At 39.0% G+C, this 72,089-nt stretch overlaps 1 protein-coding gene across 1 annotated transcript; it reads right to left on the bottom strand.

The window, feature by feature from the left end:
• Nucleotides 1-29,622: 29,622 nt before the first annotated feature.
• On the bottom strand, nt 29,623-70,821 carry zfpm1 (zinc finger protein, FOG family member 1). Its single transcript, XM_043707520.1, has 7 exons — nt 70,795-70,821; nt 68,497-68,599; nt 55,969-56,214; nt 52,144-52,368; nt 42,243-42,338; nt 35,262-35,405; nt 29,623-34,906 (listed from the first exon to the last, which is right to left on the bottom strand). The coding sequence occupies exons 1-7, from the start codon at nt 70,819-70,821 to the stop codon at nt 32,406-32,408; spliced, it is 3,342 nt and encodes a 1,113-aa protein (XP_043563455.1). The 3' UTR covers nt 29,623-32,405.
• Between the last annotated feature and the right edge of the window lie 1,268 nt (nt 70,822-72,089).

Genomic DNA, 72,089 nt, shown 5'->3' with positions numbered 1-72,089 from the left:
CTAGCCATTTGGATACAGAACTGGCTCGAAGGTAGAAGACAGAGGGTGGTAGTGGAGGCTTGTTTTCCAGACTGGAAGCCTGTGACCAGTGGAGTGCCACAAGGATCGGTGCTGGGCCCTCTACTTTTCATCATTTATATAAATGAATTGGATGTGAACATAGGAGGTATAGTTAATAGGTTTGCTGCTGACACTAAATTGGAGGTGTACTTGACAGTGAAGAAGGTTACCTCAGATTACAATGGGATCTTGACCAGATGGGCCAATGGGCTGAGGAGTGGCAGATGGAGTTTAATTCAGATAAATGCAGGGTGTTGCGTTGTGGGAAAGCAAATCTTAGCAGGACTTATACACTTAATGGTCAGGTCCTCTGGAGTGTTACTGAACAAAGAGACCTTGGAGTGCAGGTCCATAGCTCCTTGAAAGTGGACTCGCAGATAGATAGGATAGTGAAGGTGGTGTTTGGTATGCTTTCCTTTATTGGTCAGAGTATTGAGTACAGGAGTTGGGAGGTCATGTTGTGGCTGTACAGGACATTGGTCAGGCCACTTTTGGAATATTGTGTGCAATTCTAGTCTCTTTCCTATCAGAAGGATGTTGTGAAACTCAAAAGATTCAGAAAAGATTTACAAGGATGTTGCCATGGCTGGAGGATTTGAGCTATAGGGAGAGGCTGAACAGGCTGGGGCTGTTTTCCCTGGAGCATCGGAGGCTGAGGGGTGACCTTATAGAGGTTTACAAAATTATGAGGGGCATTGATAGGATAAATAGGCAAAGTCTTTTCCCTGGGGTGGGGGAGTCCAGGACTAGAGGGCATAGGTTAGGGTGAGAGGGGAAAGATATAAAAGAGACATAAGGGACAATGTTTTTACACAGAGGGTGGTACGTGAATGGAATGAGCTGCTGGAGGAAGTGGTGGGACTAGTACAATTGCAACATTTAAAAGGCATCTGGATGAATATATGAATAGGAAGGGTTTGGAGGGATATGGGCCAGGTGCTGGCAAATGGGACTAGATTAGGTTGGGATATCTGGTCGGCATGGATGAGTTGGATCAAAGGGTCTGTTTCCATGCTGTACATCTTTATGACTCTAAGTGGGTTTAGCTGCTATATTTTATTTTTTTCTTGCTTATATAAGATGGTCAGCTGATGAAGAAGAATTGGCAACGATATTACACTGAGGATAAAAGACTACAAACTTTGTCTAATTGGAGAAGTTGCAATTCTGCAATTCCATCCTTGACCTGTTCACAATCCAAAGGTTTACTGCCAGCAGTAAGTGTGACATGCTTCAATGTGTTGTATTCACCTCTATGACACATTACTGCTAGAAACTGAGGACACGTCAATATCACTCAGGGATGTCATGTCAAACTGAATTTGGATGAAACATCTGAACACCATGATCCATGTTCACGCTTGACTGTCTTGAAAATCCCTCATACATTCAATATATTGTTGAGCAAATTCACCGTGGATGAGAAACAAAACACTGCAAATGATAGAAATCTGAAACCAGAAAATGCTGCAAATATTCAACTCATCATCAGTATATGTGAGAAGATAAACAACACTAACAATACTAAGTTGATGATCTTTCATCTCTCGCATCAATGATTCATCGGAATGTAAGTACAGTAATAGGAGTAGATCATTCGACTCATTGAGCCTGCATTCAACTAGACCAAGGCTCATCATCCACCTCAACTCCATTTTGTACACTATCTTCACACCCTTCAATATTGAGACAATCATTTTTCCTCGATATCATCACCGATGTTGCCTAATCTGTTGAATCCTTTTAATACCTTCAATATCATAGCAACTGATTTGGCCAAACAGAAATGAATTAAAAGGAGGATTCTTTTAGACAATGCACTTGATACCAATCTTGAGAAGACAGCTGTGTTTTATATTATGTCATGAAGTTGATTCATACAAACCATTAATCTTTAATTTCTTCAGCCGATTTAATACCTGGGATTCTGCTTGAAAGAAATCAATTTGAACTGAGTTAGGACACCGCTTTTAAAAATATTACTGAAGTCATCTGATCTACAAAAGTAGCCAAGTTTTTTTAAAAAAACAAACCTTTCGCAGTAAATGAACAGGTGAAGTGTCTGGACAGTTTCCATACAGAATGCCACAGCTTTCATTTTTGAACTTCTCTATTTGTTTGTTTGGCAGCTATATAGCATCAACAATAGAAGATAACAAACCTTTCGCAGTAAATGAACAGGTGAAGTGTCTGGACAGTTTCCATACAGAATGCCACAGCTTTCATTTTTGAACTATGCGGACAAAAACAGCCAAGGTGCTTACAGAAAAAGATGCTAAAGTCTTCTCTATTTGTTTGTTTGGCAGCTATATAGCATCAACAATAGAAGATGGTAGAAAACTCCTTTGTTATCATGGATTGTCACCATTCTATGCCAATAGCCAGTTATCACATGACCAAAAGCTTTAATAAACGCTCGAGTGTTGGTAACAAAGGGAGTGACATCAGGAAGGCCTGCCAGAAGGAATAGCAGCAGTAGCTGCCTCTCAGCAGGTTTGTTTTTTCTCCTTTCAAGCTAGGATACTATTTTTACTACAAGAAATACGTCACAGAGCTAGAGAACTTTAAAATAAAAAAACCTTCAAATGGCGTTTCTCTCGTTCAGGAAAAGGACAGATTGCAGTTCAGAAGAACAACTAGCTTATGTTGGTTGCAACACAAGCAGAAATCTAAAACTTCAAAACAAACATTGGAATGCATAATTCATTTTACTTATGTACTTTAAATTTATTTTGCAGATCCACCTTACCCTTCTGATAACACATTCTGATTATGCATCCCTGTCTAGGTGTGCATATGTTGTGGTATTTGTGGTGGGTTTTATCTTTACAATATGTTTTATACTTTATTTGAGTGAGCTTTACAATAAAGCTGACTCATTTTTGTTAACTCAGGAAATCTGCCTGTCTTATTTCTTTGCTTTTTACATAGTTACGTACATACTGAGTTCGGGAATAAAACATTCTTAGAAATTCAAACCAGTTATAAGCAATCATGGGAGTTTAGAGCAAAAAAACTGATCCACTCCTATGGATTCAGTTGTAACATCAGTAAAGGGAAAATTAGATTTGATTCAATGAGAATAACTTGTAACCTCTGTGAATTATAAAACATAAGGTTAAAAATATTGATTTTCTGAATTTAAACTGCGAGGTTCAATGGATAACAGTTAAACAGGCATGTTATGTTCTCAATAAAGATCTGCAGGCATTATCTAAGGAGGATTTTGGTACTTAACTCTTATTACATTCAATCCATCTTTTTAAGGAGTAAATGGGCCCATTGAAGAAGCAGCAGAAAGAATATTTTCGTGACAAGGCTTCAGGTTCTGATTAAAGACTATGCCTCAATTAAGAGACTGAAAGGTACCATCCCAATAATCCCACATATAGGCAAACATGAGGGAATTCTGAAATGGGTCAACTTGGAAAACATGTGGGAAAATATGCCTGATGTGCAGAAAAGCTGTAAGCAAAGACAGGTGCAACATACATATGCTATATAAAACAACAGATTTACATTTGTATGGCATCTTTAATGTAGAAAACCACCCCACACACTTCACAGAGGCATTTTGAAACAAAATATGACACCAAGTCACATAAGATTATATTAGTCTGAATCATCAAAAACAACAGATTTTAAGGAGAGTCTCAAAAGAGATAGAAATAAGTAGAAAAGGAAAGTGACCTTAAGAGGGAATTTTACAGTATAAAGCCTAGGAATTTACTAAGGGACTACATCAGGACATTTAACAGATTAGAAATGTGGGGCTTCAGTAATGTTAGTAATGGTGGAGGTTACAGAGTTAGGGAGAGTCAAAGACAAGGAGGGATTGGAGAATGACGATGAGAATTCTCAAAAGGACAAGTTGCTGGATCAGCGACCAACATATGAGGGCAACAAAACAATTGATAGCAAAGCAAAAGGTTTCTCCTCATTGCCTTTGATTGACAATTCTTGTACAGAAGCTCACAGTCAACAGATCCTATGAGGTTGCAAAGGAATCAAAATGCAGATTAGTGTTAAATGCAACTACATCTTTATCCAGATTCGAAGCAAAGCCTCAGCTGTGCAAAGGATTTGCCTGTGTAAGGTCACTTAACAGGTTAAGTGTTTCCATGGGAACTTAAAGATTTGAAACAATGAAGACTAAATGCTGCATTAATTCAGAAAATCAAAGTACAGTTGAGTTGAACTCTAGAATATGAGTCAAAACCTAGAAGCAGGAAAAGACTGATTGTTCTTCAAAGTGTTAATAGGAATGATATCAGACTGATGCCGGACAGGTGACATATCTGCAAGTCAGTGTATTATAGCCAATAAAAGCTGGCAGTTTCCCTTGGCCAGGAAGAAGTGCCCTGTTTGGATACTCTGTGGTCTATAGAATAAAGGGTTAATTATACCTTGCTCCAGGAATAGGTATTGATATGCATGAAAGAAGCACTTGTCGTAATGATGCCAGATCATGTAATGAAGGAGACGGAGTCTTCAGGGTTCCAGAAGATGACCCTCTTACAACTGCTTGTGTATATTTACATTTACCATAACCTGATAATGTTCACTTACAGGAGTATGTTGAACATGTTGCATGGTGGCAAAGGTGACCGAATTGGAGAAGAGCAGCAGAGAACGCCCAAAGTGAAGTATATCAGTGTGAAGTACAGTTGGCTAAAGATCATTACAATTAATGGAACAGGCTGTCGTACAGCATAGACAGAACTGCAGAATGTTGACTTCCACTTAAGTGAGCAGTGAATTCTATCCTAACTCACCCACAAACTTGCTGGACAATACAGCACCCCAAATAGATTCAATAGGAGCGGGGTTGACGCAGAGAATGCAGAAGCAAAAGCATGTTGTGGCAGCCACAAGGAAACTGAATAAAAGATGCCAACTGTCTTTTGACAAGCTTCCTGAAATGGCCTGAAGGAAGTTCACAGTCAAGATGAAGATCTCACACACACTGTAGAAAACCAAGGGTGTAGTCATAGTGCTTCTCTTTCAGATCAAAGGCCAGCATTAAGAAAAAAAGGGCAACTATTTTTAAGGCCTCTCCCACAATAACAATTTCTTTAGAAAAGTTACAGACTATAATATTCAATGTTGGAGTGTGGATAGTTCTGTTTATACCAACCACACACATTTCAAACAGGGCCTGCATTCATTCTTCTGGTGAATAGTATTAAATAACTGAGAGAGATTATGCTACAACCTTCATCCCTCCAAATGCCTAGGAGGAACTAGGCACACGGTCAAAAGAATTTGTGTCAACTTAACACAGATTGAATAAAGCAGCTCAGTGAGAGACACATCCAAGCTAAACCTGCAATCAACATGAAAGCTTCACTAAACTGGATGCAAACGATGGCTTTTGGCAACTACCCTTGGACAAAGACTTTAAACAGTTGACCATGTTCATAACACTCTATGGACATTATTGCTTTAACTGCTTACCAGTTACCATCACACCCACACACAAAATCTTCTAGCAATCATTGTATGGCAAACTTGTGGGTGGCACGTGGCTCAGTTGTGTGTCATATTGATGATATTCTCCTTCATGGGTTCACTAAAGCCTGGCATAACAACAGGGTAAGGAGAGTCATGCAAAAGGTACATTGCCTCTTAGGTTCCTTTCATATCTTTCAGCTCTCACCCTAAACTGATGTCCTCTAGTTCTGGACTTCTCCACCCCAGGGAAAAGATCTTGTCTATTTACCCTATCCATGCCCCTCATGGTTTTATAAACCTCTGTAAGGTCACCCCCCCCACACAGCTGTGAAGTTAGTTAGTTTCACCTATACCCTTTCTGAGGTAAATGTAGTTAATTAGTTTGCCTGGACACGGTGCTGCATCTTTCAAAAATTATGTCTAGGCTTTTTATTGATTTCAGTTAGTTCTCAGCTTTAAATAAATTTACCCTGTACCTTCTACCCATAAAAGGATTTAGTTGGGTTCACTCTCTCACTGAAGTCTTTTAGGTAACCACTGAAAGTCAACTTGCACTTTTGCTTAAATTTCTCAAATGCCTCTACAATATCATAAATTCCACCAACCTATTATAGGTTATAATTGCACATTCAGAGAATTACAAAGTTGAAATGGTGCAGAAAGAGGGCATTTGGCCCATTGTTATTGCTGAGAGCCATAAAGTCATATAATCATATGGCATTGAAACAGAAACTTTGACCTAACTTGTCCACGCTGACCAGGTTTCCTTAACTGAACTAATCCCAATGGCCAGCATTTGGCTCATATCCCCTTAAAGCTATTGACTCAGTCTTCATTTTGATTTGCACTTGGATCAGTTTGCTTTAAAACAGCCATAAATTCAATTTAAAATGCATTTAGTTTCCTCTCAGATATGCATTACCACCATGATCGTTTGATAAGAGTTCAGTCCTGTTTGAACAATCACACTTCAAGATTCAAATAATAAGAATTCTATCTTGTTTATTCAGCAGGTTGATTGCACAGGACTAGCATGTTGCTCAGATTGCAGATGGGTTTCTACTGGTTCTATCACAATGGAGTTTTCAAAGGCCAGTTAGATCTTTCTGCAGTTCAGACAGGACTGCACTAGGACACTGAATCCCAACATAGGAGCTGAGAGTGTTGCCTGATGGACAATTTTCAAAAGCCTGGAACCCTCAAATATATCTGCTGAAATTGAAGAATTCAGAGGATTCACCGCAGTTGAGTAAACAGTTACTCCAGAAAACTTAGACTTTAAAAAACATCTAGCTAAACTTCGAAGTAACTATTTGTTTGACCACCCCCCGACTCACAATTACATCTCCTCCAAACCACTTTTACAGCCCCAGACCCTAACCCGATGATCCCTCTTTCTTGGGAACCACTCTCCACCCTTCCACTGGATCCACTATACCCCACACTCTCCAAGCCAAAACCTTTGATGATACCTCCTTTTTTCCCACATCTAACAACTCCCTCCTCTCTCCACCTGAGACTTGATAACCCCTTTAAACTCTCAGGAGCTGAGAATCGAGCCCTCCCCATAGTGTTGACAACCACTCTCAGACCCTGGGACCTGAACTGCCCTCTCCCCATCCCTTTGGGACCTGATCCAATAGCTTCTCATGTGGTGTCGGAACACATCTCCCTCCATCCTGCTCTGTCTGATGCCTGACACTCCATTTCCTGTCAGTGCCAGGCCCGACAACACCCAGCCCCATCCTGCCCAGACCTCAACACCCCTACCTTCTGATTTTTCAATGTACTTATTCTTTCACAAGAGCTATTGAAACGCTTGTCTGCAATGGAGTTTTCAAAGGCCAGTTAGATCTTTCAGCAGTCCAGACAGTACTGCACTAGGACACTGAATCCCAACATAGGAGCTGAGAGTGTTGCCTCTTGGACAATTTTCCAGAGCCTGGAACTCTCAAAGTATCCATTGAAATTGAAGAATTCAGAGGATTCACTGCAGTTAATTTACATCACAGAGTATGGCAAACTCACAGTGCCTGACACCCATGTTCGATTCCCGCTTCAGGTGACTGTGTGGAGTTTGCACATTGTCTCTGTGTCTGTGTGCTCCGGGTGCTCCATTTCCTCCCACAATCCAAAGACGTGCAGGTTAGGTGAATTGGCCATGCTAAATTGCCCAAAGTGTTAGGTACATTCATCAGGGGTAAGTAAAGGGTAGGGGAATGGGTCTGGGTGGGCTATGCTTCGGAGGGTCAGTTGGCCCAAAGGGCCAACAAATTAGATTACTTTGGGAATCTAATCTAACTATGTACTGCATTAGGCCTAACAGATTTCAAGTTTGGTTCCACATTTCTGAAGGAATCCTGTTTGGAATCTTGTGTTAAAAATGTGGAGTTCTTTATCGATGTAAAAAAGGAGCAGAGCAGCAATCTCTGCTTTATCACTATGCCTTGGAAAATTCAGTCACGTTAGCTTATCGAGGTGTACTTGTGAAGATGTTCCTCACTGAAGCATTCCACTCATACAGAACTTTAGTTTGTGGTTGCAAGTGACAATTATACATAGAGATTCACTTACATTATAAATAAATAATATATTTTATATAAAAATATGTATGTGTGTGTGTATATATTATATATATATATATATATATATATATATATATCCGGAACGAAGACTCCAATGATGATCATGAAACCATTGTTGGTTGGCAGAGAAACCCATCTGGATTATTAGAGAAGGAAATCTGTTGCGCAAATCTGGTCTGGCTTACATGTGACTCCAAATCCACGGCAACATGATTGACTCTTAAATGTCCTCTGGGCAATTTGGGGGCTGAACAATAAATGCTAGTCTCGTCAGTGACACCCATATCAAAAATATTTTTAAAAAGGATAAGAAGAGAAATCTTGCTCTCAAAAAGAATCAGAAGATTGGTGCTGAGATAGTATTTTGTAAAAGGAAAAGAGATAAAAGATCATTTTAGATTGGATTGGATTCCCTAGTGTGGAAACAGGCCATTTGGCCCATCAACTCCAGCCTAACTCTCTGAAGAATAACCCACCCAGACCCATTTCCCTGTAACTAATGCACCTAACACTCTGGGCAATTTCGCATGGCCAATCCACCTGGCCTGCACATCTTTGGATTGTAGGAGGAAACCCACGCAGACACGGGAGAATATGCAAACTCCACACAGACAGTCGCCTGAGGCTGGAATCGAACCAGGGCCCTGGCACTGTGAGGCGGTAGTGCTAACCACTGAGCGACGGTGCCGCTCCATCTTTGAAGTACGGTGGGAATATGACAATAACTGATCTAAAATTTCAAAGACAGTTTCAGAAGAAAAGGAATAATTGACAATCGCACTGTTGGTAAATTAGCAATAACTAGTAAAACGAACAAGTGGAAAGGAAACAATCTCTAAAATGTATAGATCCGAAAAGCACATAAATCCTTTCAAATTATATTGATAAGCGAGTGTCTCCTTAAATTTTCCTACAGGTCATATCAGCTACTGATTGCTGAATGGATTTTCATCAGCTGGCATTGTTGTCTTAGGGGTCCCAATTAACTCTTGATAATATCTTAATTTAAATACATCCATTGCCAGCTGGTTTCTGTATATAGTCGACACCTTCATGAAAGATTTTGTAGAATGGGTTCAAACCAGCACAGTGAATGAATCGATTTGGTTTTAACTGTTCACTTCCCTATTTCCAATAGGCTGGGACGGTTGAAATGTCTAACTGTTAGTGGTGTCAGCCTGGTGGGAACATAATTTACATTTAGTAATTTCTTTTTAATTCTTTCTTGTATCAAGGTCACTTGCTTCAACAAATCCTATTAGTAGTTGCCCATGACATTCAAATGAAACATACTATAAGCTGATTTACACATGAGCTTATGAGGTCGTCAATTTGAACAATCACAGTTAAATACCGAACACTGCAAGGTGCTCCACCCAGTGGTCAGACTCAATATTGAGACATCAGCATTCTGCACTACAGGCAGACAATCCATGTACTCCAGCAGCACTTGCTCTGTGATAGCAAGCAGAATAATGTGGTAGATATCCCTATTAACATTATTACCCAGAGTTTCTCTTTAAATTACATACATTCTTAATGAAGCACATGTATATTGGCTTCTTGGTCTTTGCACAATAAGGAGTTGATGTTAGTGATTTGTTCTCTGTTTCCTCGATCACATCAAATTCCAGCTTGCTCACAGCAGTTTTTTTCCACTATCTTTTTCTGGATCATTTCCAAGACGGTTCTGAGCAAAATTTGTGCTCATGGAAAGAAGGGAAGATGAAAAATTAATAACAGTATTGAGGAGTCAGGAAAGTTACAGAGTGGGAGCATGGAATGTGCACAGAGTCCTTCCATTTGGCACAGGATGGTTACTTACAACAGAAATGGAGAGAATTAGTGTGGTTGTGCTGGATGAATTATGGTGAGAAAGTGAAATTCACTTCATAACACTGGGTGGATATACCATACATAGTTTATTCCAGAGCAGACACGCACAGACCATTTGGAGAGGTAGAATGGATACATAACTATATCTGTTCAATTTAATTGCACTCTATTCTTCTGTCAATTGCTCTTCCAAGTGAGCATGAATAGGGCACCACTCTGAAACCACTGGGACTACCTTTAAATGTGCAGCTTATTTTTTTGGATGATGCACTAAGGATATTTCTTTCATGTGAGCTGGTGGTGACCCATCACCTAAAATTCTATTTCACCCTTATTGGTTTTGGGTTTGAATAACTGGACCTAGTTTGTCCAGTATTTTCATAACTCGGATCATTATGACTTAATCGTCTCATCCAGGATTATAATAAATAAGTAACTGATACTGTTATTTCTTTTTTTTCAAAGGGTGAAACGAACCCCCCCTAAGTGTCTATTAAGATTTAGTAAAAATAGCAACTCTATAATCTTTAGGCTTTATTCTCCTTCATTTGCTTTTATTTAAAGCAATGAAAACCTTTTTTCACATTTATAGATTAGATAAGGAAATGAGGAAAGACCCAAAGTTACATATAGGAGTACTGTCTCATGTATAACCCAGGGAAAATAAAATCGACAACAAAGTAAATCCTGGAAATGTACTGTACTGTAGCTCCATATCAGGTACACAAGATGAGTTGGATCAACTTACATCATTTTGAAGTTTTATTGGTGTTTCCAGCAATAAATTATTGTTGGAAAAACAAGATTTTGCTTCAGTCAGATTTAACTTGTGTAAAACTATCAATATCCTTGGAGTTACCATTGACCACAAATGCAACTGGAAAAGCCATATCAGTAGTGGGGCTACAAGAACAGGTTGGAGGTTAGGAATTCTGCACCAAATAATTCAACTTCAGCCTCCCCAATGACTATCTACCATCGAGAAGGCAGAAGTCAGGAACATGATCAATATGTGCCTGGATGAGTGCAGTTCCAACAATACTGAAGAAACTTGACATGGGCGGCACAATGGTTAGCACTGCTGCCTCACAGAACCAGAGACCCAGGTTCAATTCCCGCCTCAGACAGCTGTCTGTGTGGAGTTTGCACATTCTCCTCGTGTCTGCGTGGGTTTCCTCCAGGTGCACCGGTTTCCTCCCACAGTCCCGCAGGTTAGGTGAATTGGCCATGCTAAATTGCCCATAGTGTTAGGTGAAAGGGTAAATGTAGGGGAATGGGTCTGGGTGGGTTGCTCTTCGGAAGGTTGGTGTGGACTTGTTAGGCCGAAGGGCCTGTTTCCACACTAAGTAATCTAATCTAATCATCATTCAGGACATAGCAGCCCACTTGATTAGCAACACATCTGACAGCATTCACTCCCTCCATCACTGATGCTCAGTATCAGCTGTATGTACCATCTACAAAATGCAGTGCATAAATTCAGCAAGGCTCCTTGGACAGCATCTTCTAAATCCATGGCCACTTCCACCTCGAGGGACAAGACCAACAGCTACATAGGAGCACACCACCTGCAAGCTCCTCTCCAAGCAACTCACCATCCTGACTTGGCATTATGCCTTCAGTGTCACAGGTTGAAATCCTGGAACTCCCTCTCTCATTGCATTGTGGGGATACCCACAACAAATGGACTGCAGAGATTCAAGAAGGTAGCTCAGCAGCACCTTTGCGGGAAACTGGAAATGGGCAATAGGTGCTAATGTAGCCAGCAAGTCTTGTATCTCATGAATGAATAAAAAAAAAATCAGCAACAGTTGGGAGTGCAGGTCTGATTGAACTGTGTAACTATTTGGAGAATAATGTAATTTATTAAATGATATTTGAAGTACAATCAGATGGTATGAGATAGTTGAAGAAATAAAACAAATCTGTCTGCAATCATGAACTGACCTATTAGTGGGAATTTGGTTTATTGATGCCATCAGAAGAAATGATCAGTTGCTCTGAATGAAGTAATTTCAAATAAAGATCAGAATTTAAGGTTAGAATGCAGCTCATTACATTGACTGACTCAGATATTGCTGTAAAATACAGACAGTATTTTTTTGTTTGCAACTAGGTAAATAAATGGCTACGGTTCTGTAAATTCATTAATTACTGCCTAATCCCATTAATTTAAGAAAATAATCTGATTTCATCCCCATCTTCATCTGTAATCTGACTTCTTCGGAAAATTGTTTATCATATTTTAAAAAAAGCTATTGTTTGGTGCATTGAAATTCAAATACTGCAACAAGGGTAAAGGTTGGAGGGAGTAGGAAGGCTGACAGCAGCCAATATTTCATCATGGTTCACACTCTTTCCCACAGGCTAAATTCCACACCAAATTATCCTGATATATTTGGGCAGCATTGTTTTGTAGAATGGTATATTTTTACATATATAATGGGACTCAATTCATTGCTGGAATTTTGGCTTTCAGTGGATTGTAACTTTTCTTTGGTTACCCATATGTCCATGAGGTGTTCAGTCAATTTGATGCGTAATCAGAAAAAGGAAGCTTATCAGTGAAATACACACTCAAAACTGTTCCAAAACGCCATCCGAGAATGTGTATTTATGTCTGTAACCAACTGAAAGCATTTATTAGTTACAAAATCAGAAACTGCTGGAAAAGCCCTGGCAGCATCTGGGGAAAGAAAGCAAAGTTAACGTTTTGGGACCAGTGCTCGAGAGTTCTGAGGAAGGGTCTCAGGACCTGAAACATTAACTTTACTTTCTTTCCACCGATGCTGCCAGATCTGCTGAGTTTTTCCAACAGTTTTAGTCAAAATTATATGGATCGTTTTCTTCTGCCAATGCAAATCTCTCTCATACACACACACATACACCCTAATTTATAGAAAAACACTAGCATACAGACCCAAAAATATCAGAAAATGGGGCAGTACACAGGACAGACTTCCAAATGAAGTCACTGATGAACAGAAATGATGAAACACAGGCGTTCTCCTGGAAAGGCTTCCGTGCATTCTGATTATGAATAAGGCAATGTAGCCATTCATGGAAAATTTCCCATTGTGTTGTTAATTATTGTATGCTATTCTTTGAACTGATATATATTAGATTGGATTAGATTACCTAACAAGTCCACACAGACACTCCGAAGAGTAACCCACCCAGACCCATTTCCGTCTGACTAACACACCTAACACTATGGGGCAATTTAGCGTGGCCAATTCACCTGCCCTGCTCATCTTCGGACTGTGGGAGGAAACCGGAGCACCTGGAGAAAACCCACGCAAACATGGGGAGAATGTACAAACTCCACACAGACAGTCACCCAAGGCTGGAATTGAACCTGGGACTCTGGTGCTGTGAGGCAGCTGTGCTAACCACAGAGCTACCAATTTATCACAAATATTATAAGGCATGATGTCTTCAATCAATTGAGCAATCAACTGATGTTCAGATTTCAAAAATAATTTGTTTTTCTTAATATAGACAGAAAGTGAGTTATTTCAGGAGGGATATTCCTACTTGCCTTGCCTTTTACATTAATTCCTCTCAAAGGCATTTTTCCAGCAGAGAATATCAAATAATTACTGATGTGAGTATATTCATAAACATTAGTGGACAAGGTAGATTACTTGCTGAAGTAATGATTGTTGTGGAATCTCTGTCATACATTATTACACCATGGGGTGGCAATGTTGCTCTACACACATCCCATCCTCACTGCGTCTTTATGTCGAAGACATTTAACAAAGTTGTAAAGTTTGTACATTAACAAGTTAAAATGTAGATGTGTTGGCTGCAAACTCTTATATCAAGATGTTGAAGCTTTTTAAATAGCATTAACCCTCGACCCTTTTGCTTGCTTAGAATTCCACACACAATCCACAACGACCTAATCCAAACATTCCAGCCTCAACCTCTCAGAATATAATAGAGCAAAGAAATTAATCCCAATTATAATACATTGTCCTACAAATGATATTAATATCGCCTTGATATGAGTCAAACAGACTAAACTCTAAATACTTTCTTAGTTGAACACCTATACTGTAAAACCCAAAATCAATATTTGACAAACATAAATTAGAAGGCAAATTATGGTTAATTATAAACTATAATTTTTACATTATATGGCAGATCCAAATGAAAGATGTTATGAGCCTACAGATCATCAAAGCCTGTCACAAAATTCCACCAGAAGTCTTTCCCTCAGTAAAGTATTTCAGCTTGTCTCCATCTAACAGCTCTGCTGATGCTCAGCCCACAGCAGTGTACAATCAAGTCAGGTTTCATGGGCATGGTCTTTACCAAAAATGGAACACATCTGCAGAACTGCTTGACTTAGCCTGGATAACGTAGATGTACTAATATTATCTCTTAATTATTTAATTAACACTGATGTGTAATCTCGCTGAATACTTTTGCAGTCCAACTCCCTTGATACAACCAGTCCTGCTAGTACACTCCCAGTTGTTATCCTGAATGCTCACAAGTGCCAAGTTGAGATTTAGCCACAGTGCAATTGAAGGCTACTCCAGCAAATTCTCTCAAATAGGCTTGTGCATTGTTAGAACTATTGTGTGGAACAGGGCTCTTGGCAATTGACCAATTTTAAATTAGGTTGATCAGTAGACTTACTAGCTGATTTAAGTGCACCTAACTCATTTGTGGTTGGTATGCAATCATGTCACTGTTTTTGGCAGAAGCTGAACTTTTCTGTATTCTCAGTTAAATGTATTCAAGCAGAGGGAATATAATTTTTGTCTTCAGTTTTATGGTGACAGATTCCTTTTCCACTAGTTCAACAACTTTATGTTAAGGTTTTACATGAAGGTTGGTTTTAACAATAAACTTAATGTCGTAAGGTGATTTTCATTTCACTAACACTAAATATACTGTTTAATTCTTGCACCTGCTTTTACTTTTCTTCAGGATATTAGGTTGCTATGAGACACCTTTGAGGCGTTTATCTAGTGAAAAATAAATGCTTCTAAAATATAGATCAAGTAGAAATGAAATGCAAAGAATACTGACTCCTACCCTGATTCTCAAGTGACTCCTACTCATACACAAAAAAACTTCACAGAGAAACAGGCAATGGCCTAATGGTATTATCGCTGGAGTATTAATCCAGAAACCAGGTAATCACTAAACAAAAAAAACAAGAAGAACTGTGGATGCTGGAAATCAGAAACAAAAGTGACCCTTTCTTCAGAAGGTTCTAAAGAAGGGTCACTGGATTGAAATGTTAACTCTGACTTCTCTCCACAGATCTGTCAGAACTGTGTTTTTCCAGCAATTTCTGTTTTTGACTCAGATAATTGTCTGGGGACCCATGTTCAAATCAGCTGGTGGAATTTTAATTCAAGAAAAATCTGGAATTAAGAGTCTAATGATGGCCATTGTGGATTTTCAGAATAACCCATCTAGTCACGATATCTTTTAGGGAAGGAAACTGCCTTTCCTACCTAGTCTGGACTACATGTGATTCCAGACTCTTAACAATGTGGTTAACTCTTTAACTCGGGGATGAACAATAAATGTTGGCCTCAACAGTGGTACTCTCATCCTGAATGAAGAAAGTAAAGCACTAAAACAAGACATAATGGACAAATAACAATCATAGTATTGTGAAAGATGTTACACTGATTTTATTTTAAATTGGAAAAACCTTCACTTTGGGACATTAGAAGTTTTAGTCAGAGAAACAAATACCACCTGAAATGTAGAAACAAATAGACATGACTATACTGAAGGATATTCATTAAAATAATATACATTAAATGACAATTACTTACATTTTTATGACACCTTTAAACTAGTTAAATAAATCAAGACACTTCAAAAGAGCATGGGCAAGTATTTGGATATTGCAATGGTCCTCATGCTTTTGAGGATAAAGAATCATCTTTTGTGTGGGGTGATGGCCTCTTGAAGACCTTACATGTGAGCTCTGATTTTTAAAAAAAAAAACTGGGTTTTGTGAATGATCATGTGATCATTAGTGGTTAGCACTGCTGCCTCGCAGCACCAAGGACATAGGTTCGATTCCACCCTCAGATGACTTGCTGTGTGGAATTTGCACATTCTCCCCGTGTCTGTGTGGGTTTCCTCTGGGTGCCTCCCACAATCCAAAGGTTAGGTAGATTGTGTGGGTTAGGTGGATTGGCCATATTAAATTGCCCAGGATGTGCAGGTAAGGTGGATTAACAGATACCGAGGACTGCAGATGCTGGAGAGTTAGAGTTGATAAAGTGTGGCACTGGAATAAAGCACATCAGATCAAGCAGCATCTGAGGAGCAAGAGAGTCAATGTTTCAGGCATAACCCTTCAACAGGTGAGGAGCCATGTGAAATGCAGACTTACAGGGATAGGGTGGAGGAGTGAGTCTGTTTTGGATGTTCTTCAGAGGATCGATATGGATTCAACGTGCTGAAATACCAGCTCCACACCGTAGGGATTCTATGATTAGGTTGCTGAGAGATGAACAACGGGAAAACAAAAGTCCACAAGTTAATTATTGGGATGAGTAGGTTCTTGAGGGCTGTTCTCTGTTCAAGCAAGCTTTTGTGGGGTGGGGGAGACTGCAGGGTTAGAACAGACTGGAATAAAGTAAACAATCCTTTCAGCAGAATATGGTTGAGGTTCTGGGTGTTAGCTGCAAGAATTGAGACTTCGGTCACCTTAAGGAATTTGCTGTTAACCATTTGAACTTTTGGAAAGCCAAACTGAGGAAAGTATGTCTTTGGAAAAAAATTCCACTGTTGAAGAATATCAGAGCCAGAAGAGTTTTGACTGAAGGTGGCTGCACTCAAGTCATCAGAGATACATGTTGAATGGAGTTTTTGCAACCTCAGGATGGTATCAGGAGACTTTAAGGCACTCAATTACTGGAAGTAATTGTTATTTTATTAATTGACAGTTTGGAATGGAGAATAGTCACTATATTTAACTTTATAGTAATATATGGAATAATAGGGTGTGGAAAAGATTTATGAGGATTAAGTTCCCAATCCCTAAAACCAGTAATGTGGATTGGAGAAGTTAGGACTCCTTTTCTTGAAGAGGATGAGGCTCAGAAGAGAATCCATGAGGAGTCTGGATGGACTAAATAGGGAGAAGCTGTTCCCATTGATGAAGCGCTCAAGAATGAAGAGGCACAAATTTGAAGTAATTGGTAAAAGAAGCAAAGGTGAGATGAGAAAAAGCTTTGTCATGCATTGAATGGTTAGGAATGGATTGCATTGTCCCGGAGTATGTTCAATCTGAAGCACTATAGAAAGACTCCAGACCAGACATTACTGTACCTTTAAGATAGTTACATGAAGTCACGACATGCGAACTTGCAGTATCTATGTACCTGTTTGTCTGCAATCTCTGTGTAACGGAGTCAGTGTGGACTGTTGGTTGCCTGTGTGCAATGTTCAGTAACATCAATAAGCACAGAACCCAGATTGTGTATGTGCAGTCTGTAATATTATAACCTTGCAAATAATTTTGAAAATAAATTAAGACCTCTGTCTCACAATAACCTGATTCTTTGTGATATATGCACCCAGCTAACAAATTGCTAACCACAAATGGCATCAAGGTGGCAGTACATAGGTACTGAAATCTAATATCTAATCAACAGTGTTCATTTCAATAAGTGCATGCTAAAGTCCGAAAAAGGTGATATCACCATGGCAGTTGTGGAAGGTCTTTGCTTACAGTCATTATTCTTCATCATCTGAGTGCAGAGGTGATGTTACAATTCCAATCAAGACTAAAGTGTTGCAGCCAAACTGAAGTTTGCAAACTCTACTGAAGACCAGTGATTACTTCCTCTCTTTAAAAGGTGCAGGGCTGCTGCTTTTTAAACAAATAATAGCATTTAAAAATGAGAGATAGTCACTAGCTTAAAAAAAGACACTTCTAGAACAAAATATAGCAACAATAAACAGTGAAAATAAGTTTGCTACATTTAAAAGGCTTACATTGTGTCCAGTTGTCAGTTGATCTGCCATTCTATTCTACCAAAAGGGTACAAAAATGATTTTAAAAAAGTCATGAGACATCTCTCTATTTTGTTGTGTTACCTACATGCAACAACCTGCTATTCCAGGCCTGAGCTCTTAATTGGGCAGCAACATACAACCCATTTATTGGCCTAGCATTAATAAGAGCATCAATCAATGCTAATGTTACATCGACCATGTAAATCACATCAGTCAAAATGAGATGTGTAAATTTATGACTTTTTTTATGGCGAAGAATAATTCTGATTATTGACAATTTTATTGAATTTCCTTTTGTGTAACAAATCAAAGATACCACACTTGCAACAGTTGCTGACACATCCACTCAACAAATCACATCCAATAATGATCCTCACTAGTGCACGCTTGCAATCCGTGCAGGAAAGAGTGTGAAATTTATTACCTCTTCTCCTCACTACCCTGTGGAATGGTCTTGCTGAACACATTGAACGATCATGGATTTTACACTATGAGCAATGTAAAGTGACTTGCTGAGATGTTGCAACAGCCATGTTAAGTCTACCCGCTTTCATGTTTGGGAGCAGATCCACCACCCAACCAGTTGTCAGGGACAGAGATGAAGACCTTCCTTGAGGAGAGATGTAACTGCATTAGAGGCAGTTTAGAGAAGGTTCACAAGATTGATTGCAGAGATGAGGAGTTTGATTTATGAAGAAAGATTGAGTAGCTTTGGTCTATACACTGTAGAGTTTAGAGGAATGGAGGTCTACAAATGCTGAAGGGCATTGACAATGTAGATACAGGCAAGATGTTTCCTCGTGGGGCAATGCAGAATGAAAGGTCATATTTTTAGGATAAGGGGGCTAGCAGATTAAAAGTAGAAATGAGAAATTACTTCTCTCAGAGGGTTGTGCATCTGTGAAATTCACTACCTCAGAGGATAGTGGATGCTGAGACTTTGAGCAAATTTCAAGAGGTGGAGGACAAAATTTTAATTAGCAATGGGTTGGAGGGTTATGGAGAATGGACAAAAAATTGGAGTTGAGCTGAGCTGAGATCAGCCATGATCGTATTAAATGGTGGAGCAGGATGGAGGGGCTGAATTGCCCACTCCTATTCTCGTTCACATGCAGGTCCAGTGGCTAAGGAATGAAGTTTTTGGCAAAGTGCAAGGTAATGGCCATGGTCTTTCAATTATTTATTTAGAAGAAATCCTTGCTCTTCCAATACTGGAAAACAAACAAAAAGTCTAACAGAGGGACACTGGAGAGATTGGAAGAATTGACAAGTGACATCAGTGTATGTATGAATTTTGATGGTGTGGTTTTGAATTAAGTCACAGAGGGGCAGAATGTAGCTGTGAAAGATGAGGAATGTTGAGATCCTTCGGGATTTCGTGTGCGCCAGGATCTGTTCCAGCAGCATATGGGGAAGATTATTGAAAACATACCTAGATGTGTTTGCATGGCTGATATATCACAGTCACGTGTCAGCCAGAGACAGAGTATGACCACAGCCTTCCACTCCTGATAGCAAGCAGTGCAACATGTGTTGGCATTTTTATAGGATGAATTGTCAGGTCAATGTCAGCTGATTGGAATTTTTCAGATCCATTTACATTGCCCATAAAGTTCAGGCAAGATTGGGGATGTTAAACAAATCCCAAGCCACAGGATAAGGAGTCTGTGACATTGTCTTGGATTTTTTAAATTTCCTTTCACCACATAGAGTCATAGAGATGTACAGCACGGAAACAGACCCTTCAGTCCAACCCGTCCAAGCCGACCAGATATCCCAACTCAATCTCGTCCAATCTGCCAGCACCTGGTACATATCCCTCCAAACCCTTCCTATTCATATACCCATCCAGATGCTTTTTAAATGTTGCAATTGTACCAGCCTCCACCACTTCCTCTGGCAGCTCATTCCATACACGTACCACCCTCTGCGTGAAAAAGTTGCCCCTTGGGTCTCTTTTATATCTTTCCCCTCTAACCCAAAGCCTATGCCCTCTAGTTCTGGACTCCTCCACCCCAGGGAAACAACTTTGTCTATTTATCCTATCCATGCCCCTTATGATTTTATAAACCTCTAGAAGGTCACCCCTCAGCCTCTGATGCTGCAGGGAAAACAGCCCCAGCCTATTCAGCCTCTCCCTATAGCTCAAATCCTTCAACCCTGGCAACATCCTCGTCAATCTTTTCTGACCCTTTCAAATTTCACAACATCTTTCCGATGGGAAGGAGACCGGAATTGCACGCGATATTCCAACACTGGCCTAACCAATGTCCTGTACAGCTGCAACATGACCTCCCAACTACTGTACTCAAATCTCTGACCAATAAAGGAAAGTATACCAAACACCTTCTTCACTATCTTATCCAGCTGCGATTCCATTTTTCAAGGAGCTATGAACCTGCACTCCAAGGTATCTTTGTTCAGCGACACTCCCTAGGACCTTACCATTAACTGTATAAGTCCTGCTAAGATTTGCTAACCCAAAATGCTTACTTCGCATTTATCTAAATAAACTCTATCTGCCACTTCTCAGCCCATTGGCCCATCTGATCAAGATCACGTTGTAATCTGAGGTAACCTTCTTTGCTCTTCACTACACCTCCAATTTTGGTGTCATCTGCAAACTTAATAACTATACCCAACTATATTCTCACATATTCCCAACTTTCCTGAAAAGATATCTTTGCTGAGATGTTATCTCAAAAGGTCATTTCCAACATGTGGCTAAATGACAATCTATACACCTTTGATTCTCTTAACATTTCCCAATAAAATCTTGTTTACTGAAATACTATTAACCAGGAGAGAGACGATTCTGGAAGTAGATGGATTGCAAAACGCCCTAGCCACCTGCCTTTTGCAAGATGGAATACCAATTGCTTTTGTTTAAACAAACCAATCCAATATAGAGCATGAGACATTTTGGCTCTGTGATTGACGTCATCCAGTTTCATATCTACTTACTCAACATGAAATTCACCATGGAAACAGACCAGAAGCGACTGATAATGATTGAGTGATGATGCTGAGTGACAGCAACATAACCAAACTGTCAGCCAAAAGCAACAGAGGATAACACATTACCAGATGGCTATAAGATCACCAGCTCAGTAAAAATGATAAAAACTCCAAAGCATTATATCAAAGTCTGAATTTTTACTCTTGTTAATTGCTTTTACATGCCTCTATATTTACTGAATTGACATATACGGTACCTATATACAAATGATGTATCTGTATTTGGAATTCTTCTTCATTGGAAAAAAAGGGTTGTAACGGTATGTCTTGCAGACATTATATACATTTGAGAGACATGCTCAAGATGTCTTCACATGGTGTGACTTAATAGTGTGAAGGCCTCAGTCTATATTTTACTGATTCATCTTGCAACACAACATGTTGAGAGAAATATGCTACAGTATATCTGAACTGCTTAACTTAAGCCCAGACATTAAACGCCTGTAATTATAGTGTACACATGAAATACCAGGTATTGTAATAAAAGTTCATTGAATTCTTGAGTACTGTGACTCGTGTCTCACTTGTACATTACAGGAGCCAACATATGTCTCAGCTCATAACAGTTGAAGATCATCAGCTATAGCATCACTCAAATGCCATGAAATTATGAAGAAAAAACATTTGAAAAATTAAACATAAAATACAATTTAAACCATTTAAAAATCAATGATCTGCATGCCAATTTTTAAAGAATCTTGAATGTGAAAAATATTTAGAATTATTTGAAAAAATCCCTTAAATGTCATGTAAATTATGCTTTCAGTCCCAAATGGATGTATTACAAATTGTACAAAGCTTTTAGCTTAACATTATAAATAGCAATCAATTTTTCGACATTGCTTATGGAATTACAATGCTGGGTCTTACTGATCATGTATATAAATAAGGCTTCTGGAATTCTGCTCACATTGTCAAAGGTTGAAAGATGTTTCTCCCCATCACAGAAAAGCTCAAAACATCATCGTAAATGTGCAGTGTATGTTAATGGCCATTTGTATTCTTGTTTGTCTAATCAGCTTTCTCACATTTGGACATTATAGTGACATTGGCCTTGCACAAAAATTAGTGACCAATGTGCCGAGGGGGGGTGGTGGAGCATCCACCAGTACACAATTGGTTTCTGTGTGCATGCAGCTCATTTCTTTGATTCACGGCACGGTGGCTCAGTGGATAGCACTGCTGCCTCACAGCACCAGGGACCTAGGTTTGATACCAGCCGTGGGTGACTGTGTGGAGTTTGCACATTCTCCCCGTGTCTGCGTGGGTTTCCTCTGGATGCTCCTGTCTTCTCCCACAATCAAAAGATGTGTATGCCAGGTGAATTGGCTATGCTAAGTTGTCCATAGTGCTCAGAGATGTGTAGTGTAGGTGAATGAGTCAGAGATAAATGTAGGGGAATGGGTCTGGTGGGATACTCTGAGGGTTGGTGTGGACTAGTTGGGCTGAAGGGCCTGTTTCCACACAGTAGGGATTCTAATTCTGAATTTATTCACTTGCTATTATCCTTGACCTGATTTGTGACAAGTAATTCAAATCATAACAAAGCTGCTATATTTTAATAATTTTTCAAATAAATTATCACTGCTAGTTCCTTTCCATCCGCTTCCACATTTGTTTTCCTTATTTACAGTGACTTTGAGATATCCCTATGTGAACGCACCTATACAAATACACATTGATAATGTAAACGTCTGTTGCCTTGAATATTGGAGCAGATTTTACTTATACGAATAAAATTGGATCACCTAAATGACCAAGATATACCCTTCACCCAGTTTTTTGCCTTTGTTGTATGGATGTAAACCAATATAGGACAGGGTATAGGACAGGATCATCTTCAATTTATTGCAGGAACCATTGGGATAGACAAAAGGTTTCTCCCCATAAATTTTAAATGTTCTCTCTCCTTTCAGGGGAGGCATGTCTTACCATGGGGTGAATCTCAGAAGGTGGTGCATTTACATTGACTTTTCACAATATTGGACTTTTATATGTTATGTAAAACACAGTCAAAACTGTAGGACTGGTTTGTTTTATGGATATTTTGTGTCTTTGTTTTATGTTTTGGCAAATAGGGTTAAGGAGAATCCAAAGGGTTTTCATAAATACGTTAAGGACAAAAGGGTAACTAGGGAGGGAATAGGGCCCCTCAAAGATCAGCAAAGTGGCCTTTGTATGGGGTTACAGGAGATGGAGGAGATATTAAACGTATATTTTGCATCAGTGTTTACTGTGGAGAAGAACATGGAAAATATAGAATGTGGGGAAATAGATGGTGACGTCTTGAAAAATGTCCATATTACAGAGCAGTGGTACTGGATGTCTTGAAATGCATAAAAATCGATAAATCTCTAGGACCTGATCAAGTGTACCCTAGAACTCTATGGAAAGCTAGGGAAGTGATCCCTGGGCCCCTTGCTGAGACTTTTTAAAAAATCATCGATAGTGACAGGTAAGGTGCCAGAAGATTGGAGATTGGCTAACGTGGTGCCACTATTTAAGAAAGGTGGTAAGGAAAAGCCAGGGAACTATAGACTGGTGAGCCTGACATCGGTGGTGAGCAAGTTGTTGGAGGGAATCCTGAGGGACAGGATGTACATGTATTTGGAAAGGCAAGGACTGATTAGGGATAGTCAGCATGGCTTTGTGTGTGGGAAATCATGTCACTAATGAAGAGGATTGATGAGGGCAGAGTGGTGGACGTGATCTATATGAACTTCAATAAGATGTTTGATAAGGTTTCTCATGGGAGACTAGTTAAATGGTTAGATCACATGGAATATAGGGAGAAGGCATCACTTGGATACAGAATTGGCTCAAAGATAGAAGACAGAGGATGGTGGTGGAGGGTTACACTTCCGTCTGGAGGCCTGTGACTGGTGGAGTGCCACAAGGATCACTACTTTTTGTCATTTATATAAAGGATTTGGATGTGAACATAGGAGGTAGAGTTTGTAAGTTTGTAGACAACACCAAAATTGGAGGTGCAGTGGACAGAGGAGGTTACCGCAGATGACAACGAGATCTTGATCAGATAGGCCAATGGACTGAGAAGTGGCAGATAGAGTTTAATTTAAATAAATGCAAGGTACTGCATTTTGGGAAAGCAAATCCGAGCAGGCCTTATCCACTTAATGGTAAGGTCCTAGGGAGTGATCCTGAACAAAGACCTTGGAATTCAGATTCATAGCTCCTTAAAAATGGAGTCTCAGGTAGATAGGATAGCGAAGGAGGCAATTGGTATGCTTTCCTTTATTAGTCAGAGTATTCAGTACAGGAGTTGGGAGGTCACGTTACAGCTGTACAGGACATTGGTTGGGCCACTTTTGGAATACGGTGTGCAATTCTGGTCTCCCTGTTATAGGAAGGATGTTGTGAAACTTGAAAGGGTTCAGAAAAGATTTGCAAGCATATTGCCTGGGTTGGAAGATTTGAGCTATAGGGAGAGGTTGAATAGGCTGAGGCTGTTTTCCCTGGAGTGTCGGAGGCTGAGGGGTGGCCATATAGAGGTTTATAAAATAGTGAGGGGCATGGATAGGATAAATAGACAAATTCTTTTCCCTGGGCTGAGTGAGTCCAAACCCACAGGGCATAGGTTTAGGGTGAGAGGGAAAAGATTTAAAATGGACCTAAGGGGCAACATTTCCATGCAAATGTTGGTGTGTGTATGGAATGAGTTGCCAGAGGAAGTGGTGAAAGCTGATACAATTACAGCATTTAAAAGGCATCTCGGATTAGATTAATAGGATATCTGGTTGCATGGACAAGTTGGACCAAAGGGTCTGTTTCCAGACTATACATCTCTACGACTCTATATCGAAACAGTAAAAAAAAGACAGCAAATTGATGCAAAAGTAAAATACTGCCAATGATGGAACTAATCAATTTTAAAGATTGCTGGAAATACTGAGCAGGTCAGACAGCATCGCTGGAGACAGAAACAGAGTTAGATAGGTAAAACTTCATCAAAACATTAGTGGTTCTGCAGTTGAAAATGTATGTCGCTAATGCACACAGCTAGTCTGTGGGCCATCCCCATTGGGTTACAGGCAGCAGCTCATGAATAAACTTTCATTGGGATTTTCATTAAGAAGCTTGGCAGCTCAGCAGAGCTACTGGGAATAGCTATGGAACATAGGAGCCATGCAGCTTGAAGAATCAGCAAAAAAAAAGAACCAATAGCATGCTAGAGGGAAACCCTTGGGAGGCTATTGACAGCACATCCTTTGAATAAAATAATTTATTTCTACCTTATCACTGCAGTCAGCTGGTTGCTTCCCCACCTGGATTGAGAGGTTGTGGGTGTGGGAAACTCATGGCCTAGTAAAATGACAATTAGAGGACAATTTAAGTATTAAATTTGCTTCCCAGCTCCTTAAGGCTTGAAGATGGTTCAAAGCCAATTGCATCATCAGTAATATTCCCCAATGTTGGGGCATGGCCTGAGATTTGATCTACATCTATTTCTATCTCCAGTCTCCACTGCAATGATTCACTCTTGGGCGGGACAGTAAAACATTGTGCAAGATTTCAGGGTAGTTATTGGTGAACAGAATACAAAACATCTGATCTTTTTAACCAAAGGTACATATTTCTTTTTATTTCCCACATTGTTATTCTCCCTCATTTCCTATTTAGTAGGGATCGGTGGAAGTAATAGCAAACTCCTATTGATGCAGGGAAAAAAAAAGAATCACTGTAATAAACAGTTTTAAATACATGGAAGGAAACTTGGGATTATTTTGAGTTGCATGAGCAATTGATGGGATCTGCAGTATTAGACTGGGTGGGCCTGCAGCCTCGCATGATTTAATACACATTTGCTGCCAAGAAAGTAAATTTGCCAAAATCTTTACAGCTTGAACAACAAACTAAATAATTACAACTGCAAATCTGTCGCCCAAAAACAATATTTTATTCAGTAGTTAATTTATCAACAGAGTGGGCTGCCATTGGTCATTGCATAACTGTTCAGAAAGGACAATTATATAACTGTTTTGTGCAACAGTCGGAGGAGAAGATAATTAGCAACAAAGCTAAACAAAACAGCATGATTCATCAGCATGTGACTAGCAGGTAACAGATAATTTATCCAATACTTTTTGGAACTTTATAAATTTGAAGTTTCACAAAATTGTTGGAAGAAAAACCAAATTACCGATTCACATAGTTACTTGAAATGAGGCCAAAAACTGGCAACTGATAGGGTCATGGTGAAAATCACAGGCATGATTTTCTACCTTTCTAAGGCAAAGCGTTGCTGAATCAATTCCACATCTTATTGCCCAGAGAACAAATTCAGACAACCTGAGTACGTTTGCTCTCATCTTGAATTGACAAGTCTTTTTTAATCTGATTTCTGCTATGACTAACGTCTGTTTGCTCCATTAAACATAGCCCCACATGGATTGGAGGAGATGTTCTTCAACAGCTAGGAAGATTGGGTTTCTTAAATGTCCTACAGTGTTGAACTGCTGCATTCTTCAATTTCTGCTGGTCTATTTCCTCTCCATGGGTAACCTGATTGACAGGTTAGAGGTTTGCCAGCTAGGGAAGTATAACATACAAGACCACAGCTGAGGATAACATGTGGATGGAGTAGATGTGTGAGTAAAAGAGTGAGATGATGGTGCTAAGAGGAGGAAACCCTTTCGTTTTTCCTGTTCCACAAGCAGGTCTTATAAAGAAACATACTTCATACATTCAGCCTCCAGGCATCATTTCTTCAGTTAAGGTTCCTAGGGTGTGGGAAACACAGCTAACAGGAGTTTAAAAATTGAATGACTATAAAATGATGGCAGAGAGCCCTGTTATTTAATTGATGAATAAGCCTGGAGCAAACGGGTTGGTAGGTGACCACTCATTCCTACACAAAGTCAAAGTTCATAGCTTTAGTTAGGCTGGCCTCTTTGAATTTTTGAATGTAATCTCTGGTCCAATCTCATGTCACTTCTTTTAAGCGGAAATTCAGCCCTTTGTTCTCAAGGGTTATAACTGAGAATCTATCAGAGATCCGACTTCTGGACATAATCACTCCATTTGTATGTACCAGGAAAACCCGCTGTGCCTAAAAATACATTTAACCTGGTCAGACATCCTGAGTGGTGCTTCCACACACCTAATAGGTGTTAGTCCATTAACCAATAACCATCTGCTTACTTATCACTTCCTTACGGAATCCTAGGAACCTAATCTAAACCATATGTGAAAAGCATCACATAGAATATATTCCCATGGGCAAAAGTATTATTTCTGGCTTCAGTATATTCAGCAATTATTAGTTGCTCCACATAAGAATTGTTATTTTGATACACTTGTCAATATTCCTTTTGGAGCAACAAATGACCAGGATTAACATCTCCCATACCCTTCTCATTTTTAACCTTCGATTTTATTTTCCATGCCTCTGTTTTCTGCTGCATTGTGAGTAGCACCTGGAATTGGTAAGAAGAATTTGTGAATGACTTCTTGAGCATTCTTCTCAGTCTTTTTTTCCCTATCTTTATCCAACTAATTGCAGGAAGACTATGAATGATCGGGTAGAATGGGAAAAAATTTACAAATGAAGTTGAACATCGCTAACTTTGGTTGGAAGAGATGTCAATCATTTTTTGTGTTTTGGGCGGGGGGGACAGATTTGCAAGTCTCATTGGAGGGACAGAGAGATCGTGGCCATCAATTGCAAGAAATTGCACTACAGGTTATAAAGGCCAATAAATAGTGATCCTTACACAAGATTTTATTCTGAGAGGGATAGGACTGAAATGTGGGGAAGCTGTACTAAACCTGTTATCAATTGTTGCATTAGGTTCTGGTCACTAGTTTATCAGGCTTGCAGGTACAGGACAGAATGCAGAGAATATTCACAACAACGATGTCAGAAATGTGCTGGCATATGCGTGAGCAAAGGATTGACATGATGAGTTACTTGGCTTTTCCAAAAAGGCTGATGAATGACCTAATAAGGTCTTCAAAATAATGAAATGTTTTGCTTAAGTTGATATAAAACAAATTTATCCTTGCAGGCAACAGTATAACTTGAAGCTTTAAGATAGTCACCAAAAAATTAAATAAGGAATTTTGAAAAACCTTTTTTTAAACTTAGATGAGGGTGTTAAGAGTGTGGAATTTACAGTGAACTGCACATTATTGATGTACTTTAGGGGAAATGAAGCAAGCATATGAAGGAGAAGGGAATGGACTAATATAATGGTAGATGCAGATGACAAACGATAGGAGGTTGGAGTGGAACATTGGTTCAGCTGAATGGCCTGTTTATGTGAACTACAATCTTTTGTCAATTTTTCATTGCGAGGAAGCAGGGAGGGGAGGCTGCATATGTCTCGGCAACTTGGTGAATGTAAGATGTATTAATCCTCGACTCTCATTTCTGTCGACTGGCCCTTAAAATTCACTCAAACTATTTACCAAAATTATCTGCTAAGTGTTCCTTCAACCTTCATAACTGTCTTGAACTGACTTACTCCCATGTGTTCCTCAAAAAGGTCAATCAAAGATCAATACTCTATATTACAACCAGACAGTTTTAAAACATGCTCCTTAAATCAGTGTATTTTGCTTTATTATGCACAAATACTGCACAGTAATAAGAACAACAAGCCTACCACATGATACCAGACAAATAACTTTACCAGTTCCAACAGTTGAGCAAATCCTTCTTGGAATAAATAATTTGTCTTAGTGAAGAGCAACACAGAATGGATGCCATTTTAAGATGTGAAAATACCAGAGTTAGTAGTGACCTCATTCATAACATACAACTGATTTTCATGAGTTATGCAATATAATGGGACTTATATAAGCAAAAAGGTATTCTCAGTTTATCTGCAATAATGAATGGTCTATTAACACTCTACAGAAACAAAAGTCAGTCCTCTGGCTTAGCAAACTATTGCCCCTATAATTTACAATTTATAGCAATAATTTTTGAATTATTTTGAGAAAGCAATGAATGGGCTTGGGAAAATTGGCAATTTGCATCTTTAAGTCATTGATGCATTCTAAATAAGGCTTACCTTTAACATAAGAATCTTTTTGAAAAGCCCTATTTTACAAGAAAACCTTAACACACATTGATTAATTACCTACTCATTCCTTTTCATCAATGCTTCAATCCCTTATATTGACATTTCACAATGTGTAATGTCAGGCATATCACTTTCTCTTAAGTACTATAAAATTTAGAAGAATGAAGTCATTAGTAGAAAATGGCTTATTTTAGATTTTCAGTAAAATCAAGATTTTAAAAATTTCCATATCTGCACCTCTGCCCCACTCCCACCGTTCCACGTTTATATAGTGTCCTTTACCAATTACTTCATGAAACAAACTGTGCTTAACTCTCGAAGAAATGGGTGTTATGAATGAATTCTAAAAAGTACAATTACATTGTCATTCCCTCCATATTCAAAGGGCATCATATTAAATCAACCTATCCCGTCCAATTTTCAAGTAGAATAAAACACAGTCACAGGGAATACTTTGTCCATGGAAAAGTTGCACTTCATTGACATTATGTACTGAATGTGGCATTGTCCCTTCAAGCGAAAGTGCAATTTATTTTGTCTTAAGACAGATACTAATTCAGAGAGAAACATAATATACAAAAGGACTCACACAGACAAGAGAGGCATTTTAGTGCTTCACATGTCCCACTGGACAATTTATTAGCATGCATAGCTCAAACTAGTGTGTAGGGGTCAATTCCTAATTGGAAATTAAGAATGACATTCAATTTAACAACATGATCAGTCTCAGAAATGGTTAAATCGCTGAAGGCAGCTTTCAACAAAGAGTTGAAAGTTATTGGTCACTATAGTAGGCAAATTCAGAGAGGTATAAAAGTGCTGAATTTAAACATAAATATCCTGTAAATAGGTTCGAAACTACATCGTTCAGCAAAATTTATACAATACAGTGCAAAAGTGTAAAAATGGATTTAGTAAACTGAACATCCATTAGCACTGCTTTGGAGAGGGAGATTTATGCCAAGGTTTATTCCACAGATTATCATAGTAAACACTGCTCTACAATATAAATAAATTAACAGCACCTTCTGGAAAAGTAAAAAAACTTGTATTTCATAAAGTCTTAGAAAGACACACGTGCAACCAAAGCATAGCTTTTCCGATTACATAGGAACAATCATGCAAACAGCAAAAGTTTCAGAGACCGTATACCTTTTGTTTGATCCAACTTCATTTCAATGTCATTGTTTTCATAAATCTTCATAAAATATTTTCAGTCTACAAACTGTATAGTTACCATATGTGTTTTATTGAATTTAGAGAACGTAACAATCTTTTGGATGAATAAAGTATGAATGATGGTTAAAATTATACCACGACATACCTCCAAATAGACTTTCAAGGCATTGTAGGTAACAGTCTACAGGTGAAATATTTGGTCAGTAACATGTTTTGACCCAAAAGAAAGAAAATTAATATGCCTGGGAGAACAGCAGATACTTGCTTGGTTCCACTGAATTTAAGTACAGACTTCCATTTTTGTGTCTAATTTTCCATCAACAGAGGAAAAATGAGTTTGTTTAATTTGAGCAGGGCATGACACTCATTGGCAGGGGTTGTGTGGGCTAGAAAGAGGGAAGAGGTGAAGAGAGAAATTCAAGTCAAGAGCTATCCCTGACACATGTACAATGAGCTGAATTGTGTCATTTTGTGCTCTCATTTCCATTATATTTAATCAGGTTGAACTAGCCCAGATGGGTTGATGCCTTCTCTTCCTCTTTTCATCCTGCTTTCCTCCCAATCAAATTTAAAAGTAAGATGAAATTTTTAATTTTGACAAATGCCACTGAACAAGCAACTAGCTCCTTTCTTCTAACATTGCACCTTTTGAATGAGCAACATAAAACACAATATTGATCAACAGTTATTCATGAAAATGAACATATTGATAAAGATTAGGAAACATTTACATTAAAGCACCAAGACACTATTCCATTCATTAAGCACACTTAATGTGCATCATAGCAATAAGCTTTATCTACAAATAATAAAATGCAAAGGAAAGGCAATTGAACCCAGGGTGCATTGAATCTACAGATCATGTACAATGAAATAATCCAAAGTAAATTCTTTTTCATAGCATTTACCAGTTAATTTGAGTCCTGTTGTGGTGAACAAAGCTCAAAAATAAAATAAATGCTGTTGTCAGCACATTTGTGTGTTAGCGCTGGCATTGCATGTAAACCCTGATAATAAATACAACACTAATAAATAAAAATTACAGATATTATGACAACTGAATGTACTGAAAGGAAGAATGATGGGTTTATCATGCACTAACTAAATAATTAGCAAGAGTATCACTAAATCTACACAAACTAGTTTTCAACTACTTTGCCCCCTAGTGATCGCTTTTCAATATTTCAGTAGTATTCAAATGTCAGTACTTGTGAGATAAAAATTGAGAGAGAAAGTGTGACTTTCAATATTTCTTAGGAGTCATATCCAAAATTTTGACTAGATTTACAAACACTGAATTTGTCACACTAAATTCTGGCCAATCTGCCTATCAAAGTCACGCCTCTCTAGAAATAAAGTACATCTAATAGTGAGAGAAGGTTCCAAATTCATGGCTGGAACAATATTTTTAATGTCATGGGATGTCCTGAACACAGAGAACACTGGAAGTTATATTTCATTAAAATTCCTTCAGAAGAGAGATATTCAACCAGCACTTGTTACATTACAGTGAATTTAACATGGGTTTCTTCAATATGTAAATTTGTGGGATGCTTTTAACTAAGCCGAACATTTCCTTTCTCATTTCATAATCTGCAGGCTACTCCCCCAGATGGAAGGAAGATTAGGTGCTAGATTGTCATAAAATGATTAAAGTATAACAGTTGTTTGTTTTGTTATAAACTCACCAAAAGGTTGCACATGGAATATTCTGAAAATGTTTCTGAAGAAAATCAGCATATAATTAATTTAATTTGGGAGATTAATATAAAAATATTATATTATTCAGCTGGTAAAAATGCCTCTTTCACACAGTTTCTTCAAAAGGAGCAGATTAAATACTAGGCCTGTAAACAGATGTGGAAGATCTAATTACAAACATATCCTCCATATTCAGTGCGTCAACTGAGAAAAGTACAATCTTTTAATGCACTTTACCAGCTAAGCATAGGAATTTAAAAATTATTCCAATTTAAGGGAGAAGTTAAGGGAGAGATTTTTATTCAACAAATGACTCTCCATCTTGGGCCACTTCAAACTACTTACTATGATTGGAATGTTGTTAACATTTGCAACACCAGAAACCAATGTTTTGTTTTCATGATTGTTTCTAAACTGTACAGCAAATGCACATAGACATTGAGGTGTTAGTTAATTTGTGCTAAAATTCAGAGCAAACATTCATGATACAGCTTGCAGATGCAAGAACTTATTTCACATGTTCTGCAGTATGAGAAGAACAGTAATACTTCTTGTGAGCTATAAAAGTTGAAAGACTACTGAACTTGATGTTGCACAAGCGACAGTATCTATGATTTCCATTCTGCACTGGGCTTGGAAGTGACATCGCTGTCTGAACAGATTTGTCAACATTAATTGATGGGCTGATCAATTTGAAGCCTGGGTTTCTTGGGCTGTCAGGCACTGATAATATTTTCAAAGCAACGTTAGGGGAGGATGTTATTAAAGGTTTAGGAGAGATGTTCTGCAAAGGACTTTCAGCTGAAGATTGGGAAGAGACAGATTCTCTTTGATCTTTGGCATTTGGAATATTCTTCAGTGTTTGCACACCTGACTTTAGAGATGGGGCAGGAACTCTCAAATTCTGAGGACTGATTTCAGAAATACTGTTTGTCATGAGTTTACCTTGTGATGAAATATCCTGCATGAAACCTTCAGTTGTGCGTCCAGTTGAAAGCTGCTTGAAATCATGTGTGTTCTTAAAATGATCAATAAGGTCTCCTTCAATTGGTCCATTAAGTGGGCAATAGGGACAAATGACTGAATGAGCACGCTGAGGTGCTGAGAAAGCCTTAACATGGGAGGATGACTGAGTCCCATCCTGCAAAACATCTGGACTATTGTGATATATTCCTGGAGAGTTGTTTGGAGTAATACAGCCATGTACTACATTTGGACTTTCTAAAATACATTTCGTGCTTATATCTTTCTTTTTCAATTCTTCTGTTTGTATCTGTGGCTGAGGGTCTGTAATTTCCATCCTATTTTTTTTAGCTTTTATTGTAGCAGAAGCCTGCATCTTTACTCTGGCAAGTTTCTCCACCTTACTGTGCTGAAGAGCAGTTGCAGAGCAGTAATACTTTTTGTGAGTAAGATAGTTTTCCACATTGTTAAAACTAATTTTGCAAGAGGTACATTCATGGTAGTCTGTTGAAAGATGAGAGGCTGGATTCAAAGGGGAAACATGAATCAACTGTTCTTCTTGAATATGAGGCTTTCTGCTAAGATCAATTGGTCCATCAACATCTGAACTTGAACTTGGTGATGATGTTGCACTGGACTGAGCTGTTAACATATATCCTGTTGACAGGGAAACAGAATCAGTTGACCTTGAAGAAAGTGAGAGAGCTTCTTGCTTAACTTTCAATGTTTCTACATTGTTAGATAGCCCAGTGCTTTGAAGACTGGCAGCTGAAGGACTATGGACAGATGCTTCATTTGGGGAAGGTGGAGGAAGAGGCTGATGACTAGGACCGTGAATCTCATACAACTTTCTACGTTTACGTGTACGCACAGTTTGCTGAAGGAATGCCACCTTTCCTCCATTTGGCCTACGAAGAGGAGGGTCATGTCTTGAAGCACAATATAAACGTTTGTGAACAACATAGGTTTCATGTCGTGTAAACCTTATATTGCAGGCTTCACAAATAGTTTTTGAAGGGTCATCATCAAATTCTTCAACAGAGTTGCTTGGACTTCGACTGCCTTCACTAAATCTACTTAGGCTTTCACCTTCAGATGAGGTATCCTTCATGGCACTGTCCTCAGTTTTTATTTCTGGTAGTTTGCTCTCAACATTTGATATCTTTAGGTCTCGGTCAGAATCAGTCTGTGAGGAAGAGGCCTGTTGGTTTTCCACTCCAGAAACTGGACTATGAGATAGTTGTTCAGTTCTACTTGTGGATGCAGAATCCTTTGCAGTCTCATCAGCAGCAGGATTGTCTACTTGCTGATGCCTGCTAGAACAGTAGAGCCGTTTGTGCACCAAATAGTTATTGATATTATTGAATGTAATATCACATTCATAGCATGTTGCTCCTTTTTGAATAGGTGCTCCTGCATAAAGAAGTGGATAATTGTTGACCCCTTGCTTTAGTCTGCTGTGGACCAGCTCAGACATCTTGGCTAAAATTTCTGAAGCTTGTGGAAATGTAGACGTTTCATGATTGAACATATAGGGTATTAGGACAGTGCCTTCTGGCATAACTGAACCTGTCCCGCAATGGACTGGGCTTGACGCTTGTGTTGGACTTGAACATTCAGATTTCACTTTTGCTATCAATGTACTTCTTGGTGAGGAAATACTGGAGGACCGGTCAGGAGTGGGATTTTCCTGGCTCTCCTCCATAGTCCTATCACCTTCACTTTCACACGGCAAGCTGAGAGGTTCCTCTTTGACTTTCACTACGATATTAAGCTCCTCAGGAACTTCTCTACTTAAAGCTGGAGATGCCCCATCATCTTCATCTTTTGTTTCCTCCATATTGTTCTGTAATTCATTAGCTTGATGAATTTCCATGTGTTTGGCTAACTCCACAGCATTTCTTAACTTCTTGTGGCATTGATTGCACTGAAATGTATCTTGTACAACATGCAATGAAATATGTTGTTGCAAGCTTGATTCAGAATCCCCAACATACTCACACAGGTTACATCTGAGGCTCAGGGAAGAATGTGCCACTTTCACATCTGGGATGAATAAATTATAAATAAAAATAAATCAATTTTTTCAGCTTAATTAACCTTCTAAACAGCATTTTTCAGTGACATTAATTCTACTCAGCTGATTAAACATAAGTTGGACGTATTTCAAAAACTCAGTGCTACTTGCTTCATGGTTAACAATGTTCATACTTGACTAGAAAATGAATGTTTTTCATCTTTTAGAAATAATTTTATAAAACTTTAATTCAGTAAATAATTAATTAAATAAATAAGGGACATATTCAGAAGGAACAAATTCAATAAATAATGCAAGCATTTGTCCTCTCATGCTGATGCCAAAGTGAGATATTTCCAGCATTGGTTTCATTTTTTTGCTTACCTGTCATGGAAAGGGGAGGTAGACCTGACCTTGGTGAATACGAGTCACCCTTTGAACCTGGCTGACAAGTCATATGATTCGTAAGTAGATGATTGTACAGGATATCCCTTGTGGTAGAGACAAATCCACAGCCATGACAAATACCTATGACAAACCACACAACAGCCTTAGAAATATGTGTTCTTAAATCCACACCACCTCAATTTTAGATGTAAGATGCAAGGCATGTATTCTTGCCTTACTCTAACATTTTCAAAACCGTACATCTATTAGTTAGAAGTTTAGGTGACTCACCTCTTAATCTCAGCAATTCATATGGAACATGAGTAAGCCATCCCACTGCCCACCCACCTTCAAGCCCTGAGACTATTCTGCCATTCGATTAGAACATAACTGATTTGTATCCTTCAAAATACCACTCAACATAACCCACTGAATCAGAGAATGTTGCCTTTATTGCTATTGCCTGTTTTCGACTTTCCATCCAGTTACTAGCTCAAATCACACATTGCCTCCAATTCAATGTTTGTTCAATTTTGTTAATATTCTTATGTAAAACCTTACTAAATGCCTTATGGGCAATACTCATAGAGAAACTTAACCAAACAGTAAGTGAGTGACCACCTCAAAAAGTTTAGATCACAGAGGAAGCCATTCATTCTATCACGATTGCACTGCCCTCTGAAGAAACAATACATCTGGTGCCACTCCTTTGCATTTTCCCCATACGCAAATGTTTCCCTTTCAGATAATGAGTTCATTCAATTCTGAAAGCCTCAGTTGAATGTAGCAACACCTTACTCTCAGGTAATGTCTTCCCGATCCAAAGTACATGCTGCATAAAAAAATTTTTCTTCATGGTGCCATTGTTTCTTTTCTAAATTAAATCTGAGCTGTCCGGTTCTTGATCCTCCCATCAATGGGAGCAATTTTTCTGTCTAGATGTTCTGTCCAGATGCTTCAAGATGTTACATCTCTCTATCAAAGGTCCTTTCAACCATTTCTTCTCTGAAGAGAACAGGTCCAGCTTCTCATATATTTTACATAACTGAACTTCCTCATCCCCACAAGCATTCTCATGAATCTTTTCTGCACCCTCCCTAATATCTTCATTCCTTTCTAAAACATGGTGGCCAGAACTAGATGTAATATGCCAGTTCAATCTAAACCAGTATTTCATACAAGTTTAACGCAAAATCTCTTTTTTTGTACTCCATGTCTGTATTGATGAAGTCCAAATGTCAAATGATTTCTCAACCACTCCCTCAATATGGCCTGTCACCTTCATGCATTTTGTTACCATCCCAGGCCAGACTCCCAAATTTTTATACAACTTGGTAGGCACCAGTAACTTTTGTTTTAAAGATATACAAAATTAGAAACCCTAGTTTATCACCAAAGAAATAAAAGAGCAAATGTCCACAGTTTTAATTTATGCTGCACATAAGTTAACAAAGCAAACAGCCAATACTATGGATATTATACACCATCACCAAGAATTAACATGACGCAAACATGAATTAACAGACAAACTGTTAAGTGGCAGACAAAACCAAGACAGATTACTCAAGTTTTTCAGCAATCTACCCAGATGTTAATGACCACTATCAGTCACATTATTCCTTAAGCGTGGTCTTCATGATGAGGAAATTGAGCTCTTCTCCTTCGAGGATATAGTTTCTGATTTCTCCCAACAGCCACTTTAACTTGGACATCCCCAATGACACCTCACTTCCCAGACCCTCCACCTCTTTTCCCAAGATTCCCACTTGATTCACCAAGCTGCACCCCAACATCAAAGCCTGAAGATTCTCATGACCTCTCACAGTGAGGACTATGGAAAAGAGCAGAAAGGGGACATGACAACAGGCCCCAACTCCACTTTGTGAAGTCCTATTCTGAACACTGGCATAATTGCAGCTAAGTGCTTTGAGCAACAATTAGTCAAGGTAGTGATTAGAAACTGCAGCTATAGAGCTGCTCAGTTATGGATATAACTGGGGATGTAACTATGAAGGACATATAATTAGTTCCACACAAAAAAAAGGTGATTTTGTGGTTTCTTCCAGATTTTTGTTTAAACTATCAGCATATTACTTCTTTAATCTCTAACAAATATTGAATTTCTACTTTTGCCTAATCAGCATTTTTGCTGCCTGCTTATTTTGTATATTGATCTCTTGTTGGGAGTGGCCCAATGTTAGCATTCTTGCCTAAATCAGATAGCTACATGTTGAGGTCCTGCTCTGGGAAGGTGTGCTCTAAATCCAGGCTGTCACTCCATTGCCAGGCCAAAAATAATTTGGGTGTATCAAAGCTCCCATATTTCCAGTGAGATGCTAAACAAAGAGCACTTTTGGCCTCTCAGGTGTGTGTATAAGATCGTATCATTCTATACTCATGCTCATCTTCGAATATACCTGGGCCAATATGTTGCCTTCAAATTAAAGTTGATAAAAAGCAGATTATCTGGTAAGTATCACATTGTCAGTACTTGCTGCATCACATATATAGTGATCTCCCTTCAAAAGTGCATCATTTGCCATGGACTATCTTGGAACATAGGAGAATGACCTATGACACTTGCATTTTTTTTTGGGTGTATCAAATTCAGTCTCAAAACCTTTGCTCACCAGTTCAGAAGAGATCTGATGTATGACCTAATGTGGTTCAAATGCACTCATGTAAATGTAAATTGCTCAGGAAGTATAAATTTCTGATGGTCAATTCCCTTGCTTCCTGGACCTTTATGGGAATACCTCTGACTCCCGAGGTACAGACAGAGATTTTGGAATTGATAAATTAAACAAATTAAAATCTAGTCTAACATCTAGATAACAATATAAATAATATCCCTATCTCACACAAGTACCCTGCACCTCTCCCCTAACAGACCTGCCTGTCACCCGATAACTTACCTCATCCATCTATGCATTTGATCATTCAATTACTCACTGTCACACTGGGCTTTTAAATTGTCACAGGGCAACTAGTGCAATAAAAGAGAAATGTCTGGCCTTCTCCCTGACAGAACACCGCACTCTACACTTCTGGAGTGGTCAGGATCAGAAGGCCTGGCAAAAAACATGGAACGTGATGGAACCGTAGAAAAGTTTGAGCAGAAGTAATCAGATGATGATTGCTGTTCTGTGGAAGGCCCAGGCCAGAACTTAAGTCATGCAGCCACCAATTCAAACTGCCACAAACCAAAAGAACCAATAGACCTGAAAGTGAAAGCATACTGTCCTTCTTTAGAACCTCCAATCTGAAAAAGAGACTTCAATCTGAAAAGAGATAAACTTTATTACCACCAAATGATGGAAAAGACAATTCTCCAAATTCAGTGTAAACCTAAACTACTCCTTTCATTATCTGGTTGGTCAAACACTTGTTGAAGGCATCTTTGTGGCATTATTGTATGGGATATTTAGGTCAAGTAAACACCCAACTTCAATTTCCTTTATAAGGTATCTTATAAACTAATGCTTTAAGCATATCAGTTAGGTTCTGAGGAAGCAGTCTTGCTGAAGGTCTTCTCTCCTGCATGAGACAATTAGTTGAAACCCTGTGATTTCAAAACGCACATAACCAGCTCCAAAATAATGCAAACTAGTCAATCATTCATCTTCATGTTCAATATCTGCTGCTGTCAACTGGAAACGAGGAAATCAGCCCCCATTCCAAGGCAGCATCCAGGCCAGGGACCAGAACAGGGAGGGTGGAGTGCGATGTGGAAAGATGTGAGGGGCTGTGGGGATTTCTTAAGAAATTGCACAGGTCAGAGGGGAGAGGCACCCAGATTGATGTTGTATCTTCTATACTGCCTTTGTTAGCTTTTAACTAAGCAGATTTGATTTCTCAAAGTTAAAAATCACACAATACCAGGTTATAGTCCAACAAATTTATTTGAAAGTACAAGCTTTCAGAGCACTGCTCCTTCATCAGGTAGCTAGTGAGGCAGAATCATTGATCTTTTACTATAAATTCTGTGTCCTAAGTGTCATACAACTGATGCGATATATTTAAATTTTTAATCACTCATAATGGAGATGCAGATTTCAATTCATCAATATGCAAATCCCAGAATTGTTCTTCGTAGCCTGCATCACATTATTGAAGAGGATGAGCACTGTGCCAAAATCTTCCCTACGCCTCTACTTCTCGCCTTTTAAGCAACCACTAAATCTTAAACAGACCATTGTTCACAGCAAACTACCCAGCCTTCAGGACAATGTCGACCACAACACCATACAACCCTATTGTGGCAACCACTGCAAAACATGTCAGAGTGTTGACTTGGATACTACCATTACATGTGGGATACCACCCATCGTGTGCACAGCAGGTACGCTACTCGGCCAATGTTGTCTATCACATACACTGCAGGCAAGGTTGTCCCGAGGCATGGTACACTGACGAGACCAAGCAGACACTATGACAATGGATAAATGGACACCATGTAACAATCGCCAGACAGGGATCATTTTAGCAGTCAAGGACTTTCGGCCTCGGATCTTCGGGTGACTGTCCTCCGAGGTGACTTCAGGATATGCAATAATGTAGAGTCGCTGAGCAGAGGCTGATAGCCACTTTTGGTACCCCTGAGGATGGCCTCAACCAGGATCCTAGGTTCATGTCACACTATGGGTGAACCCACATTATACACTATATACACACACACACACACACGCATATATTCCATCACACTCGCGCACACAATCAAGCATGCACATATTCTCTTTGTTTCTTCCCCTCCACCCACCTACACACATACACACAGTCTCTCTCTCTCTCTCTCTCTCTCTCTCTCTCTCCCTCCCTCGTGTACACACACGTACACACACGTACACACACAAGTCTATGGGGTGAATTTGCATTTGTAGATTTGTATTTGCAGACACATTCTATTTTGTTCAAAAAGCATACAACCATAGGCAGTCAGTCCATGTGACATTTTATAAATTCCTACTTTGTAAATAGAATTAGTCTGACTCAAAGTTGGGATACAGACAGACTCTAACCTCGCAACAAACCTCGGTTTGTTGAATACTTCGCATCAGTTGTGTGACACTTTGATCTTTTACTTTAAATCATGTGTCTTATGATCCTTCCCCACCTGACAAAGGAGTAGTGCTCTGAAAGCTTGTACTTTAAGTTAAACCTGGTGGACTATAACCTGATGTTGTGAGATTTTTAACTTTGTCCACCCCAGTCAAACACCAGCAGCTCAATATCTTGATTTCTCAAGCAATGACAATGCATTCACGTATGTGCAAAATGTGTACCCTCTAATAGCAGCACAAATACGATGATATTCTGTAAAGTTATTACACACTTCTGGAACAGGTGGGATTTGAACCTGAGCCTTCTGGCCCAGAGGAGGGTCACACTTCTGCACCAGAAGAGCTTGACACAAACATCATAGCCTTCGCCTCATTATTGTTTGCAGGATGTTGCTATACGTTAATTAGCATTTTTTTTTTCTTCTGTAGTTAAGTATATTTAGTCACCAAAATTGAACACTAATTGACTTGCAGAAAAGCATCTTGGCAATATCCTGTACTTGTGAAATTTATTTAATAACATTGAATTGTTATTTGCTGAGAGATTGGAACTATTAACCTTTTCTTGAGAGGCAGAGAAAGCAGCAAGTTATTCATCAAAATTCTTGAAGTTTAACACTTGTAGAATTAGGAGATAACAAATTCCTTGAAGGAACTATATTGATGTACCTATAACCACTTAACTGTTTATATACTATTCAAAGTAGAACTTAAGTGTAATTTTAGATTTACGTGACTACTTTAGACTTCAACATATTACTGTTTTGTTATACAATTGAGGCTGTGAAAACCGCATTCTGAATTAATAAGGAGGGCATCATCTAAAGTAGGGCATGAAAAATTAATTCCATTTAGTTTTTTTGCACAAAAGCTCAGTTTAAACTATATTTTTACTTGGTGCTGAGCTGAATCAGAGCTCAGATGGTGGTACGTAATTGAGATAGTTGAAAATTAGGCATTCTGTTTGTAGTCTGGTAACCAAAGCAAAAGTGAGGACTGCAGATGCTGGAAACCAGAGTTTAGATCAGAGTGGTGCTGGAAAAGCAGAGCAGGTCAGGCAGCATCCGAGGAGCAGGAAAATTGACGTTTTGGGCAAAAGCCCTTCATCAACCTTTACATTACTGACTTACATATCCACAACTGAGTAAGCCTCATTAAAAGGCTTCCATTACTCTTCACGGCCTCATACTTTTCAAAAATAAAACAACTGCATAAACTTTAGTTAAAGTAAAATACAAAAATAAAGATTGATTTTAGATGGAGATTTCATTTTCCTGAAATAGTATTATGTTTTTCCTAAACCAAATGTTCCAGATAGAGATATCCCAAACCTTATAAAAATAAATACCATTGGAATAAAGAAAGCTTTCAAGCAAACTGGACAAGAGCCCAAAGTGTAAATAAGATTTTGACTTTGCCAATGTAGCTGAGCTTGGAGGTATGGCTTGGGCCTGTCTGGAAGAACAGCAATATATAAATTACTTGCCTTTGAATCAGAACATCTGAGCTTTAATCTCATGGCTGTCTAATATTTAGAGATGGTAGTATCAGCCAGCTGAACTCTGATCACCAGATGAACCATCATACTAACACAAATGTTTCCATTTCAAGTGGATGGAAAGCTAGAGAGTCTGGAATGTACAATCCATTTCACCTCTCACACTGGATATCCAGGAAATTAGTCACACTCCCACCTTCGAATGTGTGACGGTTAGCAGATTTAGAGAAGAGGTGAAAGTGCATGAGTTTTAATTAAGCATTTGAATTAGTTATTTGATATTACTATCATCAGTTGAATTGAATAATACATGATACTTTGGAGAAGATCTATTTGAATTGAAAAGTTCATTACACATGGGGGAATCTAGAAACTAAAAGTCTCGAGTAGATAGAATTGCTGGCTTGAAAAGTAAATTACCATTCAGGGTGTCCATGTGTACTTTCAGGTGTCGCTCACAGTTTGCCTTTGTTGTAAATGCTGATAGACAGATTAGACACACAAATGGCCTTTCACCTGATTAATAAGAGAACAAACAACAGTCTGAAAACCAAAGACAATGAAAAAGTTGAAAGGCATTAGTTTTTAAAATAGTGAACATGGAACAATTCCAGTACCCACTTTCTATTTTTGTCTGTTTTACAGGAAATACTGCAAAGTCAGTATATACAGATCAGGTACCACATCAATATTTAATTCAGTTCAAGCTGAACTGATGCAGCTTACAGCATGAAAATTAATTTCACATCAATTTAAATGTCTTTATGCTAGAATCTCCTTTCTTGCCCTGCAATATTATAGGAATCTAATTGTACTACTTTTTTAAAAACATACTGCACCCTCCACCTCCCCAATCTAATTTCACAATTCCAACTTTTGTTACTGCTACTTCTAGCACCTTTCCTCCAGCTCTATTGTCATTTGTAATGTTACACATTCCTTTTTATCCTTTTTAGTCAGGTGAGGCCATATGTACTCGCCTCTAACTGCTTGGATGTCAAAAGAAATATTTTGATTCCATCTAATAAAATCCATTATAAGCGAATTCCACCATTAATGCGTACCAAGGTATGCCCCCAGAAGAGTTAGCCAGTTTTTAAAAAATTACATTTGGAAATGAAGATGCTGGTCATATTGGAGCTCCATTCAAGACAAGTCTGACCAATACGTGACATTTGCAATTTTTAAAGAGCCTTTTTTTGACACTTGGCAACATTTCAATGAAGATCTTTTTCATGTTCTCAGATGATTATTGTTTTCAGTCATGGAATTACAAAGAAGTAACCTCCCAGAACTGCACAGAAAAATACAGGGCTAAAGAAATGAATATTTCATGAGGAATAAAAGTGGAAAGTGCTGGGGAAGGTCAGCAGGTCAGGCAGTGTCTGTGGAGATTTTTTTAACTTCAGGTGTTTTGCATCATTCTGTGTTATATCATGTCACTGCTTGTCAGAATTTGGACTTAAAAACATAAACTTTGTTTTTGTCTCCATAGATGCTGCCAGGCCTGTTGAGTTTCTCCAGTCACTTCCTGTTTTTGTTTCAGATCACCAGCATCAGCAGAACTTTGAACTTTGTTTTATTTTAATACGTCTTACAGCTTAGGCCAACACTTTTCCACCTCAACGGGTTTGCTGGTTTTCTTAATTTCATCTCAGGTTTCACTTTTCCAGGCCAAAATAAAGATTTGCTATCAGAGAGCAAAACTATAGTTTAGTGCTCTATCGATTTACATTCTCCTCCTCTGACAAAAACCCACTTCATTACAATCCTTTATAATTTATACAAGTGGGATATGTGCAAATCCTTTCCAAAGCAGTGAAGGTGGTAGCTATGGAAGGCAATTGTGTTCATGAAAGACAAGAATTCCTACATATTAAGATAAACCATATTCTCAACTTGGTTTACTTTACATGTTGTGTATGTGCTAAATCACTTATTCAGAAATGTTTGTCTAAACATGAAATAGCCACTGTGAATCCATCTAAAATGTAAACTCTAATCTTATACTAACTTGGAAAAACTACTTAAGACCTAGTTTCACTTGTTATGAGATTGAAAAAAATAAATTAACAAACAATATGCTGTTACTGTCTACTATAGTAATACTGTCTACTTTTATCTGGAGAAACTGTGGAATCTTTTAATTTTACTTTTATTTTTGATTGAGGACTAAATTGGGAAACATTTACTGTACCAAGTGAAATTTTACCAGCAACAAGTAGCTGATTGGTTTGTGAAATTGTGATCAGTTTGTGGGTGGGAATTATACAGACAGAAGGCTTCAAACCTCTGGAAGGGGAGGTGGTGTTGTTGTATCTCTCTTTCCTGTAAACTCTTGTAGTTAATGATTTCTGTGACCACTTGCTGCAAGCTGCTAACTTTAACCAATACGTCAGAAACTTTATAATTTGTGAACTAGTCACTCTGAGCCTCCTGTGAAAAGTGAAAGAACCTGAAGGAAATGTTTAGAAAACTAAAGAACTTGGGAAACAAAAGGGAACTCTGCAATGAATCCAGAGGTTGGATGCCATTGATCAGTTTCACCAGCACTTTTCACCTCTCCTCCACCAATGTCTTCCTTAGTTACATGCGGTCTGTGTGTACAGTGTACGCATATACAGTGTGCGCGCGTTTGTGTGTGTGTGTTTGTGTGTTTGTGTAAAAGGGGGTTTTAGATGAGGATAAGAGTTTTAACTAATAACTTATATATTGACAGTTCATAGTTGGTTACTATATTTGTAATAAATAATAGTTCATGTTAAGTACAGAACCCTGGTCTGTATTTTCTGTTAACCTGAGTCTGACTCTAACAGGGAGGTGAACTGGGACTTTGCGTACTTTTTGTAATTTTCTTTCAATTTTTGTGATGACTCCAGGGATAATTGGGCTTGATTTTCAGTGTGCTGCCATACCAGATCATATGCATGAACCTGTGCCTCCAGTATTCTCTAATATCATATTGCTGCTTCAGTATCACCACTATCAAATTCCCATCTGACAGTGGAGACCAAATACAGAGAAACCTCGACAATCCGACATTCGATTAACTGAATTTCAGATTATCCAAACAAGATGGTAAAGTCCCGATGCTTGGCTAACTATGTTATCCGGCATTCGATTATCCGAATGAAATACCCCTGCCCGTGTCCTTCGGATAATCGAGGCTGCTTTGTAAGCAGGTGAGAACCATCTTAATTCTGTTTTATATGAAAGTTCCAGAGAAGCTAAATTACAAATTCGGTCGGTGGAACTTAGATTGCAAGAACCTTCTTTTAAGCTTGAGGAGTCACTTAATAGAATTCTTCAAAATTCTGACAAGCTTTGATACACAGTAGATACAGTGTGTCTACTTATGGAGAAAAGCAAATTATGCAACTTCATTATTGCTGTGTTGGAATTTTCCACTTCACCTGGTGAAACTTTCCTGCTTCTACTACTGTTTCAATCTTGTCAAATATTGGAGTTAATTATTCAGAGTAAACAGGATTTAAAAGTAGTTTACCAAAAAGCAGAATCACATGGAAATACTGCAATCATCTGCCCAACTGCTTTGAGGAGCTAAAACTAGTCATCTGATGGGGGGCTACGTTTTGTGATGTACTTCTCAAAATAGATATTTGTCCAGAAGCTCATGAAAAACATAAACTTGCATTTATACGTCATCTTTCACAAACTTAACATGTTCAAAACTTAAGAGCAAATTAATGACAACTGTATCAGCAATTGCAGGGCAAGTTGACAATCAATCTTCACATAGCAGGCCCTCACAAATTTCAAAATAAACGAGCAAAAAATCTGTCTTTGGGATATTGATGGAGGGAAAAAAAAACTGATAAGTTGGGAGAACAGACCTGCTCTACTTTAAGCATCTTCATGGGATTTTTAATATTCATTTAAGGTGGACAGCACATTGAGTTAATGTCATTCAAAAAAATATGACACATCTTAAACTTAAACTCACTTAGCACTCTATTCAACTGTCAGTTTAAAGTACATGCTCAAGTCTGACTCAGTGGAAACAGTGCTATGACTGAACCAAGGCTGACACCAACAAACAGGTTGCTATTTAAGATTTCATGGTCAGGTTAAAATATTATATCAAGGAATTTATTAAACTGAAAAGTACAACTCAGTGGTCATTTATTGAAGGAATAATGTCATAGTGAGGAAGTTTTGGAATTATTAAAACTTTTAATTTGAGTGCTTTTGGATTCAGAAATTATTTATTTGTATGATTGCAAATTTGCATCTTTGTTTAACTATAAACTATAAAGGTGTAGGGGGTGGGGGGGGGTGGTGGGAACCAGGGAGATAGTGAGAAAATATATCAATCTGAGACTGGTACAGTTGAGAAAAGAAGCGAGTCAAACAGTCAGGGGAGGCAGGGACAAAGCAAAGAGCAAGGTAGGAATGATAAATTAAACTGCATTTATTTCAATGCCAGGGGCCGAACAGGGAAGGCAGATGTACTCAGGACATGGTGAGGAACATGGGGCTGGGATATCATAGCAATTACAGAAACATGGCTCAGGGATGGACAGGACTGGCAGCTTAATGCTGTAGGATACAAACTGCTGGAAGGACAGAAAGGGAGGCAAGAGAGGAGGGGGAGTGGCATTTTTGATAAGGGATAGCATTACAGCTGTACTGAGGGAGGATATTCCCGGAAATACATCCAAGGAGGTTACTTGGGTGGAACTGAGAAATAAGAAAGGGATGATTACCTTACTGGGATTGTATTATAGATCCCCTAGTGGTCAGAGGGAAATTGAGAATCAGATTTGTAAGATTTCAGTTATCTGTAAGAATAATAGGGTGGATATGGTAGGGGATTTTAACTTTCCAAACATAGATTGGGAACTGCCATAATGTTAAGGGTTTAGATGGAGAGGAATTTGTTAAGTGTATACAAGAAAATTTTCTGATTCATATGTGGATGTACCTACTAGAGAAGGTGCAAAACCTGACCTACTCTTGGAAAATAAGGCAGGGCAGGTGACTGAGTTGTCAGTGGGAGAGCACTTTGGGGCCAGTGACTATAATTCTATTAGTTTTAAAATAGTGATGGAAAAGGATAGACCCGACCTAAAAGGTGAAGTACTAAATTAGAGGAAGGCTATTTTGACGGTTTCGGCCAGAACTTTCAAAAGTTGACTGGGGGCAGATGGGGGCCAGTGACCATAATTCTATTAGTTTTAAAATAGTGATGGAAAAGGATAGACCCGACCTAAAAGCTGAAGTACTAAATTAGAGGAAGGCTATTTTGACGGTTTCGGCCAGAACTTTCAAAAGTTGACTGGGGGCAGATGTTCGCAGGTAAAGGGACGGCTAGAAAATGGAAGCCTTCAGAAATGAGATAAAGAGAGAGCAAAGACAGCATATTGCTGTTCGGGTGAAAGGAAAGTCTGGTAGGTGTAGGGAGTGCTGGATGACAGAAGAAATTGAGGATCTGGTTAAAAAACAAGAGGGAAGCATATGTCAGGTATTGACAGGATAGACCAAGTGAATCCTTAGAAGTGTACGATGGCAGTAGGAGTATACTTAAGAGGGAAATCAGGAGGGCAAAAAGGGGACGTAAGATAGCTTTGGCAAAGAGAGATAAAGAGAATCCAAAAGGCATTTTACAAATACATTAAGGACATTAGAGAAAGAATAGAGCCCCTCAAAGGCGGCCTTTGTGTGGAGTCGCTGGAGGTGGGGGACATACTAAACGAGTATTTTGCATCAGTGTTTACTGTGGAAAAGGATATGGAAGATATAGAGTGTAGGGAAATAGATGGCGACATCTTGAAAAATGTCCACATTACAGAGGAGGAAGTGCTGGATGTCTGGAAACACATGAAAGTGGATAAATCCCCACGACCTGATCAGGTGTACCCTAGAACTCTGTGGGAAGCTAGGGAACTGATTGCTGGGCCCATTGCGGAGATATTTGTAGTCACAGGTGAGGTGCCGGAAGACTGGAGGTTGGCTAACGTGGTGTCACTGTTTAAGAAAGGGGGTAAGGACAAGCCAGGGAATGATAGACCAGTGAGCCTGATGTCGGTGGTGGGCAAGTTGTTGGAGGGAATCCTGAGGGACTGGATGTACATGTATTTGGAAAGGCAAGGACTGATTAGCAATAGCCAGCACGGCGTGGGAAATCATGTCTCACAAACCTGATTGAGTTTTTTGAAGAAGTTAAAAAGAGCATTGATGAGGACAGAGTGGTGGGCGTGATCTATATGTACTTTATTAAGGCGTTCGACAAGGTTCCCCATGGGAGACTGGTTAGGAAGGTTAGATCTCCGGGAATACAGAGAGAACTTGCCATTTGGATACAGAACTGGCTCAAAGGTAGAAGACAGAGGGTCGTGGTAGAGGGTTGTTTTTCAGACTGGAGGCCTGTGACCACTGGAGTGCCACAAGGATTGGTGCTGGGTCCACTACTTTTCATTATTTATATAAATGTTTTGGACGTGAGCAACATTTATAGTTAATAAGTTTGCAGATGACACCAAAATTGGAGGTGTAATGGACAGCGAAGGTGGTTACCTCAGATTTCAATGGGATCTTGATCAGATGGGCCAGTGGGCTGAGAAGTGGCAGATGGAGTTTAATCCAGATAAATGAGAGGTGCTGCATTTTGGGAAAGCAAATCTTAGCAGGATTTATACACTTAGTGGTAAGATCCTTGGGAGTGTTGCTGAACAAAGAGACCTTGGAGTGCAGGTTCATAGCTTCTTGAAAGTGGAGTCACAGTCAGATAGGATAGTGAAGGCGGCATTTGATATGCTTTCCTTAAATGGTCACAGTATTGAGAACAGGAGTTGGGAGGTCATATTGCGGCAGCAGAAGGACATTGGTTAGGCCACATTTGGAATATTGCATGCAATTCTGGTCTCCCAGGGAGAGGTCGAATAGACTGGGGCTGTTTTCCCTAGAGCCTCAGAGCCTGAAGGTTGACCTTGTAGATGTTTATAAAATCATGAGTGGCATGCATAGGATACACAGGCAAAGTCTCTTCCCAGGGATCAGGAAGTCCAGAACTAGAGGTCATAGGTTTAGGGTGAGAGGGGAAAGATATAAAAGTGACTTAAAGTGTAACCTTTTCATGTTGAGTGTGGTACGTGTATGGAATGAGTTGCCAGAGGAAATGGTGAAGGATAGGACGATTGCAACATTTAAAAGGCATCTGGATGGGCATATGAATAGGAAGGGTTTGGAGGGATATGGGCTGGGTGCTGGCAGGTGGGGCTAGATTGGGTTGGGATATCTGGTCGGCATGGACGAGTTGGACTGAAGGGCCTGTTTCCGTGCTGAACAACTCTATGACTCTATACATAATCATTCACATTTTATAATTTGAACAAAGCAAATGAATCTTCTGCTTTTTTACATATAATACATTAGTGCATCATCGTACAATACAGTTGTTAAATCAAAGAGGAATAAATTAATAAGTTAGAAAGGGAACATAGAACATAGAACAATACAGCACAGAACAGGCCCTTCGGCCCACGATGTTGTGCCGAACATTTGTCCTAGCTTAAGCACCCATCCATGTACCTATCCAATTGCCGCTTAAAGAAACATTTGTTTCAATAATCCATGACAGCCAACTACAATTGCAGTCACATTTCAGATAATTAGTTTTACACAAGAACAAACCTAACTTAAACTTCAATATATAAGAGAAATGAATCAACTTAAAACTTTCCAGGAATTCATCATTACGCAAATCTTGGATTTGCTACTGTGTTATTGGATATTGAAAATGGCTGCCAAATTCTGGTCTTCATGGTATGTATTTTCAGTGCTTTTGGCATCTTGTGTGTGGAATGCAACTGTATTTTTTGTGGCCATAATATCACTAAAGTCACCAAAGCCAGAACCACAAAGTATTATTTCTGGAACTCAGGGCATAACTGCCAGATTTTGAATATGCTATATGGTTAATTGTACAAGAAATGCCTCTTTGGATTTGTGAACTGATATTATGTCAGCATGTTGTTGGTTCATATAAGGATTGTGCATAAAAACTCTCAAAATCCTATTTAAGAAAGTCAAAAAGACACTAGAAACAGTGCAGAGGACGTTCACTTGATGATTCCTGGAATGAAAGGGTTTTCATAAGAGCAAAGGTTGGTCAGGTTGGATTTCTAGCCATTGGAGTTTCAAAGAATGAGAATTGATCTTATTGAAGCATGCAAGGTACTGAAGAAAACTGACAGGGTGAATGCTGTGAAAATGTTTCCGCTTGTTGGAGAAACTCAAACTTGGAAAGCAAGGGGAACAAAGTAAGGGGTCTCCCTTGAAATAGAGACGAGGAGGATAATTTTCTCTTAAGGTTGAAACGTTGTGGCCATCTTCTGCAGCAAGAGTCACTAGGTATTTTTAAAGGAAGTAGAAAATGGATTCTCGACTTATACAGGAGTCAAGGCTTGCAGAGATGGCTGGAAAAGGGACTTCAGACCACAACCAGATTAGCCAGGAATTTACCAAATGTTAGAGCAGGCTTGAAGGCTGAATGGCCTTCTCCTGTTCTTAGTTTTTATGTTCATTCATCTGTATTAAAAATAGTATCGGTCAATACAAGTTTCTGGTACTCATGAACTTTGGCTTGATGAATTTGTTCTGGCTGCCATTCTTTTAAAATTGATTGTTTTGGTTTCAAACTAGAGATAAATGCGAGGTGTTGCATTTTGGGAAAGCAAATCTTAGCAGGAATTATACATTTAATGGTAAGGTCCTAGGAAGTGCTGCTGAACAAAGAGACAGGTTCATAGCTCCTTGAAAGTGGAATCGCAGGTAGATAGGATAGTGAAGAAGGTGTTTGGTATGCTTTCCTTTATTGGTCAGAGTATTGAGTACAGGAGTTAGGAGGTCATGTTGCAGCTGTACAGGACATTGGTTAGGCCACTGTTGGAATATTGCATGCAATTCTGATCTCCTTCCTATCGGAAAGATTATATTACTTACAGTGTGGAAACAGGCCCTTCAGCCCAACAAATCCACACCGACCCTCCGAAGAGCAACTCACCCAGACCCATCCCCCTACATTTACCCTTCACCTAACACTACGGGCAATTTAGCATGGCCAATTCACCTAACCTGCACATTTTTTTTGGACTGTGGGAGGAAACCAGAGTACCCTGAGGAAACCCACGCAGACACGGGGAGAATGTGCAAACAGTTGCCTGAGGTGGGAATTGAACCTGGGTCTCTGCTGCTGTGAGGCAGCAGTACTAACCACTGTGCTACTGTGCCGCCCATAATATAAGGCTTATTTTTAGATTAGATTAGAATCCCTACAGTGTGGAAACAGGCCCTTTGGCCCAACAAGTCCACACCGACCCACTCCTCTATATTTACCCCTGACTAATCCAAAAATCCACCTAACACGATGGGCAATTTAGCATGGCCAATTCACCTAACCTGCACACCTTTGGATTGTGGGGGGAACCGGAGCACCCGGGGGAAACCCACGGAGACACGGGGAGAATGTGCAAACTCCACACAGACAGTTGCCCGAGGCGGGATTTGAACCCGGGTCCCTGGTGCTGTGAGGCAGCAGTGCCAACCACTGAATCACCGTGCCGCCCCTTAAAGTTGTTGTGAAACTTGAAAGTGTTCAGAAAAGATTTACAAGGATGTTGCCAGGGTTGGAGGATTTGACTATAGAGAGAGGCTGAACAGGCTGGGGCTGTTTGCCCTGGAGCGTCGGAGGCTGATTTGTGACCTTAGGAAGGTTTACAAAATTGAGGAGCATGGATAGGGTAAACAGGCAAAGTCTTTTCCCTGGGGTCGGGGAATCTAGAACTAGAGGGCATAGGGTTAGGGTGAGAGGGGAAAGATATAAAAGATACCTAAGGGGCTTCTTTTTCACACAGAGGGTGGTATGTGTATAGAATGAGCTGCCAGAGGAAGTGGTGGAGTCTGTACAATTGCAACATTAAAAGGCATTTGGATGGGTATATGAATAGAAAGGGTTTGGAGGGATATGGGCCAGGTGCCGGCAGGTGGGACTAGATTGGGTTGGGATATCTGGTCGGCATGGATGGGTTGGGCTGAAGGGTCTGTTTCCATGCTGTACATCTCTATGACTCTATAATATCAAATTGAAGCACACGCCTCCTTCAAGTGTATATATCCCAGCAATGATGTTTTGGTTTAATTAAAGTCCACTTTTGTCTCACTATTTGAAGTCTTCCATATTATTTTATTTGTCAAATTAGGTTCCAGTCCAGCACCTTGTAACCTGATCGTACACCTAAAGTATTTCAAAACGAGATTTGCTGTATTAAAATAAATTATCCTTAGATGTAAATTTACTTACCACTGTGACTACGAACATGAATTTCCAGGGAACTGGCACTGGGACAGCTTTTGTTGCATTGTGGGAAGGGACAGATGCGCTCATGTGGAGAAGGATCCTTGAGCTTTTCCTCTGTAGGAGTGGATGTAGATTTTTGCCGGCTAGCACAGTAATACATCAGGTGAGCTTGTAGGTTTCTTTCACTTCGATACCAAATCCCACAGGATTTACAAGGAAAGATGTCCTCTGGAGCAATCAAATTTAAAATAAATATTTTTAGGAGTTACAAACATGACTTCAACAAGTTACCAAAATTACTTTTGATTTTTTTTTATGATGAGGAACTTTATCTTGTTGGTCTAGACCACAAAGAAGACAATGTGCAGGTAATCTAATCCAGACATCAATTAACAATACATTATGCTGCAATTAGAGAAAAAGCTAACCCGTGATGATCCTCCTCTGGATCCCCTCTTTATGTGGAGTAGCACCTATCATTCACTTAGTCTTTTATCACAGTGACATGGCTATGGTGGTCAACTCAAGACCTACAGGGGCGATTATCAATGCGAACCAATAACTCCCTACAGTACTGCCACAGACCTTCAGATATAGATTTAATTTACCCCTCAATGATGAAGCTCATTGGAAATTTTATAGATATTTTAAATACAGAACAAGGGGACTATTAATCGATAATCACTTAAGATTTACTGATGCCATTAGTACTCCGAAATGTCGTATTGCATGAGGTGTGAAATTAATAGATTTGTTTTATAGGTCATATACAAAATTACTAAAACTGAAGGAATGAAAATGATAAGAATGACAGAGTAAAAATCCACCCATCTGTTCTAAAAAGGATAGTATCTCATGTCGGATAGGATTGCATGGATCTTCAGTTAATGTTGCATCCAGCACATTCGCTCGTGTTGCTGAGAGGTGATCTAATTGGCTACATCAACTCTCATTTGTACAATGTAGGAGACCAGTCCAGTCTGTGCTTCAGACATGGTTGGTACCCACTTCTCACCAATATCTCTTGACCTTTTTGGAAAAGTGTTTGGCCTTGTTCTCTCATTGGAAAACTGATTCAGTTCTTTCCTGTCAACAATGTTATTTGTCATGAGTGATTTCAGCAAATCGAATGGATTGTGTTCCCTTATGTTAATGGAAATTTGGATAGCAATCTTTGTTCTTGAGTTACCTTTAATGAATGTTTCATTGTCTGAACAAACATTCCAGCCCAACCATTTGTGGCTGGGATTTAAGGAGCTGGTCAGATATGTCGAATTCTTAAGAGATTGTGACCATCATCACTAACTAGCTGTTCTAGATAATCAAACCTTGCAAAGATGGCCTCCAATCTAATAACGGTTTTCTCTGAAGATGCCATCTTCATGATGGCAACTTCAGGCCATTTAGTCTGTGTGTCAACCACTGTGAAAAACATTCTCCCTTCAAATGGTAGCCAATATGGATTCTTTGCCAAGGAGTTTCTGGCCGTACCCATGGCTATAATGGAGCCAACAGAGTAGGCTGTGAAGTCTTGTGCATGCTGCCCATATTCTTGCCCTCGCAATTTTGGAGTTGAGCTCTGGTCACCAAAATACTTCTGGCTATCTCCATATCATTTATTCGGACAATGCCGCACTGACCTTTGTGCAGTTGATTTAACACACTTTTCATTTGCTGTGGTGAAATGACAACCTTCATTCCCCATAGGAGACGTCCTACTTGTACAGATTATTCTAGCTTTTGTATAACACACGGCGTCAGATTTCGGGTTGATCCTGTGATCTTGCCACAAAGTACCATATTCATCATTTTTGATTTGATCAGATTATTTCTAGTGTACTTCTTAACGTGACCTGCCATTACTAGAATGTTCTGTACTTGTTTGAAGTGGAGACTGCCTACATGAGACCTGTTTGGTAATCAACTCATTCAGCAAAGATAATCGTGAGAGCCCTCAGCTTTCCTATATAAGTTGGAATGCTGATATTAAACTGTATAACTGTGAGCTGATAGCAACAATGTCTGCTTCTGCACATGGCTCACTGCTACAGAAGGCATCCCTGTGTGAGGCCAAATATTGTGGTCAATAGTCTGTGGTCTATCAGTAGGGTAAATTCCCGGCCATGCAGTTATTGGTAAATCATCTAATGACAAAAATGATTCCTAGAACTTAGTTCTCTGCTCGTCTATAGTTCGTTTCTGCTTTGTTGAACAATCTTCATGCAAAAGCAATTGGTTTATCCTCACCATTGGATCATATGTGAGAAATGACTGCTCCTACTCCATACATGATGCATCGCATATTATTTGCAATTATTTGGGTCAAAATGGGTCAAGACAACTGACTTTAATAAAGCCTCATTTGCTTGTGTGAAAACTCCTTTACATTGATCTTTCCATTTCCAATTCTTATTTTGGCATAATAAATCGTGCAACAACTTGGGAATGGTTGTAAGATTCGGGATAAACCAGCCATAGTAATTTAGCAAGCCCAAAAATGATTTTGATTGGTTGATATTATGTGCTGGTGCCTCAGTAATGTTTTTACTTTTGAAGGTGACTTGTGGACTCCATTAACAATAATGACAGGTCTAAATATTCGGTGGAACATTTGAAAAATTCTCATCGTTAGGCGATGATTTCAAGTCTCTGCAAAGCAGCATCTAAATTGAGGAGATGCCCATTTTAGTTGTCCCTGTGGCTAAAATATCATCTCATTAACACTGGACTCTTTCCAGTCCACTTAAAATCTGATCCATGGCACATTGGAATAACGTTGGTGCAGATGTGATTCTCATTGGACGGCTCTTATATTTGACTAGGTCTTTATGTATTACAATTGTCAAGTATTTCTGAGATTCAGGCTTGATTAAGGTCATTTTTACTTAAAAGCTCACCTATAGCTATTCCAGCAAAGGCAAACGATAGTGCTTAGCACACAGTACCGGATTAATAGTGACCTTAAAATCATCACAGATGCATTTACAGGTTCAAAGACTTCTGTCTTGATCAGCCTCTCTAAATCTGCCTTGAACTTTGGTCTAATTGCATAAGGCACTGATTGAGCCTTGCAACATTTTGCTTGATTCTCACCTTTGATCTTCCATTTGACAGAGATCTTTTCCATGCTTCCCAGATCCCCATTGAAAACAATGGCATATTTTGTTAGAATTTGTGATAGATCAGTCCCAGAAACTGGCAAGCTATTTACTTCAGCCTACTTGAGTTTGATTTTCTTCAAATATGTTCTTCCCAATAAAGTTGGAAACTTTTGACAACATTTAAGGACAAATCTTTAGACTGACTACATAACTGAACATTCACATTGATACAAGCCCTTAAGGGCACAACTTTGACTGCATATGTTCTTAGTCCAATTTGCCTTACAATATGACTCAGTTGTTTTGGATACATACTTTCACGTATCAGTAAAACTGCTGCTTTGGTCGCCACCTCCACGCTTACCGATTTACTGTTCACTAAAGGAATGACAATATTAGTTGCCCAATAATAGCAAGTATGTTTAATAACAGCTCCTCTTCAGACTGAGTCTGGGACTTTCTCATGCCTTTTTTGTAGATTTTCTTCCTACTGTTTGGTTTCTGTACTCCTGTGTTTCCTTTATTCAAATGCAAATTCCAATGTCCTCAGAACATTACGCTCCAGCCTGTTGAGTACTAACTCAATGACATTTGCAATACACTACCATTCCCTGACATTCCAAATTTCATTCAGTTAGCTTAATCATCTCTAGCTAGCAATAAAAAGTCAGAAGAATTTATCATAGTAACGATTACATAGTTTGTTTTCTAGTTATGTAGAACTTACTGTTGACAACTGCCGTGGCTAATATTGCAGCCATGCCTGCTTGTTGAGGAAGAAGCTGGATGTCAGAATGTAACGAAGCAGGGTAGGTGGTTGCTTGCTCTGAACACTCTGCAGGTTCTACTGTCTCTGTCTTAACACTTAGATTTAACACAGGGTAACTGTTACTCTGATGCAAAGGATGAACAATCGCTGTCAAACATTCGCCTTCTGTGATGGGCTTTGTGGTTTTGCACCAGATTTGATCATCTGCAGAGAAAAACAAAATATTTTTGTGAAATACTCCTCAATTGTTCTAACAGTGTCAGAGGTTGGCAATGCACACAGTAGGTTCTATATATCTATGTGTTTGCAGCAGATAGTCTCCTAAAAAGTGAGATACTGAGCATATTTCTTTTCTTTTTCAATCCAGTTGCTAGTTTTGCTCTCTTCGAGTACAGTCATATTAGTAGTGAACATTGCCTTTCTTATCAGAAGTCTCCTTTAGATTTGATTGTGCTCCCACAAGGTTCCTACTTATCTGTACAGATTCAGGGTTAGTTAATAGAACAGCAATCAATTGAAAATGGACCATCATAGATCATGGGCATAATTATTACATGGATCAAAAATCCACATGAACATGAAGCCACCTGAGAGTTTTACTTGGATTCCTTTATCCATTTGTACGAGTACAAAAGATTGAGGCTGCTGCATAATGATGCCTGGTGAGCAGAATTAGCAATGGTTTTGGTGTTAGCTCCCAATATTATATGTACCTGCTATTGCTTTAACATCTGTAACACTTGAATTGATAAGCGCTACCAAAACAATGTACACACATAATAGACTCTACCGGGATATGGAGGTGCAGCATTGACTGACATTATTTTGAATTAAGTACCAGTTTAATGTCCTTAATGGAAAACCAGTTCAATACTTTTAGTGCCAAGTTACTACTTTAGAACAAAGCATCACATACATTCCCTTTCACATTCTAAGTAAACAGTAAATGGAAAGCACATACTAGTTTTAAAAGCAATGTAATTCAAAGAGTAGGTACGAAATCCTTCACATGTATAATTCTGCATTGGGATCCATGTTCTTTGAATACAAATTAGATTCTTGAGTCTCATTTATAGAACTGTAAGGATAAAGATAAACCCAGTCTAGCTTTCATGATATTTTGCCAACTTTTAAAATATTAACAGGCCATCTTCCAAAACCTGGAGCACACTGTGCTCTGTAATGTAGGAAGCCAGCCAGGTACCAGTGGTACTCATGTATTGCCAGGGTGTTACCAGTAACAAAGTAGAGGATTCATAAAAAGAACTACTGGCATTGAACTACACAATTAGAATGATATTTATTAACGTTAACCTAGGAAATGTTAGAATATAAAATCTTGTGTATGGTTTTCTGGCACAAAGAAACAAACAACTGCATTGAAGAAACTGTGAAAAAAAACACAAACTCTTAAGTGAAAAGACATGCAACCAATGCTTAATAAGTGGACTCGAATGCAGCTGAATACTATCAGACAGGAAGTCATGAAAGGAATTCATTTCAGGTCAGAAGTAAACAGGCTGTAGCCTTAAGTGCTGGAGCCTGGAGTTTTCAGCATGGAGGTTTGCAGCTATAGTATCAGGATTAAAAATGGGGAATGGCAGCTTTTGCAGTATGTTAACGTGGGAAGAAGGGTATAGAGACATGACTAAAGGGAGGGAATAAGGAGAGGATACTGACAGAACTTTGACATACAGAGGTCGGGGGGAGAGGAAGAAAGTATTAGCTGGAGCAAATGCCTTTATTAAAATATTAACCATCTAAGAAAGATAACTTATATTTGTTACTTGAAAAATCAGCAACATTAAGATCTGCTAAAACACTATAACTATACAACAATATAACTCGATCAGATTACGGATACATTTTGAATTAAGAATAAAAGCCCAATGTATGTTCCATGCAGTACATTGCTTATCTTGGAAATTTATGCAGAAACAAAAATCACTGCCTACATAAATGATGGCAACAGTGGTTAAACAGGACTAGAATGTGCACTTTTTGTTCGGGTTTAGAGATTCTATCCAAGCTGGGTGACTGGTGGTTGACGGGAGCAGTACTTTCAATGTGTAATCGCATCTGAGGACAACTCTTTTAGAGGAAGTGGGGCCTGTTGTACAATGTCAAAGAGGTCAGACAGCTGCTGAGACACCAGCTTGAACTATAGATTTTCCAGTCACAGTTGGAGCCATGTGGCTCTAGAGCAAACTCCAGCAGCTTTAAAGTTAAATCCTTCTAGGATCATGTTTCTTCATCTGTGATGCCCCTGATTGACCTAGCAACAACAAACATGAATTGCTTCCAAGTTTTAAGTGAACTAGATAAACAAAAGAGCAATCATATCACAACTATCTATCTCATTGCTAGCACAGAATATCTTTCAGTTATCACTATTAGTGACAGCAGAAAATAGGAGATTATTAAGAACAATTTTTTATGTTGTGCTGGTCAGAGAGTGCACTTGTCTAACATGGGTATGATGAGGGGAAATAAAGTCTTAGGTAGATAATGTTCGATAATTTCCACCACATATAAACAAAAGACATGTATGCCTCTGAGGGAACCACTGCCACATAGCAACATAACCACATCTGTTACAAACCACAAAGGGTTTTTTTTTCTGATAAATCATTATCACACAAATCTACAAGGCATCCCACTACTATCACTACTCAGGCTTGGTGGTTGCACCTTTCATGAAGAGAATATTTTATTTAGGGTTGAGCCAAAATCTTACCAGAAAATGAAAACAACCTAATATCTTTGTAAATCACTTTAGAAACCAAAAATGTACATCATGAAAATAAATTTATACCAGATTTACTTTAAAACGAAACAAATTGTCTTACTGAGTTCTATTTTGTCATTTCACGACATGTATTGCTAGTGTTACTTAGAAACCTATTTCTTTTTCACAATGTATCTATGCAATTTGATTTCATCCAGTGTTGATATTTTGTTTATAATATAGATTTTTGTTACATCAAAATTAGCAAATAATCACCTGTACAGCATGTTTCATGGTTGTGTCTTGCTAGTAAATACACATTGTGTTGTACAGTATGTTTATTTTAATCATGGCTGATTTAGCTTCAGTAAGGATTCCTTTGAGGAGTTCACCCAATCAGATTAGGAACCTTTTCTCCAGCTGACTAAGCACCAGAGGTTATCTACCAGAGTCTAGAAACATAAAAGCCAGTAGAGTAGCAACAATTGGCCACAGTGCAATCATGCATGTGAAAAGAAAGAAAAATAATAATCACCCAAAGTCCTCAGTCATTGGTTCAACCCTGGCAGCCTACATGTGGAGTTGGTGGGGAGTGTGGCGCATAAACTTCTAGACACAGATTTTATCCAGACTCCTGCTGGAGGATATAGCTATGTAACATCAGATAATATAAAATTGAATAGGTCTGTAAGATCTTATAAAATACCCTTTCAACTCTCTGCCAGTAAAACACATTAAAAATTTCTACTTGGACAAATTACCAGATGGTACACAAGATTCATACCAAAGGAGGAATGGCCATCATCCATAGAGGATCATGAAGAACATGGGGGACGAATACTATTACATGGGCAGCGAGTTGTTAATGCAAGTGACTCAGCAAACCATATGGGGTCAGCAAGCAAGAAGTGTTTGTCTATGGCCAGACCTTCTGGGTTTGAAGGTTCTGACACATATTCAAGTGTCAGCTGGACACTAGTTCACTCACAGCAAATCATGTGTCCATTTCCCCAGATCCCACAACTCCCTTGAAATTGCCACTGAAGAAACAGGAGCTTGGTGAGGACCTCCTTAGAGGGTCATTTGAGAAAGAAGAGGTTCTCTTCTTTGATATCTTAAGAAGGTCAGTGCCCGTGGATCTTAACAGCTCATATGGGTACAGTGGTGAAAGAAAATGGATGACCTGCTGCATTCTGCACCACTGCCCTTGCTGCTAACTTATTCAGTATTCATAGGAACATCTGGTCGCACTATGGCACTGCACAGGCATCTCATAACAGGATAATTGCCTGTACACCTCGTCATATGCATGATGTACACTGACAGGCTGACAGTCACTTTGGTCCCTCAAAGTAATAAGCTTTCATAGACACATTGCTTCCTATCAATGGGGACAACTCACCATGTGCCATAGTTCTTATAACTTATTCGTGGGATATGAACATCACTGACTAGGGCAGCATTTATTGCCCATTCCCAAACGCCTTAGCAAACGTGGTGGGTGAGTTGTGCTCTTGAACAGCAGCCATCCATTTGGTCCAGGTACATCCACAGTGCTGTTACAGAGGGAATTTAAGGATTTTGCCCCAGTGACTATGAAGGACAGCAATATAGTTTGACGTCAGGATGGTGAGTGGTTTAGTTGGGGAACTAGCAATTGGTGGGGCTCACACGGATTTGTTGCCTTCATCCTTGCAGATGCGAGGTGACAGGTTTGAAAAGCGCTGTCACAGGAGCCTTGGGGAGTTATTGCTGTACATCTTGGAGACAGTCCATACTACCACCACTGTGCATTGGTGATGAAGAGGCTGAATGTTGAAGGTCAAGGATGTCATGTTAATCACATGGGCTGCTTTGTCCTGGATGATATTAACCTTCTTGAGTGTTATCCAGGACAAAGCAGTGACCCCATTGTCTACAGCAGTTCAAACAAAGGAGTGTCTGAGGCTCAGAGACCCCAGATGATGCCTACTACAAGGATGTACCAGTCGGCAGAGTTCTTCCATTTTTGTTGTGGATTTTGGGGCAGCATCCAGGTATAGTGGGAAGGAGGGTGAGAACAAATACCTTCTCAGAGCACATCAGTGACACAGACATTCAAGATACACCCACCCACAAACTTCTGTAAGTATACATCGACTTGTACTATTCCAAACATCTGTTATAGTTTGGAGAAGGTAATCTGAAGCAACAGTAGTGAAGCATTTTCCACAATTGGAAGTGCTTGATCTCAAACACTACACCTTGATGACTAGTGATTGCCTCATCCATTATAAAACCAGATATCACATGCAGATTATAGTCAAGGCACTTCAGATCTCTCCAGATGTGGATGTCAATAATGACATTTAGGGAAGAAAACAGAAACAGGGATATCCAATAGAAGCTCCTCATATAAGGTCTTATGGGATAATGGTAGCATGTGTCATATACCTACAAACTCCAGGAAGAAAAAGTGCTTGTGTTCCATGTCTGGGGTTCTCAAATTCAGGCTTGAAAATCTAAGGGTAGGAGGTTGGCAATGACCATATCACACGTCAATCTTCATATCATGGAGCCAAATGGAGAGAATACCTCAAAGCCTCATAGCTCATGGTATTGGAAGCACTGTCAGTGAGGATACTCAGGTATTGCAAGTGTACAAGGTCTCATTGCATTCTGCAGCTTTGCACGGTTAATGAGGGAGTAAGGTACACAGAAGCAGATTAATATGGGATAATTTAAGGAGTAAACTTTCAACTGTGACTCATCTCTTTAATTCATATTAGCACAACTATCCAGAAGCACCTGGTCACAAAGGTATTTCTTGCATTATCGATGCTTCAGCACTAATATTTATGCAAGGTTTGTGCACTTATTATCTTCTTTATAGAGGCATGGTGATCTAGCTTAATCAATGAGGAATGTTGAAAACAACACACAAAAACCTGACATCTGACTGTGTAAATGAGAGTGCAACATGTACAGAAAATGTTTCTGGCCACTCCATCACCCTGAAAGCCAGTATCTGTTAGGTTGTCTCTAGCTTAATGGAACATTGTCTTGTTTTCTTTACCTCCCTTTATCCTGGCCTGAGAATCCCCAGCAGATTTTCTCCTCAGAGGTTTCTCCTTACTTCTGCTTCTCCTTTGTCAACATATGCCCCCACTTTGCAAGGCACAGCACACCACCATGACGCAGGACAATCTGTCTGACACTGCACCATCTGACCAGTCTAGGCATTGGAATCTCGTTTCTAGGATACCTAAAAACTGCTCTACAATGGCCCTTAAGAAAGTTTACACAATATTGTACCTCTCCTCAGTGTCAGTCTGTGATTTCGGAAAGGTGATTTTAGCCTGGGTTGAGAGGGCATTCCTTGTCACCCAAACCATCTCTATATGGGCCAATGGGTTTTAGAAAAAAAATTGGCACTTGTGAGAGTGGTCCAGAATGTATGAGCCATGGTAGCTCCCTGGATTTTTAATGCCAGACTTACATTATCTGGCTGTTGTGGTCAAATGATTTGAATATGAAGTGATGGAATCCTTTTCTGATAGCTCACGATAGGTCACTCTGCTCATTATGTGGGCACAATTGGTTACATCTTGAACCTGTGGAAAATGAGTGACGGCACCCAAGTCTAAGCTGTCTGACTCTCTGCGTCAAGAGGTAAAGATATTGGTGATTGTTGTGAAGAGAGAATCAGTGGCATCCTGAATGCACTAGTGAGTTGATTAAACATCAGTGGGCTCATTTAGATGAAATGACAGAGTCCCTAAAGCTCCCTGAATGATCCACTGGCATAGAAATTCAGGGCAACTGTTATCTTGAGGGCTATTGGGATAGAGTCAAGAAGTGTGGAAAAGCTCAGCTGTCAGGCAGCATTTGAGGAACAGGAGAGTTGACATTTCAAGCGTAAACTCTTCATCAGGTCTTCATTCCTGATGAAGAGCTTATGCTCGAAACATTGACCCTCCTGCTCCTTGGAAGCTGCCTGACAGGTTGTGCTTTTCCAGCATCACACTTTTTGACTTTGATCTCCAGCATCTGCAGTCTTCACTTTCTCCTAGGCTATTGGAATAGAATTCCCAACTGACATAGGCAAGGGATGATAGCTTGGGACATCCCAAGGCATTGTCTACATTAGCTTTCATGTGCCTCGCAATCATTGCATCAAATCCTGTGGATCCTGTTTGGTCCAGGGGCTCCGCTTTGATGTGGTTTGGCTGCTGTCCTACTCCTTCTCCCTCTGCAGGCTGATGACTATTGCCGAGTCGAGTATCTATGCATCTCAATTGAGAAGACAAAGTTAATTCATCAAGCTTTAAAAATAATAAGATGTGAACACAAGCTTGAATCATGATAGCGAGAAGGGCAACTTGTCTTTCGAGAAGGGAGGACTTAGTTTTACCTCCACAGTGAGAATCTGATTTTTGGACTTTTGCCTGATTAAGTTAGAATCAGAGTATCATACAGTACAGAAGGAAGTAATGTGACCCATCGTGTCTGTACCAACTCCGCAAAGAACTATTCAGCTTGCCCCATTCTCCAGCCCTATCTCTGTAGCCCTCTACATTCATCACTTACAAAGTTCTAATGCTTGTCATTCTTCTTACCTCATCTGTGAAAATCACACCCTGCATTCCAAAACATTTTCAGAGTAATTGATGTTTGGTGGCTGTGCTGTCAGAGGCTGGTGGAAGATTGGAAGTGGAGCATGTTTATTGATACATTACAGATATTCATAATCTCTTGAACCTATCTGACTATGCTAAGACGACATGGAGGTAATTGCCCAGCATGTATCATGAAAAGTTTTTGACTCCTCAGAAGTGAGATTACTCCTGAATAGGAAAGGTGGTTTGCAAGGCCTTGCCAGGATTTCTGGGCCTGACAGCATTTTCTTTCACAGTTTCAGAACAAAAAGGTAGAAAAACGTAACAGTTTCTTTTGGCTTGTTAACCTGGTTTAGTATAGAAAAAAGGCAACCCATTCCACTACATGGAATGAAGCACTCATCTGCTAGAAATCTTGTGCTAACTGGTACATTTACTCATTTAACAAAGTACCACACACTAATTTCAAAGTGCGCAAATCTTCAAAGAACAAGAGGTAAGGTTATGTTGTATTTAATTATGAACCAAGGGCAACCCCTTGGTTGTGCTTTTGGATGTGCATTTCATCATGATGTACATTCAAGAAAAGCTAATTAGTAAAACAGCATCAATTCTGCTTCTGCTGTAATTGTGTGGTCATTATAGACTACGACTGGATTCTATCATTACAAGCTAAAACATCTTTTAATAAACAAAGAGGCCTACAAAGTCCATCTTTTGCAGTCCACACATTTTTTTTTGTCATTCCCAGTTGAATTAGTTTGACATTAGATTGCAGTGGTAATCCATTTCTTTCATTCTGACTTTCAAAGGGAATCTGAGTGTCAGTAAAGGGAATTTACACATGGTGTATAAATTTGAAATAACAATATAATTTCAAATAACAACTGCATAAATCTGAGAGAGGTCATCTATTCAGCAGTCAGGGAAGTAGTGGTAAGTCTTTTGCAACTTCGAATGAAAGGTCCCAGATTGATAGTTTCTCAATTGAGATCACAGTGGGCTATTTAAAATGGTCAAAATAAAACTTTCATTTCATAATAATATTGATTAGGACTGGATAATTTCCCAAGATATAAACCACTGCATTATGATGGGAGCTACTTAGGTACTTTTAGCACCGCATGAGGAAAACAGGACAATGCTTTTGTTGTAGATGGTCAGCTGAAAGTACAAATATTAAAATTAATTCACACTAAGCATCCAAAGATGCACAAGATCCATTAAGGGTGAGCAAGGAGCCCCATTAAGTATGGATAACGTTTCTTCTCTACAAACTGGAAAAATACTAAAACAGGTAAAACCCTTCTTGATAAATATAAAGCTTTTCATTCCAGACAGTATTTATGCTTGTGTTGATACATAAAACATTTATTATGCTAGAAAGAAATATAGTATCTCAAAAATTGACAGGAGCTTCTGACTTGATTAGAACTTGAGCGATTTTAAAAAGTTATAGGCTTTAGTTTGTTGCAGTAGGGCACCAAATAGTGTATGCTATAAGTTACATTTGAGCTTGTGGGTTAAAGTTTGAATATTTTCTGACACAGTAATTTGCTGAAAATGCAAGCTAATAAGCGTGACGGGAAACATGCCTCGAGGACCAAGATGAGGAGGGCAAACAACTGTGCATCTCCTTCCTTAACCAGATTAAGTAGCATAAGAATTGAGAAGGAAGTGCAAATGCGAGTCAATCAATTCAATCAACCAAATTTTGATGTAGAACAACGGAGGTTAACAACTGTTATGATCCCAGAAAAAAGCATCAAATTTATCTTATGATCTGCTTAGGGACTAATAACTTCATTTAAAGTTTGAAATGCTCGGCACTTTCTAAGAGAATAAAGTCACAAGATTCCATGGCTTTCAATGAACAAAATAAACTTTAGTATACAAAATTAGACAAATGAAACAACACTCTAAAATGTAAAATTAGCATGCGATGAATGAGTTAATGGACAAAATGTGGTTGGATATCCCGGAGAGTACAACAAATAATAAATGTTATCAAGTCAGATCACATGAATTTCCCATCAATCCACTCAGATGTTATTGATATTAGGGGTAATATCATTCCTGAAGAAGGGCCTGTGCCCGAAACGTCGAATCTCCTGTTCCCTGGATGCTGCCTGACCTGCTGTGCTGTTCCAGCAATAAAGTTTCAAATTAGGGGTAATAACACTTACTAAAACTTTGTCTTCTCACAAGGGACATTAAATCTTCACTTTTGAAGATAATACCTTAAATTCCCTCAGAAGTTGCTCAGAACTGAAATGTCTCAATGGCTGGTCATCGCCCAGTGGTCAATCTCTTTTCCTGGAAGTGCAGTGCCTTGGATTCTTCAGGCTGAAATCCAGGACCTGAGTACTTCACAATTCAGGCTCTTTCACAGAGAGCTACCTTCACATAAGTTGGCAGTGTCTCTGGGTTTCCCTGAATTTAGCTCTTCTGCGCAGAACCAGTTGAGTATTACTGCCTTCCTCGAGTCCGAACACGAACATATAGAACATCTAACATGACAGCGCAGTACAGGCCCTTCGGCCATTGATATCGTGCTGAGCTGTGGAACCAATCTGAAGCCTATCTATCCTACACTATTCCATTTTCATCCATATGTTTATCTAATGACCATTTAAATTTCCTTAAAGTTGGTGAGTATACTACAGTTGCAGGCCGGGCATTCCACGCCCCTACTACTCTGAATAAAGAAACTACCTCTGACATCTGTCCTATATCTATCACCTCTCAAGTATCCAGGATTGCTCATGGGTTCCAACTGCATAGAATAATCAGATGGTTCCCAAGACCTCATTGAGTCCCCAAATCCTCAAATCTAACAGCAGCATTTGGGCAATATGGAGTTAATTTCTCAAAGGTCAATACCTCTCCGACTGACCTTTGAACTGATTTGAGTGACCCATGAAAAAACTTGCAACATGCCTACCCTTGTTCCCATGCAGAACCAAATATAAGTAGAAGTGGAACACACTGCACCGGAATAGTACAATACCCCAGATCACTGGCTTACATGCTACAAATGGATGCTAAAAACGGATTATTTCATTCAGTGCGTACCATTACTAAAATAGGCAGCAAATTTCAGATCCACACGTGTATTATAGAAACATGGCAATCAGAAGATGCATGAGAATGGCATCTCACTGAGAAACACATATTTGATATATACAGGTACAGTGTTGTATTGCACTACTTAAGTGATAGATGATCACTAAATTTGCCAGAAAAATGTTATGGCTAGTCCACTTTAGGGTAAGTACATTTTCATTGGTGTGATAAGCCTTAATTGTTATTAAACAAGTCAGTTGGCACTGAAAATTTATATTTTCATATGTGGTATTCCCATTCTTTTTATTGTTGGAGAATTAAAATATTTTAGTTTATCTTTGCCTCTTTTCTAACTGTGGACTTCCCAGGTCAGAGTCTGTGCTGCTCATTAACCATTTTTTAAGCTGATTGGTTGTTACTTATCCCATCTCAGAGCCCTGTAGATAGAAGCCAGCGTGTGTGTGTGGTGGCTTTCCAAGTACAGCAAGATTCACTTTAAAATCCCAAAGAAATTCCACAGGCAGGTGAAAGTATAACGAATGACACATGGAATTCATTCACTGCTGACCAAAAAATCTGGCCGAAACAAGTATAGAAAGAAAAGAAACATAGGGAGAAATAATGAACACTGAATGAGAGGGAGTGAAGAAGGAAAACTTAAATAAAGAAAATCTTGAGCAAATAAAACCTGAATAAATAAAACCTTCTACTTGGAATAATTAAATTTTCCATGCCTAAGGGTTTGATTTTCAGTAATTAACACTTAATTCAACTCAAAATGATGTGAACCAACTTTCTTTGGAGAGTTTAGGTAATATCTATCACCCAAATAAAGCAAATTCACACCATCCAAGGCATTTCAATACAAGGACAAAATTAAACAAAAACCCGAAAGAACACCAGATACAGAAAATCAGACAAAAAACAGAAATTGGTGGAAAACCTCAGCAAGTCTGACAGCATCTGTGGAAAGTTTTGAATTCTATAACTGTTCTTCAGAACTGATGACAAAACCTTTCAGATGCTGAAAGTCTGAATTGAAAACAGCAAATTCAGGAAGTACTTAGCAAGTCCAGCAGCACTTGAGGAGAGGGAGCATTTAGGTTTGACCTTTCACTAGCAGCCAATCTATGAAAAAAAATTGATCTAAATGACAGATACAGAGTTGACATTTTAAATTTTTTTTAAATGATTGGCTACCAGTTTTATGTCAATTTTATAGTCTGCTAGTTGCTATTAAAAGGTAATTACTTGAATATTTCTCTTTCTAGACAGGTCAGACTTAAGTATTTCCAGGATTCTCTACTTTTAATCATTTAGACAGCAAGATGATATTTCTGCAAAGCTAAAATTAAAGTGGTTCAGCAACATTTGAATATCTGTGTTTGTCCATCAGTGATTCATCCAAAGTGGTCAAAATGTTTTTGCATAAATAACAGCAAGTGACATTTGCCTCGCTTATTTTGAGTAAAATCTGGCCCACTAATGCATAAAGTTAATGATGGTGAGTGGACAGATTTCCAGTTAGAAAATATTCCTTCTGATTTATCAAGTTATCTTCTGAAACACACTAATCAGTACTCCCAATACAGTCATGCAGAAAAAAAAACTTCACTATTCGGCCTATCAAATCAGCATTGACTCTCTGAAGAGCATCCCATCCAGACCCATGGCTCCACCCTGTCCACATAACTCTGCATTTAGCATGACTGATCCTCCTAGCCTGCACATCCATGGCAAATCCACCTAACCTGCACATCTTCAGACCTCGGGAGGAAACTGGTGCACCCAGCAGAAACCAATATAGACACAGGGAGAATGTACAAACTCATGTCCAAACAGATAGTTGCCCAAGGATGGAATCAAACCCAGGGCCCTGTCACTATGAAACAGGAATGTTAACCACTGTGGAAGTATACCACCCAATGAATCATGAAGAACATTTACAGCTGCTTACAGGGTTTCAGTTTCCAATAGAGCTTCACATTTCCTTCCAATTATTTTTAGGCCATCAGAAAAAGAGTAATTTTAACCAAAGTTTAATGTGCTAACCCATTTAACTATTTAGAGTTGATGGAAAGAACATGTATGTACCTTTGCAGTAGATTGTGCAATTAGCAGATCCTTCATACACGGTTACTTTCAGTCGTTTTAACCAGCACCATTCGTCTTTCAGCTGCAGAACAGTATTAAGGTACTGTGAGGAGAGAAAATAACAAGTTTAGGAAGCTGCTTCCCTATTTTGAGAATTGCTTTTGAACTAAATTTGACATATAGCACAAAATACAAAACTGGTTGCCAATTTCATTCATACGATGTCTATGATCATGAGCCAGTTCAGTACATTTACATAACTTTAATAGCCATGTGATGTAATTTTATTTTGGACCAATTCTAATGTTGTGTAAATGCAGGCTAAATTCCAGAATCAAATGCCAACACCAACAACTTATATTTACACATCGCCTTTAATGTAATGAAATATCCCATAGGCACACTATGAAACAAACTTTAACACTGAGCTACAGATAGAAAGATGAGGACAGATAACCAAAATTATAGTTGAAAAGGTAAGTTTTAAGGAGTAGCCTACAGGACATAAATGAAGCAGAATGGTGCTTTCCAGAATGGAAATTCCGGAGATTAGGGCCTACGCAATAAAATTCAGCAATGGAGTTATTAACATTCAGTAATTCTTAAGAGATCAGAATGAGATAAGCAGAGATATCTGGCAGTGTAGTGTGGGTTGGAGAGGATTACAAAGATAGCAAAGGTGAGAGAGTGGAAGTATCTGAAAACAAAGACAAGAATATTAAAAACAAGATGTTGTTTGACTGGGAGGTAATGCAGAACCATGAGAACCAGGGTCTCTGGTGAATGGGACTTCCCATGAGCCAAGACACAGTTTTGCAGGACCTCAAGTTTATGGAGAGTAGATGAGTCAGTGTGTTTTGGAATAATCAAATATACAAGTAACTAAGACAAGAAGATTCACTGGGATGGGACTTGTTGTAGATGTTACAGTGATGAAACAAAGTAGCCCTAGCAATTGTACAAACGTGTGCTTAGGAACTCATCTGGGTTGTATAGGACACCAAGGTTGGGAAAAGACTAGTTCAGTCTCAAGCTGTAGCCATCGAGAGGGTGGAGTCTACAGCTAAGAAACATAGCTTGGAGCAGTGACTAAAAGCAATGACTTTAGTCTTCCCAAGAATAACTGCAAGAAATCTTAGATTATCTGACATGGGATAGGTAGATTGAAGGAGGTTGTTTCTCTCTATTTTGCTGTAAAGTCAAAAGGATAAAAATTCAAACTTTTAGTTAAAGGGGTGAGTTTTAAAGGGTAGCTCAAAGGAGTTGAGGCAGAATGACACTGAAGTATGGAATGCAATTCCAGAGAGTTAGGGCCTACACAATCAAATCCAGGAATTAAATTATTAGCATTCAGTGATTCCTAAATGAGATAAAGTTAAAAAACACACAACACCAGTTTATAGTCCAACAGGTTTAATTGGAAGCACTAGCTTTTGGAGCACTGCGCCTTCATCAGATGGTTGTGGTGTACTCAAAAATAGTAAAGGTGAGACAATGAAACTCAAAGGAGTCTAAGTACTATTTAGCATCAGAAAGAAGTGGAGATCATTTTGCATGAATGTCATGCATGTGGTGCACCCTCAAACACAAGTCCCACTTTATCTTCCTCATGAAAAAGTGGTGAGAATTGGCCAGAAAGCACAAATTCTAACAATTATGCCACTATATTAGGATGTACTGCCATTGAATCACATTGACGTACAATTTATTTCATAATGCTTTCCACATCTTAAAAAAAATTCAGTTTTTCTGCCATTATTATTAAAAGATGGACCCACATGAACTACAACTTTTATGCTGAGGAATGATTAAAGCCGCATTCAGTTAAAACGTCCAGTTCAAAAAAAGGAGTACGTAACAAAGTTTGCAAGATTTTCACCCATTGATAAAAGTAATTTGCAGTGCAGATGGTTTTTAACTACAAAGTCATTCACAATAAATGAAAAAATAATTACCTTTCAATGTATAGAATAAAATTTTCAGCCACAAGATGGCACCATTGACAGATTTATCCTGAAATTTACTTTTCTCCTATCCAAATACGTAACTGTTACAATATGCAATTATTCAGAAATATGGTTTTCAGCCTGAGTGAAAAGAATAAATCGATCTCGATTTCAAGCAAAAAACAAAGGTAGCTTTTTAAGTTTAGGTCACTGGACTGGAATGTTAGGTTTACTTACTATAGATATCGGCATACAAGCCAACCTTGCTCTAAAAACAGGGGTCAACTTATATGCCAAATATAAAGGTGATCCACGCATGGACAAATCACAGAGGGTCAGCTTGGTGCCTTACACCAGGGTAGGTACCAGCAAAATCCATTGTGCGGTGAAAAACTGAGGCTACGCACTGATGCAAATATAGCACATCAGAGCTGAGAAGGGGGGGGGGGGGGGGGGGGGGTTGAGTTTCTTGGTAAATTGTGCAGTAAATGTTGAAACAGGGATACAAATAGTACAATTCATAAAAAACATAGTTGCAGCAATGATAAAGGATATTACACTGCATATTTAGTGAAGCACTCCAAAGTAGTCCTATAAACAGCATTTAGTGGCTGCATCTCAAAATACAACGATAAACAGCACTTTCAGTGCAAATATTGTAAACACATATCTGATGGCACCTTAGACAATTTTTTTGTGAAATCTATTATCTCTTTTCACAGGCACAGCTAAACATGCAATCTCTAATTTATTGGATGACAATTGCACAGCAAAGAGAACAGAAACATTGATGTTTAAAAGCTGCCATTGCATTCTAATGGTAACGTGTTATATTCCTCAACTATTTCAAGTGACAGGAAAAAGTTTGATAGTTTAACACTATCATAATAATTATAAAAGGAAATGCAGTCCTAGGTATCAAGTTAGATCTGCTTTGATGCTGTGTATGGAAGCTACATGTTCAAGAGAAACAAATGCACTGTTCCATTAAAACGCGCTGTGTACATCAAAACTACATAAATGCAAATCACTTTTTGACAAGTTTTAATTTGATAAGTGCAGGGAAATGGACAAGGTGAATAGTTCACTGAGAAAACTAGCACAAGAGACTAAATTAGCTAGTGTCCAATTAGCTCCCTATGACATTCAGAAATATTACTTTCACTGAATGCCCTATCACCAACATCCTGGGTATCACCACTGATGAGAAATTTGACCAACTGCTAATTCCTGAGGCTATAACATCAGGTTAGATGCTAGGCATTTTGCATCAAGTAATTCACCTCCCCTCCATCTCATCAACTGACCAATATATATTTGGTCCAAATTGTGAAATACAAACATGACATTGAAAGATTTATGTACATCAACAGAGATTTAGTGCAGCGGAAGAGAGTGGAGTCATTGTGAATTCAGTGAGGAGGGGAGGAGGGGAGAAGGAAGACTTTTCCTTTGTTTATCCACATCAGCCTCCAGGATACCTGGAGTTATAATGTTGTACATAGTTGAAAATAAAAATCAAAGAGTGACATTCCAGGAGAACTACAAGAGCATTAAAGAAAAGAAAGCTTAGTTTATTCCATGTAAAATGCCCATCCTGTGGCATGTGAGGACTTGTGGACACTTCAAGGCTGTAGAGTCCAAATT

The sequence above is a fragment of the Chiloscyllium plagiosum genome, chromosome 17, assembly GCF_004010195.1.
Source record: "Chiloscyllium plagiosum isolate BGI_BamShark_2017 chromosome 17, ASM401019v2, whole genome shotgun sequence".
NCBI classification, from domain to species: Eukaryota; Metazoa; Chordata; class Chondrichthyes; order Orectolobiformes; family Hemiscylliidae; genus Chiloscyllium; species Chiloscyllium plagiosum.
Note: the sequence above shows the minus strand (reverse complement) of the source record. Positions and strands in the feature narration are given on the sequence as shown.

Coding starts and splice junctions, on each gene's coding strand:
- zfpm1 (XM_043707520.1), bottom strand. CDS start 70,821: ATGGATTTTGCTGGTACCTACCCTGGT. Junction 68,600..70,794: donor TTGCTGGTACCTACCCTGGT/GTAAGGCACCAA, acceptor CTCTCCTCACAG/TACCTTAATACTGTTCTGCA. Junction 34,907..35,261: donor ACCTCCCCTTTCCATGACAG/GTAAGCAAAAAA, acceptor TATTCATCCCAG/ATGTGAAAGTGGCACATTCT.